At 31.7% G+C, this 72,089-nt stretch overlaps 3 protein-coding genes and 3 long non-coding RNA genes across 7 annotated transcripts in view; 3 read left to right on the top strand and 3 right to left on the bottom strand.

Moving 5' to 3' along the window:
- The window catches only part of LOC143051370 (uncharacterized), an 11,999-nt gene extending 725 nt beyond the window's left edge, over positions 1–11,274 (top strand). The window contains exons 3-5 of the mRNA XM_076224297.1: positions 4,705–4,821; positions 10,118–10,192; positions 11,136–11,274. Coding sequence (XP_076080412.1) covers positions 4,705–4,821; positions 10,118–10,192; positions 11,136–11,242 — 299 coding nt within the window. The 3' untranslated portion in view covers positions 11,243–11,274. The remainder of the gene's footprint in view (positions 1–4,704; positions 4,822–10,117; positions 10,193–11,135) is intronic.
- A 21,506-nt stretch (positions 11,275–32,780) lies between these two features.
- Positions 32,781–36,010, top strand: LOC143051369 (uncharacterized). The gene is made up of 3 exons (XR_012970729.1): positions 32,781–32,911; positions 34,638–34,738; positions 35,969–36,010. It is a non-coding gene; the product is annotated as an uncharacterized LOC143051369 (long non-coding RNA).
- Positions 36,011–36,084: 74 nt separating this feature from the next.
- Positions 36,085–37,365, bottom strand: LOC143051367 (uncharacterized). The gene is made up of 3 exons (XR_012970728.1): positions 37,188–37,365; positions 36,667–36,760; positions 36,085–36,117 (listed from the first exon to the last, which is right to left on the bottom strand). It is a non-coding gene; the product is annotated as an uncharacterized LOC143051367 (long non-coding RNA).
- Positions 37,366–38,526: 1,161 nt separating this feature from the next.
- On the bottom strand, positions 38,527–39,915 carry LOC143051366 (uncharacterized). The gene is made up of 3 exons (XR_012970727.1): positions 39,740–39,915; positions 39,219–39,312; positions 38,527–38,668 (listed from the first exon to the last, which is right to left on the bottom strand). It is a non-coding gene; the product is annotated as an uncharacterized LOC143051366 (long non-coding RNA).
- Positions 39,916–52,017: 12,102 nt separating this feature from the next.
- On the bottom strand, positions 52,018–55,466 carry LOC143052765 (calmodulin-like protein 4). The gene is made up of 5 exons (XM_076225872.1): positions 55,420–55,466; positions 55,297–55,327; positions 54,847–54,981; positions 53,654–53,830; positions 52,018–52,130 (listed from the first exon to the last, which is right to left on the bottom strand). The coding sequence occupies exons 1-5, from the start codon at positions 55,420–55,422 to the stop codon at positions 52,033–52,035; spliced, it is 444 nt and encodes a 147-aa protein (XP_076081987.1). The 5' UTR covers positions 55,423–55,466; the 3' UTR covers positions 52,018–52,032.
- A 173-nt stretch (positions 55,467–55,639) lies between these two features.
- On the top strand, positions 55,640–69,188 carry LOC143052764 (mitochondrial coenzyme A transporter SLC25A42-like). 2 transcript variants are annotated; one of them, XM_076225870.1, is made up of 8 exons: positions 55,640–55,768; positions 57,700–57,906; positions 58,387–58,495; positions 59,195–59,381; positions 62,376–62,492; positions 62,657–62,808; positions 63,276–63,398; positions 64,277–69,188. In XM_076225870.1, exons 2-8 carry the CDS (start codon positions 57,769–57,771, stop codon positions 64,483–64,485), a joined length of 1,035 nt encoding a protein of 344 aa, XP_076081985.1. In that variant the 5' UTR covers positions 55,640–55,768; positions 57,700–57,768; the 3' UTR covers positions 64,486–69,188. The 2 variants fall into 2 exon arrangements, with proteins under 2 accessions (XP_076081985.1, XP_076081986.1); XM_076225871.1 differs by having other exon boundaries at positions 55,647–55,768; positions 57,759–57,906.
- Positions 69,189–72,089: the final 2,901 nt, after the last annotated feature.

The following is a 72,089-nucleotide window of genomic DNA, read 5'->3' as shown; positions in this document are numbered from 1 at the left end:
CTCCTTTGAGTCCGTATGTCCAACTAATAACTCATCGCTTGTATTTTTTTATAGAATTTAAATTAGAGCTTTAAAATGTTTAAGAACTTTTGATTTTGGCTCAATTTGACTATGCTTCATTCATTTCGAGTGTCGAATACTTGTAGCGAGAAACTCAATCCCAGTAGTTGCTTGCAGCTTGTTTAGAAACAATGGAATACTTTATTGATATATCATTGACATATATATATACTCGTACTGACTATTTATTGTAATGAAACTTTTGTTGACAAATATTTTAACTGTTGTCTTCAAGTTTAGGTATTTTAAAAAAAAAATTTGCCATTTATTCTGAATATTTTGTCCATTGTTCGCTATTCGTTAAACCCAAGCAAGACACTCCGCAATATACCAGATTAATTACTCCGCAAGTTTGTCATATCATCATTGACAACAGAAGCACTGTCATTTATGCTAGCTTTTTCTGACGCACCAACAAACTGAACGCTTCCTTGTTTTTGCATATCTGACGGTGGTAACCCTTAAATTTAACAGAATTCCGATGTATTCATAATTTCTGATATTGTATAAATATAAGAAATATATATGTCCTTCCTGCATTAAATTAGTAACACTGCCTCATCAAGATTCAAAACTTTTTGTTTATAGTTTAATATTCATTATGTGTAAATACTTGTCAATAATAATTAAAAAAATCCTATATATTTCAACATAAAAATCTTGTCTGGTGTTTTAGTATGGTAGTGTTGCTGTCATTGTCTTTTAGACTGGAAATATAAAGAAAACATCTTCGTTAAGTATTTAATGAGTTAATGTTTAATAGTGAAAGCCGTTATATTGACAAGTGGGTAAAGATGTTAAATGCCAAGAACATGGTAACTTAAAAAATCCTGACCTGATGACTGCATCTGAATACAGAGATGTGTCATAAAAAAAATGTTTACAGGCACTGTTTTAACTGCATCTGATTAGTGTAATGCCATCCATTTTTTTCTTGTGTGCTGATGTATCATCCAAAAAAAGGTTTACAGACACTGTTTTAACCGCATCTGAATACAGTGTAATGCAATCCATTCCTTTCTCTTGTGTGCTGATTCATCATCCAAAAAAAGGTTTACAGGCACTGTTTTAACTGCATCTGAATACAGTGTAATGCCATCTATCTCTCTCTCTTGTGTGCTGATGTATCATCCAAAAAAAGGTTTACAGGCACTGTTTTAATTGCATCTGAATACAGTGTAATGCCATCTATCTCTTTCTCTTGTGTGCTGATGTATCATCCAAAAAAAGGTTTACAGGCACTGTTTTAATTGCATCTGAATACAGTGTTGTGCCATCTATGTCTTTCTCTTATGTGATGATGTATCGTCCAAAGTAAGGTTTACATGCACTGTTTTAACTGCATCTATTTCTTACTCTTATGTGCTGATGTGTCATCCACAAAAAAGTTTATAGGAACTGCATCTGAATACAGTGTAATGCCATCTATTTCTTACTTTTATGTGCTGATGTGTCATCCAAAACAGTTTGACAGACACTGTAACTACTGGCACTAACTCATTGTTGGTTTGAAGGTTGATGTCATTTTTTCCATTTTTCTGCACCAACTGAAAAAGTATGGCTAATTTGAAATCACCTGTCTGTTCGTCCATTTGTGCATCTTCCGTATTCTCTTCCGATTTTTCTCAAGCTACTAATAGATCTATAGATTCACATTTGGTCAGAAATTTGACAGTTATTAGATGAAATTTGTGAGTACTTTTTTTTATTATTAACTACGGTGTGTCCGCGCACCTAAGACTTCTGGTTTCGCTTTGACTTACTCATAAAACATATAATCTGAAGAAAAAAAATACGTAAACAAATTCATTACATACTTTACATTCATAAAAAAACTTCTTTAGGTATGCCCTACCCTCAAGATTGTTTTTTAAATTTGTGCCTAAAATAGGGAAACCCCCTGTTTTGACAATTTTACAAATGCCCGGTGATTTCGCGAATGCCTCCTAAAAATAGTTCAATTGAATAGAAAAGATTTAACATCATTAAAATTGCTGTTCAATTTGGACCAGAATACTTTTAATGATTCAGAGCAAAACATATCTAACTTTTGATAACATTTATAAAAAAAAAAAAACATCTAACCAGAAGTATTAGATGTCAGAATATAAACCCAAAAGGCTTTAATATCAAGAAACAAGAGCGTACAGGTCCTAACACACAGCAAAACAGAAATGTTCACTTTTAGACACAATCTCTCTTTTATCACATATAATTTTAGGTGAATTCACTTCAAACAATTCTCACATTGTGCCCAATGCAATTTTAAATCATGTCTGAATCCGTCTGACTGGATCTTTCCACATATCATTCAGATTTCTGTTTCTTCTGTTATGAGTTAAATATCTGAATAATCCTCTTTCAATGTTTCCTCACTTTTAGCCATGTTTGCCGGACCTTTTCCCTTGTTTTGTATTCTTTCAAGTTTCCTGTTCTCTTTTTTAACATCTTTTTTTATTGGTAATTGAAGTTTCAAAAGCTTTATCTTTGGCGTATGATGTAACAAATGCTTTTTTTTTTATTTGTGGGACAAGTTTCGATCTTTTGCTTCGGTTTGACCTTCTGTTGATTTTTCTGCACCATCATCACTGATCATCTGCCGGAATGTTTCTTCCGTAACTTCAGCTCCAAAAGGGCGAACAAATGTTTTTATACCCCCGCTTTGAAAAAGGGGGGTTTACCTGTGTCTGTCCGTCAGTCCATCCGTCCCATAAATATTTTCGTCACATTTTTCTCAGGAACTACAATACAAGGATTTCTGAAAATTGGTTTCAGTGTTTATATAAGTCTGCTATACCGTGTGGTGCGTTTTCAGATTCATTACTCAACAACTTCCTGTTAACCGAACACTTGATAATAATACACTATTAAAATTATCCACTTGGGGCGGGGGTATCACTTGTTTTTTTTTCTTTTTTATTGGGATTAGACATTTAATGCTTCTTTTACTTTGTTTCTTAAATCGAGACGTTAACAGAGGTTGAGAGAGAGCAAGGATCGATAATTCTGCCTCATCAAAAATCAAATCTTGATTTTGTAAAGTTAAAATATACATATCGTGTTGATACTTTTCAATTATAGAAGATCCTATATCATGGTTAATTTGAACAGTCAATGTAATTGCAGTATAAGGAAAACATCCTCATTAAGTATTTGAGGAGTTGATGTTCAACGGTGAATGCAGTGATATTGACAAGTGGGTTAAACATGTTAAATGCCAAAAACGTATTACCAATTTTATTTCAACTGATCGGGCGGAGCTTATGTTTTAATTTGAATAAGGACAGTCTATTTGAAGATGTGTGTGATAAGAATGATTGCCGTTATAATTATTACTGATTTCTAATCACCTTTTGCTGTCATCAAAGGAATTTACAATGACTGGACTTTATTGATGAGTTTATCCTAAAACACCTATCTGTAGATGGACTGGTTTATAGAGAGCGAATCGGTTAAACTCCGCCCAGTCAAGTGAAATAAATCCAGTAATAGTAATCTAAAAACAAACCCAAAAAAACATTTGTTTACCTGATTACTGCATCTGAATACAGTGTAATGCCATCATTTGTGTTTTATGTGCTGATGTGTCATCCAAAAAGAGGTTGACAGGCACTGTTAATATTGGCTCTAACTCATTCTTGGTTTGAAGGTTGATGTAATTTTTTCCATTTTTCTGCATCAACTAAAAAAGTGTGGCTAAATCACCTGTATGTTCGTCCATTTGTGTGTTCTCTTCCGATTTTTCTCAAACTACTAAACAAATCTATAGATTTCACATTTGGTCAGAAATTTGACAGTTATTAGTTGTTATCTGTGAGTATTTTATATATTATCAACTAACTTTGTGTGGTTCAATTCTTTAACATTGCTAATTGTTAAATATAACACCAATACTTCTGAACAAAATGACATCTTATTAGATAAGCAGCTTAACAGTGATCAATTATTGAATCACATCACTGGTTTGATTTGATTTTATATTTGAATAAAAGGAAAATGCAAGCTAATCAAATGAAAAACAGATGAACAGTCATGAACAGTCATTTCTGGTCTGTATTTAATACTGATATTGCTTGTCAAACGGAGAATTGTATATAGCTATATAAAGAGATTAAGTATGATTGCCAAAGACAAAATATTCCAAAAAAGAAGCTAAAAGAACTCATCAAGTATATGTCAGTTAACATCCGACAACAAAGAGCAGAACTTGATTGCATGAAAAATTAGGGTATGACCTAGGTAATAAGCGGGGGGGGAGGGGGAATTTATAGATGATTTGGTTTTAGATTTTTTATAAGTTAGAAACATGTATTTTACATGTTTGCTACACACCTGTTTTACGCATAATTTTGAAACTCATAATATACGCATGAATGAGAAAATATCAAGTAACCCAGCGAAATGTTATCAAATTTTAATCATTATTCGATCAACGTTTAGCCTTATGAATCCAAAATATTCTTTGATTCCACTCGAAATGTTATTATTAACTGCTTATAGAAGAGTATTTGTTAATATTTTTGTAAACATGTGTATCTAGATGAGATGACAAGTCTTTGTTATAGTGTTACCGATTGATGCTTGGTTACGTCAAATTGGACTGATGTTATACTCTGAACCAAATCATATTGATATATTTTACAGCCGATGGAGTCCGTTCAACACACCAAGATGAAACTTTAACACCTGATACTCCAGATCATGTTACAACATTTGATCGGAAAATTAAAATTAATAATGGAACAATACTTGGAAGAAGAGGTAATGAACGGTTACATGAGTTTTTTTCTCATTATTATTCTGTTTTGGGGAATAATAGCATCAATGTTAATAGTATCAGTTTATTATAAATGTCTAACGTGTTTAAATGATATTTTCATTTTTTTTTTATATTTACACTGATGAATGATTACATTTTTTTTGAAATGTTACAGTTTACGAGAAAATATGCAAAATAACTTGGTTCTTTATTTTTATATTTACAATGATGAATGATTACATTTTTTTTTAATGTTACAGTTGACGAGAAAATATGCAAATTAACTTAGTTCTTGTACGTAATTAGCATGGCATAATGTTTTAAGTTGTAATATTTCCTAGAAAACACATTTGGCTCTCGTTGTGATGTGATTGAAAGATGAGACACACATAGTTTTAGTATTTTAAAACACACCTTTCTTAAAGCAAATACCTTCAAATGTATAAAGTCTATTTGAACTTTAGTCGATATTATGCATTTGCGTTAGTTTCAGGAGCTATATAAAAAAAAGTATGCCTCTTCGTCAGTTCGCTAATCAAGTTCATTCATGACATTTTAAATTTTATTTGTGACGTGTGAACATTTTTAATTTTGTGGTTTAATCTGTTATTTCTTCTTAATACGGTTACAAACCATTAATCTGACAGTTCGATGCCATTTGTTCAGACAATTAGTCCGACAAACCAATAATCCCACAACCGAATACTCCGACAGTTCGAAAAACTTATTGCCTGGTATCCGAGTTAAAAATGTGTGTTTGTACATGACGTATATTAATTACAATGTACTGAAGGAATTCTGTATATATTATAAACTTGGCCGGGGGGGGGGGGGGGGGGGGCACTTACTATATAATAAGGGAAGGGATGAGCTGCTGGAATAGGTCACTTTTTCATGCTCTATGATATATCAAAAGGGTGAGAAATTCAGATTAAATATATCAATATGTTGATATAATCACTTGTTTGAATATATCATATGTATCTAAAACTAATCAGATGTCCGTATTTATTTTTGATGCATGCGGTTAAACCTCAGTCGTAAATGCATCACTTATTTGTCAAACCAATTAATGTCTATTTATTCTGATGTGGTATTACCACTGATGCCAGTGATGGATGCAATAAATCCGACCGTTTTTACATTTGCACCTAATTAACATTCAACAGTTTGTATACATAAAATATGTAACAATTATTTAAAGAAATTACATTGTAAGACGGAACGTCATTGTAACTTTTATCAGTTTTTAATTAACATAAAACATATAAAAATCAGTGAAAGTGTTACTCTCTGGGGTGATATTACAAATTTCTTCATAATGAAAGATATAAAAAGGGGCAATAAGAAGAAAGTGTTTAAGATGTGACGAATTTAGTGAAAAAGAAGTTGATATTATTGCAACTACGTTGTTTCTACACAAGAACGTGATGATGAGCGGGACAAAGAGATCTATATACTAATATACCCGAAATTGAAAATATTCAAATATATCTATAGGTCTGTTTTTTCCGACGTAGTCGGTATAGTTTCGGTTTATGCCCTTTGAACTTAAGGACGCTTAACTATGGCAACAGAATACGCATGCTCGAAATCCTTTCTGTGATTGGACAAAATGCTGTCATGGTGGGTGATTTTGTTGTGTTTGGAAAAACGTCTCGTTAATTATATCGTGATGGAAAGCAAGTGAAAACTATAAATATTTGAACTAGATCTTACAAAGATTTATATTTTTATTAAAATAATTGTTTCTCCAATAGCTCTTTGCATCCATGACAGCTGTTTATTCGGAACAATTATATAGTTTTTTATGTAAACTTTGTTGTACGAACGTACATGACTTTTAGAACGCACCTACGCATGTGAGATTTCCGCGGGGTTTTGGTGAATGTAAACAGAGATACGAGGACCGAGAATACTGAACACAAACAGAGAAAACGTTATTTAAATGGTAAATCACTTATTCAAATATAATCGGAATATTTACAAAACAATTTGTAACGTTCTTTTGTTGGTAATTCATTGATTTTTAGATAGTTAGAGCATTGTTGTTCACAAGATGAAGGTAGTGATCGGGCGTTGCCACCAAGGACAAATTGTGTCAAACTATGCAGGTTTTCAGTGCACTGCAATCGCCTTCTTGTAGTTACATTCAGATGGAGATTTAATTAAAGAGGTCCTGCATCATAAAGTCATTGTGCTTCTGAAGGTTATCGAAATGATAGTTTTAAACATATAGACGCAACGTCAGATATTGCTACCATTTAATGACGTTCAATTGAAAACGCACACTATCAAATTCTTCCTGCTTTCCTTTTCTGGTAAATGCAAAGTATAACACACAAGTGTAAATGCCGTGAGAATCCAATCAAATATGATTTTATAATTAATTTAGGAAATGCAATTTTACTGCTAGTAATTATGTGTTTTTGGAGGAATATTGCTGCATTATATATTCAACCCGAGTATGATTTTATTCAGGCAGCAACATACAATAGCTTATAGTTATGATACCGAAATTTTCTTACTTTTTGATCGTCTTAATAATGTGTATTTTTGTATTGTGTGCATCATTTCGTTTTTTTTTGAAAGCAGGACATTTATATTTAGCTGAGGAAAGAACAAGCGAATGCAGTTTATGCCGTCCCTATAGCTAGAGTAACGCTTCTGGCGACGTCAAATAATGATAACGGACAAACTTGCAAGACATTTTCATTAATCCGCATTTTTTATAGATAACCCTGTAATTTTAATGTTATTTGGTGTACCAACTTCAACTTTAAAAGTACTTTTTATTGGTATGGTTATCAAAGCAAAAAAATAATCTTCACGAAATCAAATCTCTGTTTTTTTGGCCGTAAAAGTTTTGTGAAGTAATGAAAGTTTAACTCGGACTTTTCCGCAAGACATTGCAACTCTATTGTTTTCAGGCGCGTAGCTGCCTATACGCTAACACGCAGTTGCGTGCACATCGATTCGGCATGCAAAAAAAAAAGGCAAAATAAAAATTTATAGATTGAATGTTAAAGGAAACACCTATGTTGTCACTTTTTTAATTGATGAAATATCATTCAATAACGGCATTTGGTTTCAAAATAAAAGTTTCATTGGAGATTATGACTAAATCGGACAGTAACTTAATTGTATCTTTTACTAGATTTGAATTTGTAATACTCAGTCTAAGACATGTAGTTTTTGGAGCACATATTGCATTGCACGGTTCATCAGTTTGGAATGAGATGTACCAATCGGCATTAGAATTATTAGAACCCCTCGATATCGTTGAAAATATGCCGAGGCGATGTGGTCGACAGACTACCAGAGCCAATCACACTGCAAACACGCCAAAACAGTATTGGAAAGTCTCATTATTTTTTTGCGTTCATAGACCATATGATATGACAAGGGAACTGGAGAGTGGAGTCGCGTCTAGTATTATCAGAAAATCGCACTTTTGCGCTGTATCTGCTCCATCGTGTTGTAAGAAATATAACAAACGAAAAAATCTCAACATTATCTGAGACATACGAAACTGACCTGGCATGTGATTTTAACGAATTCAATGGGGAGGTCGTTCGATGCTGAACATGTACGCTGGTTCATAACTTCTCGCGAGTGCTACCATGGAGATCTATGAGTGTACTAAGTATGTTGAAAACAAATGTACGATCAACAATGAACGACAGTTACTAGCATTACTGCATATTCATCGGGATTTCAGTGTGAATATTGACAATTAAAGTAATACAGAAGTTTGTTTCTGCCTAGACCCGAAGAGCAGATTTTGGACAATTTTGAGTAAATTCTGTATCACAAATATGTGTTGTTTATGTATTATTCTATTCAAAAGATTTATTAATATTTTTACATTCATATTTTTTTTATAAGTCCTATCTACATATAGCTCCTCTTTTAACAGTCCTATGACCGAAAACCGAAAAAAAAAACCATTTTTCTGCATAAAAGGGTCCCAAAATTTTTTCGCCTTGCTCCGCTCGGCGGTAGTTGCTTGCACATCGTTTATTTCTAGCTACGCCCCTGGTTTTGAATTTAATATGTAGCTCAATTTATTTTTCAATTCGAATTTTGGAAGCTTACACTTAGTAAAAAACGATAGTGCTTACAATTTAATGAATTTTCTGTCAAAATTTTATTTTTGAACTGAAATGTTTGAAGTTTCCAAATTAAATTTCCGATGGGACATTTCCGTACATCATATTCTTTTGAAAATATGTATGCAAATTTTAAATGGAGACAGCCATGTTAACCAATATTGAAATATATCACGTCATAGAATGTTCATGCAAAATTTCGAAGAGTTGCGTGAACATTTCGCGAATTGTGCGAGTTTTATGTCCCGAGTTTGTTACATGGGACAACGCTAAGTAAACGTTTTTCGGATAATCTGTGTCTTCCTAAGGCTATGAATATTATATTTTTATTCTTTCTCTATCATAATGTAAAAATGTAACAATCAATCTTTATTTTCATGCATAATTTGAAATATTTATTTCAGCATTTCTATAAAAATTTTCCGGTCAAATATTTACTTAACGCTATTTTTCGTGGTAGTAGCAATATCTAACGTTGCGTCATACTCAAATTTAAATACGTCGGATATCTTTTATAAAGATAGTTCTTGTTTGTTAATTGATATATGACAAGGTTATATAATTGTGTTTAACAAAGTATATGAAAAGGGTGGGGTACTTGCTGTCTCAGCTACTCACCCCTACCAAAAAAGTTTATAGTTGCCAAGGTAGATCGATTTATGTGTTTACGTTAATACAATTTGTGTTTAGAGAAATCAGTTCTTTTTTCACACAGTTTGTATATACAAAAATCGATTAACGTTTTTAAGAATAAATAAAATATTTCAATGTGTAGATTTTGAATTTCGTAAACATGGAATTATAACGTAACAATTCTGTAGAAATACAATTACAGAAATAACCAGCGTTAAACTCCAATTGATTTACAAATATTTCCATCAAACTATTTTAAACCATTATGGCGGAGCCAGATTATCATTGGTTGAATTAATCTCAGGATAAATTTGTATTACATGTATTATGTCAACAGGATGTTGCGAGGCTCCAATGTCGTAAAATTTGACACGCCACCTTAAGTATTATTAGAAAAAAAACTTTAATATACTTTGACTCATAAACAGATACATAGTTGGACTTATGATTTTTAGACGGACGTTATGTCACCAAGCGGTACAACGCATGCATTACCTTGTTAATCAAAATTATTTGTAAGAAAGTTTCTAAGATTCATTTTTACATTTTGCAGATCGTGAACAACAACAGGATGAAGTTTGTAGTGAACTAGTGGACCACAGCAATGTATCGGTTTATTATGGCAATGGTAATGGAAACCAATTTTCCTATTTGTCACGTTTTGACAAGTGACAACCATTTATTGTAGGAAAAAGTAAACTTACAAACAATACTGAACTCCGAGCAAACTTCAAATCGAAAAGTCCCTAATCATATGGGAAAATCAAATACCAAAACACACGAAGGGACAACAACTGTCATATTCCTGACTTGAACAGTAGAATGTTAAAACATATTTAATGGTGAAATTACATTTAATGTAAGGATTTTAAACATTTAATTAATATACATAAGTAAGAAAAGCTACTCAAGTGCCTTTAAATGGGTAGGGTTTTTTTTCGTCACACGAATTGTTATCTATGATATATACGTCAAAATGTTCATCCTTTTAATTTTACAAACATAAACATGATAAAGTAATGGAGTTAACTAACCTTCATACACATGGTTTAAATTGCAACATTAGAAGGGTACATACAAATATTTTTCAAAAAGATCTGTATGGAATTAAAACTAAAGGCTTTAAAAATTGTTTTATTGATATTAAAGAGACATGTTTTTCTGATTGCTAGAAAAAAAATACACCACATGATATATACTCTTCAACAAAATATATTTCTAGCAGTTTCGTTTGCTGGTCGGTGTTTTGTTTTAAGTCTTTTGTGCTCTTGTTTGGTTTTTTTTTTTTTTTGCTTAGAAGATTACCATTATGCATTTGTGTAGAAAAAAAAATAATAAACAATAAAAAAAAAGTAAAGGATAAGACTATATACATATTTTTTTCGATGTTTTTTTATTTCTTAGTACTTTTAGTAGCCCGCCCCCTTTTCAATTAGTTGTTTCAATACTGTTTTGTCTACTATCAATCTAACATCATTTGAAAACAGACTACGAGTTACGATAGATGAAAATCTAAATCAAATTTGTACTTCTTGCAATGTTAATCTCCTTTTTATTTTGTGTTCGATTAGTTCAAGAGAAATCTGTAGCAAGCATTACTGAAGACAATATGCATATGAGACCATGTCCTGCTGTAATGGTGCCACCACCGCCACCAGATCCACCGAATCCAAATTAACAATGATTGATATTGTACTTGAAATAAAATTAGTAACTATCAGCCTTGTTGAATAATTCATTTAGGAAAAATGGAATACAAGTAGTTGTGTTGTATAAGTAACCCAACGAAAAAATATCTAGAAGCAACATACACCCTTCGACAGTAAACACGACTGGCGCCAATACTCGCCCCGAATTTATACATACTATGAGTTTATTATGTAAAATTGACTTTTGAATATTGGGTTGCATTTTTATCATACTGGATTTAAATATAGCAACACAAGTATAATCATACCACATTTCTTACTCTTTTTAATTTTAATATGTAATAAATGGAGAATGTGTTGAATACATTAGTTACTGCCATCAAAGGGACGTGCTACATGAGTTTACTTGTTATTTAATAATGTCAGAAAAGACTGCTTCCATATCATTCCCCCTGTATTGAATTCTTCCTTATACATTTCCACACCCAATGAGTTCCCAAATTTGCCAATGAATAGTTGGAAGATCTTGGAATGTTTTCCACTTACATTTGTACCGATGCTTTTCGAAAGGTTATCACTGTATATGTACTAAAAGAGAGACGAAAGATATCAGATGGACAGTCAAACTCATAAATCGAAAATAAACTGACAACGCCATGACTAAAAAGGAAAAAGACAAACAGACAAACAATAGTACGCATGACACAACAAAAAAAACTAAAGAATAATCAACAAGAACCCCACAAAAACTAGGTGTGATCTCAGGTGCTCCGGAAGGGTAAGACGATCCTACTCCACATGTGCGACCCGTCGTGTCGCTCATGTTATAACAAATCTGGTAAATAGTCTTAATTCGGAACGTCACATTCATGAAAGGGAAGAGGATTGTAGTTACGACGTAAGGAACATTTCCGATATCATCTGTGAAACGGTTATTCCATAACGTTCAACCAACTCGTGATGACGTCCGTAATATTTACGAAGGGATAACTTAACGTTGTGGCTAACTGTGCCCCCTAGAATGAAAATATGTTTCACGTACATTAACAAACTATTCGTCTACCTTACAAATGGCTCCCCACGGAAAAAAATTATATCAGGAGAAAAAAATGATTTTAGAATAGTCAGAAAGAGGCTATTCTGGGCATAAGATAGGGACATTGCTAGAAAGGAATAGGAGAACCATCATCACAATCTAAAAGAGGTCTCACGAACAAGGATCAGAGAGGGAAAATAACAAGAGGCACCAAGTTTCAAAAATAAACAATCGCGAGAGGAAATGATTGTGCCGTGAAAAAAACTTCTTTGACTGCAGATTAACTGGAAAGTAATGTATAATGATGAGCTCAACTAGATTGGAAATAACAACAAAGTTTGTTTTTTGCTGTTGTAAAATAGATGAACGATTACGACCACAATGTAATGGACTTAATGTTCAACGGGAAACCTACAAAGCTAATTTTTCGGTCATGTTTTTGTGGTACATAACATACCATTGACCGCGAACTCTAAAACAAATCAAAAGGAAAAGTGGGTGATATATAAATATTTTAGATGCTAACGTATGCCCTGTACCAAGTCAGGAATATGGCCATTGTTATATTATAGTTCGTTTCTGTGTGCATTACATTATAACGTTGTGTCGTTAGTTTTCTCTTATTTTTAAGTGTAAATTCACATTGCGATAAGACGTGTCACGGTACTTGTCTATCCCAAATTCATGTATTTGGTTTTGATGTTATACACATATGTTATATTTGTTATTCTCGTGGGATTTTGTCTATGTGTGTTACATTTTAGTCTTATGTCGTTGTTCTCCTCTTATATTTAATGCGTTTCCCTCGGTTTTAGTTTGTTACCCCGATTTTGTTTTTTGTCCATGGATTTATGAGTTTTGAACAGCGGTATACTACTGTTGCCTTTATTTATGGTTAGTTATTGCTAGACATTTCTTAGTTGACCCATACACCATCCAGGACGATAATGCTCCATGCCATACGTCCCAACAGTCAAAGCAATGGAAGACAGAGAATGATATTCCAACATTATCGGGGCCGCCTTAAAGTCCAGACATTACCATAATTGAACACGTGTAGAAAGTGATTTATCATACAGAGAATGTTTGATGTGTTCAATGCTAGATACTAGAAATCTGTTGTGCAAGAAAGTTGGACGTCACTTCTTCAACTCCACTACATTCAAAGCCTGTATAATACTATATGCTTGTATTAAAACAAACAAATTATGACTGTTTTAGGAGCTAATAAAGATTAGAAGCTAATAAAGATTATGTATAACAAAGTATAAGGCCTCCATAATAAGTCTGTAATGATGCATCCGCCATCTTGTGATTTCAATTTTATCCCATGCTTTTATGTTGGTTCTACAATTTTTAATGTAGACCCATGGTTGCCGTGGTTGGTTCAAATTATGCAGTGGTTTCTGGTTGAGTCAATTTTAAATTAAACTTCTTCACACGACTATTGGACAGACGGCTGATTCGAAGTTACAGCAAATCCAAAAATTGTGAAAACGATTAAAGAACGGATTTATGTAATAGTAAAAGTTCAATGATAAGTTAATATTGATATTAAAAGACCTCCTTCGGGCTCGTGGATCTGAACAGCCCTTTTTGTGAGGAGGTCCTTTAATGTCACTATTAACTTAATCATTGAACTTTTACTGACTTACAAAACGTAAAAAATATAAGAAAAGTACATAAAAAGTCCTTGCAGAAACCTAATTCCCCTGAATTGGACGAGTCTAAATATGTTAAACTTATATGATAGTTAAACAAAACTCAGACTGATATATATATACAATTAATGTGTTGTATTTATCATAATTTGTTTTATCATTAAAATATGAATCAACAAATGATAGTTTTACAAAATTAGGGGCTAAATTTATATTTTTTAGCCAACTTTTCAAAATAACGATTTCTTATTTAATCAATGAGGCATTCAAAATCCCATACAGACCTCATTCATTACTGACCGATGAATATACTGCCCAACAACTTCATGTTATATATATTTGATGTTTTTTTATCTGTCAGTAATCATTAAATAGATTCGTAAAGATCAGACCTTAGAAAACAGTAAGTAAACTCTTCAAACAATAAGCTTTTTAAAAAGCTTGTTTTAGAACTTTTAGACATAAATGCATAAGGTCTTTCACAGTATTCATCCTGTAAATGTGTGGCCCGATCAAAACATGTTAGGTGAGATATATTCGCAAGTTCAATGTATTATATGAAAACGAACTCTTTAATTTAGTCGTCCGTTATTCCTTTTTCATGTCTAAATGAAGCAAAACCATTAAGTTTCCGATTCGGTAATTTTCCTACATTACTTTACATGCGAATGCAAAATAATTAGTTTTGTCTATTCAGTCAAATTAATTAATAGATCTTTCCTTATTTGTTTACTTTTTAAAAAAAACTATGCATGCAAACTTCAATGAATAAAACTGTTTTAGACTAGGTTTCACTGGCCCGATCAAAACATGTTAGGTGAGATATATTCGCAAGTTCAATGTATTATATGAAAACGAACTCTTTAATTTAGTCGTCCGTTATTCCTTTTTGATGTCTAAATGAAGCAAAACCATCTGAAAAAAAACTTTTATCTTTCTTAGTTTTATCCTTGCCTGATAAAAAAATCATATGTTATAAATCGTAATAAAACAGTAGATAAGAACCATAGAAAAAAAAATTTACAAAACTTTTTAGTAAGAGTCAGTTATGTACTATATTGAAGAGAAAAAAGACCCAAAAAACCATAAAAATTTAAATAGAAATTGTACATTACAGCATTTTACAAGATCTTGTCTTTGTGTGCTAAGTACTAGTACAGAAAAATTAATTCAGTTGATTGATTGTTGTTTGCTTTATGTCCAGTAGCAAATATTTCATGCATGTTTTAAAATGACTATAACACATAAATTTTAAATACAATAGGTAGGTCGTGCAATAGGAGATCGACAGTGAGGTTGGACGTGAAACTTTAAAACACCACTGGAAAATGAGAATAATTATATTGAATAAGGACAGAAATTTAGACTTACAACAGCTGGCCACATTCGGACTACTCAAATAATAGGTGCAAGACTTTTTAATTTGCCGAGAGCGTTAATCCATAAAATCTACCCTGAAGTCGATCATCGGTGTTTACTTGTAGTTTACAATATCATTTCACGCATCCAATTTAGGTTAAATACTTTTAGCTCGCTTTAGTAACTGTGAGAATTCTTTGAATCTGTATTGTGTATTGTGCTTCAGTTTTTGGTATAATATTCTGTACTACCGATCACTACCGCTTTCCTGGTTGGTCTCGTGTGGGGTGTTCGCCTCGAGAGGGGGAGGTCATTTGTTCGAATTCCCAACGGGTCAAACAAATACGTTAATTAAATTGGTATTCTATTTCAACGATAAACACGTGGCACCATAGAGTAAGAGCACAGACTGACCGGCTCAGAGTCGGAAATGTATCCGGGTCAGATGACTTTTCTTCCTACGAACTAAATTATATATCTTGTGAACTTGCACGATAAGTTAAAAAAAAAACGACTCAGCGGGTCAGTCTAGTAAAAAACTTATATTTACATGTTATCGTCCTGAATATTGATTTTATTTGCCGCTGATGGTCATCCATTATCATAATTTATTTTAACGTTATATTATACAGTGAAGTGTTTTTCTTTTACTGGTTAATATTACAGCTTTTTAAATTTTTCACCGATCCAAAATTAAAATAGGGGAGGTGAAATTTTTCAACCAAACACTTGTGATTGTTGGGATATCTTTGACGGTAAATAATATTAAATCAAATGTGCCTTTTCGGATATATATATTTGACGGTAAATATTATTGAGTTAACTCCGTATAACTATTATTTAGTCATGGGTCGGTTTTGAGCTAATTATTCTGTATTTATACGCATCTTTCTATATAAAAAAAGACTGAATACAAAAAAAAAGAAGATGTGGTATGACTGCCAATCAGACAACTCTCCACCAGAGACCAAAATTCAACAGAAATTAACAACTATAGGTCATCGTACGGCCTTCAACAATGAGCAAAGCCCATACCGCATAGTCAGCTATAAAAGGCTCCGAAATGACAATGTAAAACAATTCAAACGAGAAAACTAACGGCCTTGTTCATATATATAAAAAAAAAATGAACGTTGACTAAACATTTTTATTTATCTGTGTCTTTGGGTTGCTGTCGAATTAATGTATACCTTTATCTCATTTTATTCAAAACCAAATGATTCACTTGGGTATAGAATCATCGAAATATCTGAGCCTCTCCAGTCCCTCAGTATACCCTTGCTAAATGGGTAAGTTCGTTTGGCTTATTTGATATATAAATACGAAGCTTTGTCCGATCGAAATATAATAGGTAATAGGAATGTATATCAGATGCCTGGTGTAGTGAGAATTTCACGCTATCTATAACTTAAAAAACATTAGAGGGAAAGACGATCTACGAAGTTGAATGATTGAAGTGTGTAAACAACAAGACACTATAAAAAATTAAACGCCCAAAATAAGTTGAATCCTTTTATAAATTGTTGTCAACATTTTTTTTTTATCAATTTTTTACTGTTATGACAACTATTATACCATTCTGAGATATAAATAAACTTGAAACAGCAAATGTTGTCACCTAGACGAGACAGCCGTCATTGTACGCTTCAATATATGAGTTATTGCCACTCAATGAAGATTGTTTTTTCTACCCTAATCCCCTCTCCTATTAGTTTTGCTGGAAAAGATACAATGTAACACCTGATGTGTACTACGACAACGTTTTTAATGATAAAAAAAAGATTAAATGCAAAGAAAAAAGGATAGAAGAAATGCTTAGATTTACGCTTAAAAATTCAAATGTAAATAAAAATGAAACATATAAAAATTGGAAAATTGGTTGAGACAAATATCAACTGAAGACAAATGATTATACATCACTAAATGAAGCTCATTAATTTATCACTCCTTTGTGTCCAGTGGTAAATATGTTATGCATATTCACGACTAGATGCAAAGTGGATCAATCTGAAGCAAATGCTTACAGTTTTAGAGTGGCACTTTTTACAATAAGGCAGAGTGTTTGCTAGAGGTAAAAATATGCCGTAATATAATTAGAGCCATGATGATCGAAATTCGAAAGTAAGTTAAGCCCCCCACCCCACCCCTTTTTCCCTTTTTTTTCTCAACGATACACGAATGCCATAAACAAAATGTCATGAATTTAAAATCAATAACGGCCACTATAAGTAAATGAGATACGGACTTTTTTATAAATAGATTACTATTGCAGCCAACATCTCTCGGTTCGGGACAGGTTATTATTTCCACAAAATACCGTTTGATTATTGATCGGAGATATTTAAGCAACCGAAAGCACTTTAAATTAAAAAAAAATGTAAATTATGGTATTTTGCTGGGTGTTTTTCCCGATCCTATTTCGGACCCCCTGATTTTAAGAGGGTGTGTCTAATTAGACAGGCCCGATCAACTGTAAGTAATTGAACCTCAACTTCAAGACCTACACCGGGTAAATAAGTTCGAGGTACAATAAGTAGACAAAAGAAATCCTTTGTGAAATGAGATCGTCCCAGGTATCTTAGATAATTATTTTGCGTTGAATAACAATGAAAAATGCACGAGCAGGTTTGTAAATAATGAAAAGGGATACGCCATGAATTGATAGAGATTAAACAACCATAACATTAAAAGGAGCTGTGAGATGATGTTTGTGTACACCAAGAAAAGGGCCAAAATAACTAAATAACTGAAAGTACCACACTCAATCGATTTGTGACTGTTGAACAGCGAAATGGTACTGTTGCCTTTATTCACCACCAATTAAAAGAATTTCAATTCTGTAAACCGCATTCATTCCGTCATATAAACAGGAACTTACTTTCAACAATTTTAATAATGTACCTAAATTGATCAAAGTGTTTCTTTTAAAGATAGCTCATCATCTGTGTTACGGACTTTTGTTTGGGAAAGATTAAAGAAATTTGTCGGCTTTAACCCAATTGTGTTGATTTAAGTATATATAAATATGAAAGAAAATTCCTTACTAGGAAGATTGAAAAGTTCCCAAAGGTCGTGAATTCCCAAAGGGTGTTAATCAATAACGAGTCGACAAAAAGATATTTTGTTGAAAGATCAAATTTGGCTAATCCTTAGATGCAAATTAAGATCTACAGTATCCATTTGAAGCATAGCATAGCGAATTAGGGGATTTATGAGTATTCCATCTGAGGTTTAAGGTCAGTAGTTTTTTTCAAAGAAGATGGCGCTAAATTTTGTTTATCCCATATACGATAAATTACGACATAAAGTAAACATTGCAAGGATAATCAATTGATTTTGTTATCAGGACTTTTAAGTTCATATTTGTATCGTTTAGAATAAGGTAAGTTTTCACATTACAGTATTAAACTACTAGCTCACTGTGTTTATGCCACGCCTACTATAGTATGAGGTATATGCATCTGTTCACATGTATTTATTATGAAGTTTGGTTAAAGATGGATAAAAGTTTTAGTTTCACTAGTATTCCGTAATGGATCACATTAATTTCATCTTTGTACAAATGTTCACCATGATGGGAACTCGTTAATGAAATAAATAACTTGTATATGTGATTCACTGAACCTTTCTGAGTTAGATATAAATAAACTCATCATAGATACCAGGACAAAATTTTATATATACGCCAGACGCGCGTTTCGTCTACAAAAGACTCATCAGTGACGCTCGAATCCAAAAAAGTAAAAAAAAAAAACCAAATAAAGTACGAAGTGGGACCATAAATTCCAATATTTGCATGTTTATACAATTCCGGTATTGCTTTCTAATAAACGTAATAAGGAACAACATAGTTTTCTCAATCATCCAAGACTCCAAATTTTCAACCCCGATCGAATATTGCCTTTCTCACATTCGACCAACTATATTTCGACCTAACAACTTCTTAAATCTACGAACAACTTTGTTCACTATGAATTTGTGTAAAACGTGCACGAAACATTAAAAAATACCCAACTTACCATTTCAACAGAAGAGTAAAATATGTCATTTACTTAAATGTGTAATAAACGTTTGAAACATGCAGTGGATACAAAGAAATAATTGTTATATTATATACATGTGTTTAGTCCGTAACAGTTCATTATTAAGTACAGATTTTTGCTAAATTTCTCCAATTTGGCTTGAAAAGTAAGTAAGGACAGACAGCTCAGTATGGGAAAAGAAATAGACTTCTTAAACACGGCATTAAACTTCATCCTACGAGGGATGTATAAATTCTTAAACACCTCTTTTTGGAATGGTCTTAATATCCAATACATAGAGAAGGTAAAATTAATCAACCTCCACATGTTACATATTACATTTTTTTAAGTGCGTTAATTTTTAATTTCTCAAATGTTAATCCTTAATGGACCACTCTCTGAAACTTCCAATTAAAATTATTAATATTCGTTTCACAAATATATTATAACATTATAATACTTGAAATGCCATTTTATTTATAAAATTTACATGTCTGCAGTATATATGGTATATGAGTGCATGCTTCAATTCGGAATTACTGTCCCATACTGATGTCGAAAAACAGACAAAATACTACAATAGAAGGTAATAAATATACAGTTACAAACTTCCTTGCTTTTCTCATTTATGATTTATCATTTATGAAGAAATAACAAAAACTGATATTGCATGAGATACACTCGAAACAATTTTCAGAAAAAAGCGTGCATTTCAACAGAGTATAAAATATCAAATAACCAAGTCATGAACAAATACGTCTCACTATGCATAACAAACATCATAAAAGAGAATTGAAATTATAAGATATGAACAATCCCCATTCTTATTGAAATACAGTTTAGTGTGTGAATTCTCGATGAAATGAAAAGAGCGGATACATTAGTATTTAGTCTGAAAACGGTTTCGCAATAAACAATTAGTTCACAGCAGAACATAACCGAAAAATAAATGTCCGTTTTCGTTATCCAGAGTTATCACTTTAGAGTGTTGTGTTAATAGATTCAATGGCAATGTGTGATGTTAAGAGTAATATGTAATTAATTTGTAACAATGTCACAGATGAGAAGAAAAGTACAGCAGATACAGACAAGGATACTGGCGGTATTTGTTAATATATTCAGTCAGTTATATCAATGCTCTTCAACTTCGTACTTTTTTTGGCCTTTTTAGCTTTTTTGGATTCGAGCGTCACTGATGAGTCTTTTGTAGACGAAACGCGTGTCTTGCGTATATACTAAATTAAGTCCTGGTATCTATGATGAGTTTATTTACAACCACTGGGTCGATGCCACTGCTGGTGGAGATTTATTTCCCCGAGGGTATCACAATCCCAATAGTCAGCACTTTTTGTGCTGACATGAATTGTCATTGATATGGTTATATTTATAAATTTACTGTTTACAAATTTTTGAAGTTTTTGAAATACTAAGACTTTTCTACATTAGGCATAGATCACCTTAGCTGTATTTGGCAAAACCTTTAGCAATTTTGATCCTCAATGCTCTTCAACTTCGTACTTTATTTGGCCTTTTTAACTTTTTTGGATTCGAGCGTCACTGATGAGTCTTTTGTAGACGAAACGCGCGTCTGACGTATATACTAAATTTAGTCCTGGTATCTATGATGAGTTTATTTATAGTAAATTCAGGGAAACAAAGGGTGCATAAGTATTCGCATTTTAATTATCCTTTATACTAAAAGCTATGAGAGATCAACGAGTTGAGTGTTGTTATGATTCACTTAAAGAGAAATAGAAAAGCTGTAACGTCAGAACATTTTAATCTGATAGACATTCCATATTTAAAAATACGAATGTTGTATACCGCACAAATGTTTGGAGCCTCTGTATTAATCATGTTATTTCTTTTACAAAGGGAATTTGATTAACTATCCAAGAGGCCCTAGAAGACAACCTTGTACTTTATTTTTAAATCTTTTTTAATCGAGCGTTATTTATAAATCTTCATGTATGAAGGTATCATAAAAAGGAAACAGTTTGCTTTATCAATGACTTGTCATTTAGATTTGATGTAAGTTATGTAAACCTGATTTACGCTATGGCTGTGAAATTAGGGAAATATGTGAACAATATGGAGATCGAGGACGTATAAAAAGACAATATTAATTTCAATTGGATAAAATGATTAGAATCTATTCTTTATGAAAAATGTTGGTCTGGTATATTGTTAATTCAAACTGGTACTAATGAATTTTGGATTTGAAACACAGGCAGAACATCTCTACAAGATCAGTTTGGTTTTAAACGCGAAAACAGTAAGATTTGGAAGATAAGGAGAAAATTCAGAGACAAATAAAAGTATGTGCAAACAATGAGATTTAGAAGATTTTGAAAATCTGTTTCATTATGTAATGAAGTATAAACTTATGACTACAGAAAGAAAAACGTAACGTGTTTATCAAAAAAAAAATAGTTAAAGAAATTTATGAATATGACAAAAACTAAACAAAATCAAAAAAGCTATGTAGATTTAGAAGACATATTTTTATATTAATTGTGACTTTGTTTTCTCCTAACTGAATCATTCACTGACCAGGGTGCTGATCGCAGCGTTTCGTTGAAGTAAGGGAGCAACCATTTATTTTCAAGGGGAGTGGGGTATTTTCATTCTTAATCAGAATTATTTTCGACAGGATCAATCAGATCATTTTTTTTTCAATATTTAATACTATTAGGGCTTGGGTTAATTAGCATTTAGAATTTTTAAAAAAATTATCAAAATAAAGATCAAAAGAATTGTTTTTAATAATAATAAAAAAAAACACATTACGACACCCACCCCTTCGAGAATTGCTCAGGATGAAGCTCTTGCTAAAACTTTAGGTGACAGTAAACTAAATTCTCATATTGACTAGCTTGGCACAGGTAATGAACACATTGTTGTCATGTGTAGAATTCTGTCCACTTGTGGGTCCTCTCTGTTATTTCGTAAACCCCAAGGGTGACTGGGGTATAGAAATATGGTCACTTGGTCTTCTCCCGACCGGCAGTAAAACGCTTGCCGAAGTGGGGCGTCCGTTTGGCTGTGCGGGATGTATCAAGTTCGCAGTAACGTCCGTCAGAAGGGGACGTTAAATCCGATGCCTCGTGTAAAGAGAGTGCCACACTCTTTGCACGTTAAGAACCCTTGCAACAACTCTTTGAGGGGTCCGTAGGTGGCCTGTTGCAAGGAAAAATGTCTGTCCCTATCCAATATACCCTTATTATCCAGTGGCAGTCCAAATTTCCCCGACCATCATCCTAGATGGCCTCTATTACAACAACCTACCTATTGTATTTATTGTGAACTTGTTCTCGTCCTGAATATGCATGAAATATTTGCCACTGTACGTTAAGCAACCAACAATCAATCAATCAATGTTATGTCGTACTATTTATCTTATTTAAATATGCAATGCTGTATTCTATATTGAACTTTTATTTTGATATGCCTATTACAGACAGGTTGCGATTGAAAGTATTTTGATCAGTTTGGTCCTACAGACAATGTTAACCTCCTTTTTGTTTAGATAAAATAATTAGAGGATCGAATTTTGACAAACTAGTGATAAATAGTTATTCTGATCGTAAAGATGATGATTTCATATAAACAGTATTGTATTCAGGGAAAAAAATAAATTCAGAAAAAACATATAGCACTGCTATGCATTGATTGAAATACAAGTGACCTGCAAGTGACTATATAATATTACAATTAATATATATTTTTAAACAATAGAAAAATGAAAATAAACAACTAATGGAGAAACTTACATTTTATCATTTGGTGGCATTTATTGAATTTAGATCAGACACGTGCACTGCATGTCAATTCTTCAATTTTGAAGGTAGTGAACCAAGTCAGAGACCTCATCAAGATGAAACTCTTGCTAAAGCTTTAGGTGACAGCAAACTAGATTCTGATATTCACTGGCGTGGGTATAGAGCAGGTAATGAAAACAGTTTTGCCATTATTACACGATATTACGATTTCTATTACGATTTATTGTAGGATATGGAATTAATTTTGTTTTTACAATTTCAATATTTTTAAAGGTAAATTCTAGTGCATATCCTAACACAAACAGTACAAGAGACAATGTTGATTTTGTAATTTCAATGTTTTTTGCTGGTGATTATATTGTAATAGTTACTGCATATGGTTTTCGTGCTTAGTATCTACAAGGAATAATTATGCACTCTTGGACAATTAGTATATTTGAAAGCAATAGCTCCCACTTTCGATTCTTACCCGTAACCCCGTCATCATTTTTGACTACAAAAAAAAAAGAATTGCCATTTGAAGAAATCTGTCCACTTGTGAGACCTCTCTGTTATGTCATACCATAAATCTAATCAAAATATTCTAACCTCTATTCTGTATTGAACTTTGGTTTTGCGATTTAAAGAAGAATTTTGATAAAATTGATCCTACAAACAATGCTCACCTCTTGTCTTATTTTATAGAAGATGAAGAAAAATCTGTAGCAGGCATTACTGACGACAATATGCATATGAGACCATGGCCTGTTGTTATAGAGCCACCACCACCTCCAGATCCACCCAATCCAAATTAACAATAATATATGTTGTTTTTAATAAAATGAATAGTATGATTCGGTCGTCTGAAATTTTCTTACTCTTAACCATCAACCTTTTGTGTGGCCAGCGTCGAAAGCGAGACATAGTGATCCGTCGGTTCGTTATTTTTACGGTTTGGTCTGTTGTGCCAAATTTGTTACACATCAATAACCTTTTCGAATCTTTGTAGAATTGTTTTCCTTTTTTTTTTCTATTATTACGTTTTATATATTGAAATATTTGGGGGGTTTTTTTCTATTGAAATTAAGGTTTAAACTACGGTTATTTTTTTAAGACAGAAGAAATTGTCAAACCTCTAGTGGGAGATATTATGGACATAATTGTGCAAATCGTGATACAAGCATGAAATTTGGTATAAAGGTTGTCTAAATGATACTTAGAAAAAATCCGCTGCTGGCCAGAAAAAAAGATCAATTTTCAAGATGGCCACCATACATTTTGGAAATAGCGTCATTACAAATTGGCAATAATTATTTAATCATTTGAAAGGTGTGTTATATGTAAAATCCAATGTTAGAATTGATAAAAAGTAAATGACAATTCCTAAATAACGACTAGACAATACATTAATGAAACTAAAGGTGACTTCCGGTTTCAAAATGCCGGCAAAAAAGTCAAAAATTTCAGATTTTATACTTTCAAGCAACTTCACAAGGGATGTAAATCCTTGAAAGATGTGATATAGTATAATCCAATGTAAGTTATGATAAAACGTTAAAAACAGTTCGTAAGTACGACAAAACAACACATAAATGAACAAAATAGTGATTTCCGGTTCCAAAATTGAGGCAAATACGTAAAAAATATTTTTATAAATTCCATCAAGTTAACAAGTGATAACACTCTTTGTTAAGTTTACATGCCAATTTTGGTTTGACAGACAGGTTGCTTATCTTATAATTATCTGACAGTTGCCTATACAACAACCCGTACAAGGAAGGTCAGAACGGTAGCATTTACAGTTACCAACAGAGCTGGATTTTTGCCTCCGCATTTCAAAAGTTCCTGACACGAGGATGCAACGGCAGTCACAGAAGTCCATTTCGGTTTCCAACTGTCATTGATTCTTTCTTTCATCAAACCCCAGTATTCATGACTTGGTACATGTACCTGTCGAATACATGAATCAGGCTGAGCCCAAACAACTCCACCTTGATTTACTTCTTTTTTATGTGCTCTTGAAAAGAACCTCTTGTAGACGGAATTGCATCACAATGCCGCTGCTTCCTGGCAAACAATTCACATTGTCCCTCGCTTCATACTTAAGCCAACAAAAACGTCCTTTACATCTGAAAAACCTTCCATTGTCAACAAGCTGACCTCTTCCCTGCCCTACGACAATTCGACAAAGTGTCACATCCACTGAATGCATGGACGAAAGGATAGCAGCTACACAAGGACCAAACGCACTTGATATGTCACGTACAGGAAGCCACCAAAATTCTTTATTCCTTTCATAACCTATCCACAATGTGTTCTACCTAGTTTTGCGATTGCTGTTATTCTTGATACTATAACATCTGTGTCAGTACTACCTAAAATTACATTTTACAACACTTTTCATAATCATGCCAAACATGGACAAACATTAGTGTATCTGCTTCAGGGGCGGATCCAGCCATTTTAAAAAGGGGGGTTCCTAACCCAGGACAAAGGGGGGGGGGGGGTTCCAATTACATGTCCCCATTCAAATGCATTGATCGTCCAAAAAAAGGGGGGGTTCCAACCCCGGAACCCCCCCTCTGGATCCGCGCCTGTGCTTCTTCGTGATTACAAGGGATAGATAGGAAGTATCCATATTGAAATTGCAATTAATATTTTCACCATGAGTAACATACACATATTTATAAGTCTCTTAAGAAGCAATTTTGTCAGCAAGAAACTGGAACAATGTCGTTTCGTTGTCATCTTCACATAGAAAACTACTCCAAACCCTTGGTGTTCTACCAGAACCAACACGTTTCCATCTGACACAAAAACCTTGCCTTTGTCTTGTCACAGCCTTTAAATTGTTCATTTAGTAAACATCAAATACAATGTTTACCCTTGAATACTTATCAATGCAAGATTTTATGTAGGGCAGTATGACATCATTTGCATAATCATCAAACATGTTTGCCCAACTTTGTGACCTAGAATTAACCATTGCTGCCCAACCAACGATAAATGCGTCCGAATTTGGATCAGAAAATCGCAGAATGTTTCAAGTAAACCCATTTGCAGCAATTTAATACCACTATTTCAAGAAACATCCTGAGATAAAGACGGAGGAAAAGTTTGGTTTTTATGGATAAAGAAATATTCCAAGTAAAACTGTCTACTGTGACAAGAAATGAAAAGTCTACAAAAGATACCGCAAACACCTTGAAAGGTTCTCTAGCTTTGTCTTTGACAAAGACGTTTCCAGTTTTATTTTGCGGCAAAAATAAGCAGTTGTAATTTTTATTTTGGTCATAAAAAGCAGGTTAGCCTTCATTTGCATTGCTTCAAAAGATCTTCGTATTGTTTTGACCAAAATTTTTCGTATTTATTTACATATCTTACATGTTCAACAATTTCCTAAATGGAGTGGTTTTTTTACAAATCTGACGACTCTTCTAGAAATGAATTTGCAAACTAGTTCATCACTTTACAAAGTCTTTAAAATTGTTTAAAGAGATCGATTTGTGTTTTCGCAGAGTCTTCATTAGGTCTTTCATCTGTTATCGAATGACCCAAACCACAAGATTTTACAAAATTCATCTTCTAGTATACTGACCCCTGGTCCAGCTACCATCCATTTGTCTAAATTTGATCTTCGGTTAATCCTATGGCACCAACATCGCCCTTCACAATTGCATTATTCTGTTTTTGTGCCTGATCAATTTTTTTATTTGAAAAAAAAAATACTGGTCTTACGTACAGTGAAATTATCATTTTCAAATTCCATTGCCACCTGTGGCTAATGTTCGGGAAGTGAGTCATATCTTAGTGATGGTCCGAAACGATCGAGCATAATTTATAAGATCAAGACCTAAAACAATACTCTATCATGCTTTATATGGACTGTTTGTAAAGTACGAACTCTCACTCATGAAATGACCATAATACCAAAATCAGAAAAAGTTTTTAATTTATAATTGAACGCCAGGAATGAAACTATGGTCGAGATGACTCTATACACCAGTCTTTTAAATCATTATACGTCACAGAGTCATGAGATAATAGACCAGTTTCACATAAGCTACTAATCAACGCCGATCTCGAAATCTTATGCGCGTTTGAGTTTAAATCTCGCGACAATTAACGATATCATACGTGACAGGGGGCTACTGATATTTAGCAACACAATAATACATCAACCGATTGTTAAACAACATCTCTGTCTCTCGTGATGTATGCTGGAGATTATTTATTTTGAAGATATTAATAATCGTTTATTTTATATATTTAGAATAAATAGTTTTACCGTCTATACCATGTATACAGAGAATAACATAAATTCAAAATAAAAAGATGTGGTATGATTGCAAACGAGACAACTATACACCAGAAGCAAATGACAGATGAAAGCAACCATATGTCACCATACAGCCCTCGACAATGAGAAAATCTGTACCGAATAGTACTCTCTAAATGGTCTCGACACAAAACAATTCAAACGAGAAAATAAGTCATCTTGTTGCTGTAAAGAGTTCATAACAGTTGTGTTTATGAGTAAAATGGTTTTAACACAGTATAATCTTGTAACTGCTTTCTTTTGCTTATAATTACTGCGCTATGTACATTGCTGTATGTGAGTTTGATTTTTCGTGAAAAGAGAAAAATATTTTGATAAAGAGAAAACAGCCTAAACATCAGAAATTCATTTAATTTCAGTTCTGTTCCAGTTTTTCTTAAATTTTTACATTTCTTCACATGCATGTAGAGGACTGTAAAGGGTTACGACCTACATATAGGTTTAGTATCATAGACTCGAACTTTTAATTTTCTTTAAAAAATATACAGGTTACTGTTATGGTGACTTTTGCGTGAAATTTCATGGATACAAGGACAAGATACCGGCACTACTAAATTATCGAAATTTCCAATAATGGTAGTATCGGAGTATGATATATAATGTTTAACGAAAATTGATAGAATTTTTCCTTACATACTCAAGATTGTCAAAGATGTAGTACATAATTATTGTGATGTGCTAACAATATGAAAAACACAATGATAGGTCACCGAGTTTGTTTTCAAGCTATACGCTGTGAAAATATGAAGCATTTTGTATGGATTAAACAGAGGCGATCAGAGGCATTCATTGGCAATCATTGGCACTCATACCACATCTGCTTATTTGTATGTACATTTGTTTCAAATATGTCTGTGTCAATGATGTTTTAGACGGCCATGATATAAATGAAGCGAGATATAAGGCAGTTTTAAAATACGTATCAGAAATACAGGTTCATCTTCAATTTTCAAAGATCAGACTATAATACAATGCATTCAATATCATTTTAATTTCTAAGCTATGTTCATGATCGATTTCGTCTTAGCAGAGGTTCAGTGCCAGCGAGGCGAGTAATTTTCTACATATTGTCAGCTTTATCATTTTTCGTGCCATTAAAAGTAATTGAATATCCTGTATTTACAACGAGCGATATATGCCTTAAATTAAGATCAAATGCTGCATGACCCCCTCCTAAATTATTAAAATATTCCCAGCGGCATTAACCACACTGGCCATGATATCTCAGTGTTAATAAGGTACCAGGGTTAACATTTCAAACATTTGTATTAAGGGATGACCAATTGATTTTCAGGAGGGGTCAGGGGGGGTGTAGAAAAATAATATTCTTAGACTAATTTCCTAATAAATAATTATGACCTAGGCAGGATGGAAAAGAATGATCTGCAACACAAAATACAGGAAATAATTGTGTACAAAAGTTGAATAAATTATCAAATGGTCGCCCTTTTTCAGTAACTGTATATGCAGAAAAGGGTACGTTTTTATCAGTTTTCACCTGGTGAGATTATACAAGGTGAAACGAGGATTCCACATGGCCAAGGTGTTAATTTATCTTAATTGCCTTCTTAATTTATGACCTAATACTATGTATATGAAGTGAGCTCCGCTTATTTATCTAATTTATTCTTCCCGTTTGGTGAACGATCTCAGCGTGAATTCGTGACATTTAAAGGTACAATTAATATAAAGCCAGGCGGCATTTCAGCTCGTATATTACTGCAATAAACAACACAGCAGTAGTCCGTTTTAAAATCTTTTAATGTGTCAATTGTTAATAATTAAAGTTGTCTGGTCAATATAAATTTTACATTTTGATTCAAATGAGGCTCATGTTGTTAGAAATTAATGTCAACGCAAAAACTCAATCAGATGCTTGTTTTTCCAAGTCTTTATGGTCACTGCTTACAACCGTTAGCCCCCAGTTGATAAACTCTCGAGAATTATCGCGTGATTTCATAGTTTTGCTAATTAGATTAGACATGCGCAGTTAAATGTGAAACTGGTGTATTATACATTTTCAGTTTAGCTTTCATAATCCGAAATTAGCAGTTCAAGAAAAATACGTGCAGTTGTCTGATGCGCATGTCTAGTCCTAGGTACATTTGAATATACATACAAAGAATCTGCCGTTCTTGTGTTGCAATATTGGCTTCAGTAGGACAACATTTCCATCTCCTATCACGCAATATATCACCAAGAGTTTTTTTAACAAGTCATTTCAATGTGCAATCCACCAAACATGACGATAAACTTATCTTTTCCGTAAAAATCAGGCCATTCCCATTAATTTGCTTAGGCATTTCAAAAAGTGGCTGATCTGCAGTTACAATTGATGTTTCTTCGGGATTCACCACATTTTCGCCTTATCCATCGAATACCTGAGAATTGCCTGGGTGTGCTTACAAATCGCTCTTAATGTCTATGAATAGTTTGCACATGCGCAAAAGTGATAAAACATGTGTATCATAACCTTGAAAAATGTTATTAAACCAACGCATAATATTATTAGAAATCCCAAAACACTAAATATATGGTAACTAGTTCAAATGTTTTTGAAAGAATTTTGTAACATTTTCGCGCATGCGCAAATACTGGATATGTCAAATATTCATTTTTGATAATTATGTGATGTAAGGAAGATAGCCGCCAAACCTTATAACTGGTTTTTACTAAAAGAAGGTCAAAAATTTTTCCAGAAAAATCAGTTTTTTTCAAACTGAAGAAAACAACCATTTTAGAAAATGGACGTGGCCATCTTGAAAAAAATATTTTTTTTAATGGCCAGCAGTTATTTCTTAAAGATTATATAATAATGATGCTTTGTGGTAATTTTCATGCTTGTATCATCATTTGCACAATTCCCTCGATTTTGCTTGCTAATATCTTCCACTACTCTATGGAATTGGACAAAGGCTCCTTCGTGATAAATTTTGTTCAAATAAACAATGTCCATAACAAATCATTGACTTTTTTGTTTTGTTTGATTTTACTCAGAAATAGACTTATGAATGTTTTCAGTTAACATTAGAAACAAACTGGGATCAAAGGATTCAAGAATAAAGATTACTTTCTCAGGCCTTTAAATTAACTCATCATAGATACCAGGACTAAATTTTGTATATACGCCAGACGCGCGTTTCGTCTACAAAAGACTCATAAGTGACGCTCGAATCCAAAAAAGTTTAAAAGGTTAAATAAAGTCATAGTTGAAGAGCATCGAGGACCAAAATTCCTAAAAGTTTTGCCCAGTACAGCTAAGGTAATTGATGCCTGAGGTAGAAAAGCCTTAGTAATTCAAAAATTCAAAATAAAAGAGTGTTTTATGATTGAAAGACACTATCTATTATATTTAAAAAAAAAATCAGTTCTTTATCATTTTGCTTTTATATAAACGTGTTTTTGTGCAGCTAAGGTAAATCGGGTATTTTTCTGAGCCTCAATTTTGGTCATATTAAAATATCATAAAATACAGTGTTATGAATTGTATTGTTAAAATTTCAGAAAAAAATATAATAAGGACATATTATTGAATTTGAAAAGGAGACTTAAAGTGTTCTTTGGTTTTTGTTTTAAACATGTTGAATAAGGCCTGTGACCCAATATTTTTGTCTTGATATTTTGGAAGTAATAATTTCATGCAATTTTGAAATGTTTCCCTAAATAATGGAATAATAAATTTTCGTTTATTTAATCCATTTAAAAATATTGTGATTTCGTTTATTTCAATGTACTATAACGAAAAAGCAAAGCTTGAACACTTATGTTTCATCTTGAAATGTAAAAGTACATTGACTCACGGTTTTGTCAGAAGTTTTAGAATAATCTATCGTCGAACATTTTAGAAATCTCAGCTACTTTAACTTTTACAGACAGTTGAGTGATAATTTGTAAGACACCAGAAACGTAGCATTTGTGAAATGATATGGACATTAGACCGTTGGTTTTCCCGTTTGAATGGTTTTACACTAGTTATTTTGTCGCCCTTTATAGCTTGTTGTTCGGTGTGAGCCAATGCTCCGTGTTGAAGGCCGTACATTGACCTATAATGGTTTACTTTTTTAAATTGTTATTTGGATGGAGAGTTGTCGCATTGGCACTCACACCACATCTTCCTATATCTATAAGATATCTCCATTTTGTGATAGGTAAATAGGCTTAGTGTTTCGATGACATGTACAGCAGCAATCGCAGGTGCACATACATGGGATCTTTAGGATTGTTTTAAATGTTGATTAAATACGAACATGGGACGTTGTGTTGTATAGATAAATGAGACGTTAAATTAACAACAAAATGACCAAATCACAGCTATAAGGCTTCAAACAGTCTTCAACAAAGGCTATAAATATGATTCGCATCGCCCAAATCCATTAACATGACAAGAGTTGTAAATGTATACAACAGAAACGTTCACACAACTGCCATCAACAGTGACGAACAGAAATAAAAAATGTTTATCTAACAAATCAATAATGTAGAACCAACATTAATAAGCATATGAAATTTAGAAACATATTTTATTAGACAGCTTCTTCTTCATTATCATTACATTCAAAATTTTCTGAAAACCCGTTGATAAAATGTTGTGACTATATTGAATTCTATCTCAAGCAAATATAAGCCGGCTCCTAGATTAGCGCACCCTCTGCATAATTCAGATCAAGTTTGGTTTAAATCATCTAGTGGTTTCAGAGAATTCCAATTAAAAGGAAAACTATACATCACCGACATACAGCCGGCTGATTCAAAACAGCAGCCAAACTTTAATTTTTGAAGAATTTTGAAATGATATAGATTTAATATACACCAAACAACCATGATACCAAATCAGAACAGCAATTAAAGCTCAGTTTCTTTGATTTTTGTATGCTTTTGCTGGATATTCACTGATTCTTTTGTCATAGATGGATACCTTTATCAATTGTGTTTCAATTATTTCATTATAAGGAGATTTGGGATGATGAATATGTGAACTAGACTGCAACCGAGACAATTTTATCTGACAACTCAATATTCTCCAAATAGCAAAACATATGGAATTTTCATATTATATATACAACCACCGAAAGGTTTTCTGACTGCGGACCGACCTCCGTATAGTACTACCTGTTTCTGCTCTTTGGTCGGGTTTGCTGTCTGTTTGACACATTCGCTATTTTTATTCTCAATTTTACAATTTACGAAAGCCAATTTACGAGGGCACATCATACAAATGGATAACAACTGTCAATTTCCTGACTCGGTACTTAATGTTATATCATAATAAGAAAAAAAGATTTGATTTTTCCACAATCTGTAAAAAATTGGGTTGTAAGTCGGCACAATCACGTATTTTCGATGAATTTTAAACACGTTATCAACCCAGGTAAAACTATTTTAGTATTATGAAACAAACAAAGTATTGGCGGGAACATTAATATGTAAAATTATGCACACCCGTTTAAGGTTGTTTAAAGGAAAATCATTTGGATGATGCTATTAGGCATGTGAAGTTCAAACAATTTTGCTCAAAATAAGGTTAGTTTACAATCAACTTACTGGCATGCAACGCCTAAGATAGTAAGGGGGCAATATGTTGTGTAGTCTATGTGTCCGTCTGCATGTATTTCATATTTGGTTTAATTAAGGTAGACAAAATATTTTTTTCACATAGTATTACGTGAAGTAGTCAAATCTACTGCATCATGTGAACATTTTGATAAATAGGAACATGATTTTGTGTTAGTGCGATTCTGGTATGGTTTTTAAAAGACACATAATTATATAAAAATATGGAGATGTGGTATGATTTCCTTCAACACAAGATGAAGGGGGTGAAAATTCTGTATTTGTACATGATCAAATAAAACGGACTAACTATGCAATACATATTATTTTTAAAAAGCTATGGGAAGAGAAAGAATTTCTTTAATCAGAGAAAGATTGTTTATTTCAATTTTGCAAGGCCAATTTTAAGAACGCATTTGCGAAATCAATGATATTTCATTCATTCTTACGAAAACCCCAAGATTTCAACCATTACCTACTATCATTACAGTCAATCTGCACGTAAAATATATTGCTTTGTATGTTTACTAAGTTTTAAATGTGAACGACCAAAAAAAAATGTATAGTTTATCTGTATTTAACGTAAAAATACTCCGTATACGGAAACATTGTTGTTATATTAAATATTGCATGTGGTTAGTCCATTAACGTCTACAATGGTCTATAAATACTTCTATTTTTATGTTTTTATATATACTAATGAACCTCAATTTTCCAATATAAATTGCACATAAAATAGAAACGGATGATTCATATAGACAATTGTTATCCAGTGTTTCTATTTATAAAACATCTTATCGAAGTTTGTAACAGATAGTTGTGTAATAGTTAATCGTTAGGTTAAGTGTTTGCTAAAATATCTTTAACCTTGCATTAAATGTAAAAAGTAAATTTATTTTAAACCTTCTCAAGGTAGATTAACTATATACCGCCATCTTGGATTGTATACACAATCGGTCGAGTTCTTTGCCTTAGTCTGCAAATGTTTAGACACACTTGCAATGAATGTGTATGAATGATAATTGATATATAGAAAAATTAATGATTTGTTGCATTATCCAAAAATTTTAAACAAAAACCATATTTTTTAGTTTTAGAATAATTTTTTCAACTATTTCATTTTAAGGGAGGTAACTCTGATAGTAAAAATTGTATACTGAAATGATAGGGATTACCAAATTGTATTCATAGCCAGAAAACGAGTTCGGTGACATCCTTCTCTTTTTATTTGTTTAAAGCATTTGAGAAAACCTTTATTCTCATATTTTATTTCCAAATTTTATTTCACATATTTTTCACAAATATGTGTTTTTTCATTAACAATCTATGCAAGTTTTATCCGACTTTTAGCTTGCAAAATAGCGCGGTGACTCAAATGTTTTATTAAGTATTAGAAAATTCTGTCTTAAGAAGTATATACCTATGATCCACCTTAAATTGACAGAAATAGCTTTGCGCGGGTAAAGAAATATGGTCACATGTTATCTCAGACACGTCCTTTTGAATTTCGTTCGTACAATTCACTGGGAATGTAAAGTTAATTGCTGTCTGTGGGTTATATACTCAACATCTTTTAGACGTTCTGCATACTCCTTTTACTGATGAAATCCGAGAAACTGCCTTTTTTGAATTAATACATAATTTCTTCCAAAACGTACATTAAATTATGATTCTTACAATATAATTATCGTTTTAGTTTACAAGTTTGCAGTATATGAGCTCATACACCAACCTGGGATTACTGTTTTATAGTGATGTCGAAAAACAGACAAAATTCTACAGGTTCTAGGATAGAAGGTAATATATGCTCGTTCGAACAATTTTTTTATATCAAAAAGCAAGACTTACGACTGATATGATATACACACCAAAGCCAACAGTTTCTTTTCAGTTTCTGGAAACAAAAAAGTTTACCAAAAAATTAATTACAAGTCAATTGAGAAAATAAAAGATTCTACATGTTCTATACATCAAACTCTGAGTCTCACTGTGTATACAAATATATACACAAGAGAATGTAAAGATTTGGAAATTAATACACTTGCAATCTAAAAGATATAAGGATATAAATTCTAAAAACCTTATACATTATCGCGCAAAAGAAAACGTAATAATTACAAAATTGTGTATTGTAGCACAACATTTGAAACCAAGAATTTTAAACGTCCTTTTCAGTTTTATTTGTTTTTGCCTTCTGAAAATTACTGTGTCCACACATTATTACAAGGTCACCTGGTAGTAAGTGCCGAACCCAGTGACATAAATGAAGCTGTTGGAATGTCACATGGATTGGAAAATATATGAACATTGGCATTAACAGAGTTAAAATGTTACTACTGTGTTGTAGTCCGATACTGTTACACTAAACTATATCATATGTCGTCTGTACGTGGAACTGACTGCCTTGATTACTTGATTGTTGGTTGCCTAATGTTGCAACCTTGATGGATAAGTGTTGAGTATACTAGAGCGGGTTCGTAATAACAAAATTAAACTTATTTTTTGCTCATTCGTTGTTGGTGTAAATAAAATAGTCAGTTACAGTAACAAACATCGATGTTCACTTTATCGTTATAGTTTTTTTTCTTTCGTAAAATTTACTCTTTGACAAGGAATGTAGCTGTCAAGATTGGATTAATAAATATATTTATTGATTTTAGTCTTTTTAGTTTAGCATTCAAAACAGGATGACACAACGCAATATTATTACATGCGTTATCAACATTTATTATCCAGCGTGTTCGGATCGCCTAGAAACTCTTGGTCATTTACAAGTTTGTATCATAAAAAATCAATTGGGTTTTTAATAAATGTTCACATTGTCTCTGCTATAAATGAATACAATGTCGTGATTTGTATCTACCTGAGTACATCGTTAAAATGTATTTTTAAAAACAGATGAGTTTATGTTGCATACTTGGACAGTATCATCCAAAGTTACTACTTTGAGCGTTAATGTCATAGATTCTGAACAATATGGGATGTTCAGAGTTATATACCGGTAATTCATTTGTAACAATATTACAGATGAGACGAAAAGCAACACCGACAGAGACAATTTTACTGAAGGAATTTATTAATATTATGTAGTAGGTGGTTTTCTATGCGTTAATGAATAACACCAACAAGAGCTAAAGGTTCAGATGCTTTATTGTACCAGTATGTAAATAACAAGTCTGAAATAGCAATACAACATATGTAAATAACAAGCTATTTCATATAACATAAATATATATACGTTAACGAATATCACAGGTTATATAATACAGAAATATAATAAATAATACCTTTGCCTGTTATTAACTAAGTAGCAAGTAAAATGTATTGCAAGTAGAGAATGTTCAATGTTTACATACAACGAAATAGACATCGGGTGTCACGTGTACTTTTACAATAGCTTGACCTTTATCTATACACTAAATTGAAATGTGTTATGTATTTTACGTGTATCTGTGTATTTGTATTAAATACTGGTTTACCTTACAAACGGTATATAATAAATGTTACATCTACATTTATTAATAATAACTTCATTAAAATATATAATACGTATAATAATTAACTACATAATATCATACAACAATCATAAAGTTGCAAATATAATAATCATAAAGACTTATGATGTCAATATTATCGATTCATTTAAAGCTCCAAATTAACGGGAGGTAATTCATGTTTACAATACAATATAAACAAAGCTAAACTATAAATAAATATACTCTTACCACTTGTGGAGTGAGTTGTACTACTGATAAGGTTAACGGCACATCATATACACATCACAATCATGTGTTCTACATAATTACATTACATGGAGTCCTGAAACCAAAATACGAACATAAATACTCGGACTCTTAATTATAAAAATATACAATGTAACAAATATTCTTTACTCATTCATATTTGTACTTGATAAAAACTATTTACTACAAAACTATTACTTTATATAAATGGAAACACTTTTCCGTCTTTTACTTAATAAGCCGCCATTTATAAAATATAGACTATTCATGACAATAATCAAATAGTAATGTACGCAAATTAACAATACAATTCTACCGTGGCAAATAAACCGTAGATTATAAAATCATATACTTCTAGCTTAATAAAATACTATCATGTACATCTTGTGTACTTGTGTTACATACATGCGATACGAGAAGAACGTTACAAAACAAAATAGAAAGTTTACTAGAATATCATTTACGTGAAAGATACAAATAATGTTAATAAAGAAGTAACTTACAGTATTCTATAATAATGTTGTCCAAAATATATAAGGTTTACAGGTAAACTATATATGGTCAATATAATCAGACCATAAATTCAATGGACTGTCATGGCTATCGTCCCGTGGAAAAGTACAGGTACAAAACAAAGGAAATTAAACTTGACCGCGAAATATTAACAGCCAATCAAATACAACGATCTAAGTAAATCCCTAATGAATATTCATAGCAAATAACGTGAATATTACTATACATAAAAGTAAGGTTTGCAAGTCATAATTTAAACTGAATATACAATATTCAAAATATGTAATTAAGCTTTATAATAACTATAGTAATTAAATAGATGATTTTTACAATATATAAAATGATCATAAAAATCACTCTACTACATTCTCCCTCAGAGCATTCTCCCCGCTGTAGGAAAATGACTTCCACGTCATTCCGGTCTGTTTCCCCCTTCACTGAAGGTTGACGTCCTCGGCAAGCCATTAACCAGTTCGCATGATGTCGAGTATGGTTCTTGACAACTCAATCTCTAAGCCTTTAAATCTTCCTTTTCTTGCTTCAGACTCCAACCAGTGAATCCTCATTAACCAATCAGGCTGTTGGATAGTAGTAGCCTGCTTGGATACAACATAGTCCTCCAGGTATTTCGGTGGTTTTCTTTCTCTCTGAGGTCTAGTTGCTACTGGTGGGTCTCGTGGTGGTGTCGGTAATATACGTCTTCTTCTTTGTTGTTGTTCCGGAGCTATTGTGGGTTCGTCTGCCTCTCCTAGTGATAAGTCTGTTGGCGCACTCTCATTTCGATCAATAGAAGTGTTTTCTTCAATAGTCTGAGCAGTCGCTTCTTCAGGTTCCGCATCACTCACAGGGTTTGGTTCTGCAGCTGTAATAATGTCCACAGGAAGAGCGTCCTCTCCTAAACCAGTTCCCTGCTGATCACTTCTCTCAGCTCCATCATGGCCGTCACCAGTGAAACCAAGAGTTCCTTCTTCTTGTAGGTCCACAACTTGTACATCACTGTTAGTGTTGTCCTGTGTTTCCTGATCAAGTATCCAATATCCATACTCCTGCTCCGACTCCTCATCTGATACTTCATCAGTGGTCCTGTTCTCACTGTTCCCTTCAGATTTCGTCGGTTCCTCGGGCTGCTTCTTTTTTCTTTGCCTGGGCGCAGGACGTTTCTTTTCTTTATCAATAATATCTTTGGGCAGATCTCCAATAGGCAAGAACAGATTTCTATGTAGAGTCCTCTTTCTTCCTTCTTTATTCTCTGGTAATAAAACCATCTGAACCTTAGAAAGTCTTCTAGTTATTAATTTATACCGGAAGAGACCCCTTTCACATCTGGATCTCCACAAAAATTGGTATGTGCCATCAACCCAACGAAACGTGGGCGCCATTTGTAGTAGGTGGTTTTCTATGCGTTAATGAATAACACCAACAAGAGCTAAAGGTTCTGATGCTTTATTGTACCAGTATGTAAATAACAAGTCTGAAATAGCAATACAACATATGTAAATAACAAGCTATTTCATATAACATAAATATATATACGTTTACGAATATCACAGGTTATATAATATAGAAATATAATAAATAATACCTTTGACTGTTATTAACTAAGTAGCAAGTAAAATGTATTGCAAGTAGAGAATGTTCAATGTTTACATACAACGAAATAGACATCGGGTGTCACGTGTACTTTTACAATAGCTTGACCTTTATCTATACACTAAATTGAAATGTGTTATGTATTTCACGTGTATCTGTGTATTTGTATTAAATACTGGTTTACCTTACAAACGGTATATAATAAATGTTACATCTACATTTATTAATAATGACTTCATTAAAATATATAATACGTATAATAATTAACTACATAAATATCATACAACAATCATAAAGTTGCAAATATAATAATCATAAAGACTTATGATGTCAATATTATCGATTCATTAAAAGCTCCAAATTAACGGGAGGTAATTCATGTTTACAATACAATATAAACAAAGCTAAACTATAAATAAATATACTCTTACCACTTGTGGAGTGAGTTGTACTACTGATAAGGTTAACGGCACATCATATACACATCACAATCATGTGTTCTACATAATTACATTACATGGAGTCCTGAAACCAAAATACGAACATAAATACTCGGACTCTTAATTATAAAAATATACAATGTAACAAATATTCTTTACTCATTCATATTTGTACTTGATAAAAACTATTTACTACAAAACTATTACTTTATATAAATGGAAACACTTTTCCGTCTTTTACTTAATAAGCCGCCATTTATAAAATATAGACTATTCATGACAATAATCAAATAGTAATGTACGCAAATTAACAATACAATTCTACCGTGGCAAATAAACCGTAGATTATAAAATCATATACTTCTAGCTTAATAAAATACTATCATGTACATCTTGTGTACTTGTGTTACATACATGCGATACGAGAAGAACGTTACAAAACAAAATAGAAAGTTTACTAGAATATCATTTACGTGAAAGATACAAATAATGTTAATAAAGAAGTAACTTACAGTATTCTATAATAATGTTGTCCAAAATATATAAGGTTTACAGGTAAACTATATATGGTCAATATAATCAGACCATAAATTCAATGGACTGTCATGGCTATCGTCCCGTGGAAAAGTACAGGTACAAAACAAAGGAAATTAAACTTGACCGCGAAATATTAACAGCCAATCAAATACAACGATCTAAGTAAATCCCTAATGAATATTCATAGCAAATAACGTGAATATTACTATACATAAAAGTAAGGTTTGCAAGTCATAATTTAAACTGAATATACAATATTCAAAATATGTAATTAAGCTTTATAATAACTATAGTAATTAAATAGATGATTTTTACAATATATAAAATGATCATAAAAATCACTCTACTACAATTATATGATTGTTATTTTCATAGTAAACAGGGAAACTTACAAGTGCATACGTTTTTGCATTTTATACTAATTGGGCCACCAAAAATCGCATTGTATTTCATATCTAAGGTGAATTATTCCCTAACTTTCTCTTAGTAACGCACTGGTTGGACTTAACCAAAGACTTTATAAAAGTACTATTTGCTACCTATCCTTGGCATTTAGAAGCAAGAGCAAATACTGACTGGCTAGTAGTCAGCATAATGTGATTCAATCACTTCAGATCATGATACAATAGTTTGATTAGAAATCGAATACGAGAAACGCTTATTAGACAAAAGTTGTAACACACGGTCGAATGTTGTCAATACTGTTCAATGTTTTGAGGGATGAATGGTTTCATTTGATTAAAAATGACTTAATCAGGGTTACATGTTATTTTAATATTCAAAGTTTTCAGGGATAAATGTTTTAAATAAACTCATCATAGATATCAGGATTGAAATTTTATATTTTCGCCAGTTGCGCGTTTCGTCTACATAAAAATATTAGTGACGCTCGAATAAAAGAGTGTTAAAACGACAAAAAAAAAGTGCGAAGTTGAAGAATCTTAAAGTTTTTGCCAAATACAGCTATGGTAATTAATTTTCTTTTAGATCTTACAAACTTATGATGAGATATAATTCTAAATACTTTAGTTAAGACAAGTTCAGTAAATGTCGCTTTTTTAACTTTGTAGATCGTGTGTTATGCGAAGATGAAGTACTTGCTCAATCTCTTGGCGACATCGAACTAGATTTATCAATTGACAAAGGTTATACTTTTATATCTATTCATTTTCCTGCTATATCAGCAGACAACGATTTTTTTGGTTTATTGTACATGTTGTAGGAAACCGTAGAATTGAACATTTTTTTTCTATTTTTATATCTGTAGATGTAATATGTCGTTCTTCAATGTGAGGAAGAGGTTAAAACATCGCGACAAATAAATGTATATATTGGTAAGAAATCGTGTAAGAAATACGACTCAATCATATGGCTTGTATAGTTAGTGTTTTATTTTGATAGTATTTACTGCACGCACCTAAAATTCCTTATTTAAATGTTAGTAAGACTGTTCAGGTTTGAGTATCCAAATATAAAAATAAGGTGCCAAAACTTACTTTATTCGTTTGTCTCATTTACGTAAAATGATATGTGGACTATGCGTAGTTATACGGTCAGTCTTGCACAATAAAGCCAGAATTTTTAAAAAATTAATGTGTGCTATTTTTTAAAAAAATGTAACAAATGAAAATGAGATACATACGCAAAATTATTTCATGGTTTTTTTTCTCGAAATTTGAGAAAAATTTTAAATGCCATAAGGGCCCTTTTCCTTCTACAAAATCGATGCATTACAATGATTTTAGCACAAATAATAAACAGTTTAAACAGAAGAAACAGTTTGAAGAGTAACATCTTTGAATATTATGAATGTTTCAGAGAACCATTTAGTTTAAAGATAACACCAATACTTTGTTCATTATAAAAAGGACCAACATTGTAAATCTAAGAGTAAAAAAACAAGACAAACAATAGTATGCACAAAACACAACATAGAAATTAACCAACACAAACCAAACCGAAGACATGATGTTATCTCATGTGCCACTTATGTGTCATGAGTCGTGTTGGTCATGTTAGTACAAACACGATACCGTAATAAGTTTAATTTGACAGACCAAAGTTTGTAACAACTCTGTGATGAGCCCGTAGTGACCAAAATACTTTTCTAGTTGCAGTCTACCGGGACGTTAAGCAAACAACAATTAATCCTTCACAAAAAGTCTTTAAAAGTCAATACAAAATCAAAAGAAAAAAAAAGTAGATATGTTAAATAGGAAACATCTCAGGATGCAAATTCTGACAAAACTCTTGATACTGATTCAAGTGAATGATTGTTTATTGCTTAAAGTTCGGTGACCAATATTTAATGTATTGTTAGGACGTTAATAAATGTAATGGTCTTTAGTTATATGAAAAAAGTCTGATTATTTGTATTTTGCAGTCGATGAAATCAATTCAAAGGACCATAATGAAAAAACCATGCATGACATTTTAGACCGAAGAACAATATTTGGTTTAAAAATCAAACACAAATTACGCATACCAAGTAAAAGAGGTAAAACACCGTTACATGTTATCATTTTGTCTTTGTATTTAGAGATAAATGGTTTAAATTAATGTTTAAAGTATGATCAAAAGATCGAATATCGAATACCTTTTTTTCTAATGACAAGGCCGTGAGGGTTATTTGGGTTAGAATTAGAAAAATATATATGAATAGAATAACTTGAAACTAACATCTAATAAAGAAACTTTGTTTTAACAATGGGTGAGATTGGTTTACATCAGTTCAGACACATTAAGTACATGTCGATGTTTCAAATTTGCAGTTAGTGTAACACGTCTGGACGAAGACTGGGAATCTCTTAGAGAACTAGATGTACCTATTGATCATGGAAAAGGTAATGAAACATTATATATATATATACTTATACAGTATACTTACAACATGCCACTGTATGCATGTACTACAAAGACAACGATTCGTAGTACGATTTATTATAAGAGTTTAATTTGAATAACTATTACAGTATTAAAAAGATCGTTTTCAGCTTGAGGAAGCAAAACAATTCGACAAATATACATTTGTTCTTTGCCGAGGCCGTTTGTTTTCTCGTTTGAATCAGGCCGTTGGTTTTCGCGTTTGAATCTTTTGACATTTGTCATTTCGGGGCCCTTTGTAGATGACTTAGACGTTAAGCACGATATTGCGTCTCAAATGGTAACGTCAATTTCTTACGTTTTACGGCGATTAATGATTATTTGGGATAAGTTTTTTTTTATTTCGCTTGTAATTTTTGATTTGCATATCAATATGGATACTTCTTAATGATTAGTTGTACTGAATATGCATGAAATATTTCCCACTGAAAGTAACGTAAGCAACAAACAACAAAATATATCGTATTTGGGTAATGCATAAATCTATATGAAATGAGAAGATATATACGGTATGATGAGTGCCAATGAGACAACTCTCTACCAGAGACCAATTGGCATAAAACGTAATAAAATGCAGTTTCCCCATTTAGATCCGAAATGGAGGAAGATATATCTTTTTCTACTATAAAAAGTTTGTCTTGAATTACAAGTTAAACGGGTCTTGCTTATAAAATTCAATTTACTAATAGCGTTACAATTAGATTAAGAAATGAAACGATTGTCAGAAATAAAAGGTTAATTATAATGCATCTCATATATTTACAAGCTTTGTGTGATGTGGAGAGGTATATAGCCAATGGCACGCTTTAGGCCCAATTTCATTTTCACAAGTTCTTAGATATGAATCTTATTGCAGAGAAATAGAAAAAGATCGAAGTTTTACGCTTCCCAAATTTGAAAATTTGAAAAAGAGGATTTTTTATCCTCTAATGATACTAACTTTTTCACAACTTAAGAACCTTATCTAAACGAACAACCCCAGTCAACGGATTTTTTTTTACACTTTGTGGTCTTATTGACAGTATCTGACCATCAAGAAAATTCTGTCTGAGGAAAAATACAGATGATCCACCATAAATAGCGTACCCCGAATAGACAACGTTGAAAACGTATGAAAATCGTCCAGTGGACAAACTTGCAAGACATTTCATTTCTTTGAAAACGAAGTCGTTTTGACTACGCAAATTATTAAAAACTATGTAGCTGTTTTGCAAAGTTAAAGCACAATTACGGAAAAGCACTATGTAGCATGCAACTAATCTAATTTTTCAATGAATAGTGTTGCAAATGCCAATTTATTTGTAAAAAGCGGCAAAATCCGACATTGGACATCTTGCAAGACATTTGCCAGAAGCCGTTGCATTTTAATATGAAGTGTGAGTGCTGCAAAAATTCGATTCTGTTATGGTCTATGTATGAACTTTTGTGAGCATAATTTACACAAACGAAATATCGTATAATCTTATATTTTAAAACCTATAAATTTTGATAACTTAACATTTTCCAAAATCTGACCATAATGACCACTATTTGTTTTTACCAAAAAATAGCGTTGATCGTTACAGGAACGCATATTCAGTAATATTGTAATACTTTATATATAAAGCATATCATTCATTCGAATTTTCGTGGATATAACACTGTTTTGAAGAACACAAACTCCCTTCTAAAGTTATTATGCGTATAGTCTGTTACGTCTGACACGCATATTTTTGACGTTTTGTCAATACGTTGTCCTTATTTTAGACTATAGTAAAGTATGATAAAATAATTTGCACTTTTTTTCGAAATAGTATTTACCTGTCTAGTCTATGGATATAAGTTTTATATATTTTAACTGTTATGATTTTATAGAAAAGCTGTTTATTAGTGTGGACTTGTTGAATACATGTATTGACGCAATAACGTGCGTAACGTCTAAGCGGTATGTATAGGTTTTGCTCATTGTTGAAGGCCGTACGGTGACCTATAGTTATTTATAATGTCTGTGCCATTTGGTTCTTGTGAAGAGTAATCTCATTGGCAATCAAACCACATCTTCTTTCTATATTTGGTTGGAAAGAAAATTCAAGTATATTGCCTGTACAGTAATAGTATATGCTGCATGATCTGGCGAGTATCCTGTTTCCCTCTTTTCAATACAAATGAAACGTTTTATCTTTACAGACATAACACGACGGATACTTGCATACGTATAGTTTCATTTACATAAAATGGAATGTTGGTTATGAGTTTATATGCATCTAACAGCATACATGTATGCAATGAATATATACAGACAAGTAAAAATATTCATATGTCACTTTCAGAGATAAAAATTGGTATTTTATGAAACTAGACATCTTACATGAGAGAATACACATTATGTACCTTATAAAAATATAAACTAAACTAATAGTTACGTAAAACATATTACATAAACAAATAACATTTTAGTTTAGTTTCCAACAGCAATAACCTCTGAACCAGAGGCCTGGGAAGGTAGAACTTAGTTATTCTAAAGGAGATTGTCTGTTACACTCATACGACAGAATTAAAAAAATAAAAGTATTGTATACGGGGCCATAAAAATAAATATAATATCTCAAATTGAAGTACATACACCAAAATATTTCAAACAGTTCTTACACTTATTTTCTAAGAAAACTGCACCCAATACATTATATAAGATCAAAGAAACCGTAGTCTGTATAAAAAATAATTATAGCAATTTGTATTCTGTTTGAATAAAAATCATATATGTCCGGTTTTTTCGTATTCAATTACTGTACCATTGCTTTTGCTAATCACCACCAGGGACATATATACACAATGAATATGTGTATATATGTCTCTGTCACCACTCATGATAAATATTATGCATTGGCGTAGGAGCCCAGGCATAATTATGTACTCTTTTGGGATATTTTTTCATTGTAAATAGAAAATGAAACTGAATTAGGACAATGACTTAAAGATTATTGAAAGTTTTTTTTATTTTTTTATTTATTTTATTTTGATTTATTTATTATTATTTTTTGGGGGGAATGGGTTGCTTGCAACTTAAGAAATTACTCCCTCTCATTTTTCAGTATTGAGTCTACTCCCTCACCCCTGGTATGTTTACTAGAATATAGGACTGTAATTTTACTGTGCTACCAGTAAACAGAGGAGTAACGAGTTACAATGTACGATAGATGGAATTTACTAAGATTGGTAATACTTGCAATTTTAAACTTTTTGTTTTATTTTATAGAAATTAAGGAGATATCTGTAGCAAGCATTACTGACGACAACATGAATATGAGACCATGGCCTGTTGTTCTAGAGCCGCCACCGCCGCCAGATCCACCGAATCCGTATTAATATTGATAAATGTGTTCTTAATAAAATATAAGTACTGTTATTTACTTGTATATAGTCGCAACTTATTTCGATAAGTATTCAGCATTTTGTCATGCCGCATCAAAATTCGTGAGACATAGCGATTTCACTTTCCGTCCGTATCAGCATTATCAACACTCACTTAGGTCTCGTCTGTATTTTCAGGTTTTTTTAAAACATTTTCTAAACATCACACAATTTTATGAAACTTGAACAGAAGCTTTTTCATGATGGAGAAAACAACGAGCAACGTTTCGATTTTTATTTTTTGTACGTTTTCCTAACTTTCCGTATTTTCCAAAAATGAATTTATATTTTTTTCATTACAAACCAACATATATCACAGCATTTTGCTGTTAACTTTTACAGACAGGCCTGGAATTAACTATGTACATGAAAAACGCAACATTCATGAAATGACCCGAAACTCAGAAAAGCTCTGTTTGATTCTAATTAATGTTTGAATTATCCTTTTTTTTTGTTACTTATTACAAATCAGTATGTAGAATTCAATAATTTGTATTTCTCTCCGTTTAATTTTGCTTGTTTAAACAATTTCAAAGGAAATTAACCATGTAAACAGTCGTCATTGTGCAGTTTCTTATTTCTTCTTAGAATGATTCATTCTACAAGTGTATACAAGTGAGAGGTTTAGCTAGCTATAAAACCAGTTTTTATCCAAAATTGTATACATAGAAAATGCCTGTACCAAGTCAGGAATGTTTTGTCTGTTATTGTGTATATATATATGCCGACTCTAAATAAAATTTACTTACTTACTTATTGCAGGTATTGTTCATTCGTTTGATGTGTTTGAGCTTTTGATTTTTCAATTTGATTAGGGACTATTTTTGTGATTTTAATTTTCCATCTTTCAGGAAATAAACTGCATAGCCAACGCACTACGAAGATGAAAATTTTGAACGATTGAAGCGGCGACATGCTTATTTTTATGTCATCGCATTCGATTGATACACAAACATTAAAGTGTGTAAAAAAAGTCCGTTTAGGGTTTCCCTGAAGATTATTGATCAGTTTCTTCATATATAAATGCCATAATGTTTAGTTTACCTGCTAAATACAAAGGTTTTATTAAGTCTGTAAAGATTGATTTCGGAACCAAACATTCACACATCTTTCATAGAGCTATGAATTATATTACATATTTTATATTTTTAAAATTGATGATACGTACAAGAGAGGAGTTTTTTGGTTACATAATTATTAACTTAAATCGTAAAGAATCACTATCTTTAGAAAAATAATTTGACGAAAATCTATCCTTTTAACTCAAGGTAAGGCATTTTCCAAAAATAAATGAAAAAAAAGATAATAGAAATAAGGACATAAGATAGTTGATACCTTTATCTTTTTATCCTTGACACGTGGATGAAAACTTAGTGCACCTGATATTTAATCTCGTAAGTACATGCACTAAATCCTAGGTAGCATGTTTAAGTTAAATCGCTGGCCAAGGCAAGACGTATTGAAAGAAAGTAACAAACACCATATATCTTTCTGATAGTGATTTTCAAACTAGACACAATTTACGTCATTTGCATGGTCTATAGTTGTTTCTTTGTCTATCATACTATACATATTTATACATTTTCAGATTTTTACATAAAAGAGAAGTTATATTATTCATGTTATTGCAGCTATCAATTATTTACAGACATTAAAATTTAGAAAGACCAAGTGAGCTTTTCTCATCACTTGGCGTCCGTCGTCCGTCGTCGTCGTCCATCGTCGTTAACTTTTACAAAATTCTAAAAAAAAATAACCAAACTTGGCCACAATCATCATTGACGTATCTAGTTTAAAAGTGTGTCCTGTGACCCGGCCAACCAACCAAAATGTAGGTTTGGAGTTATATCTCTGAAAAGCATTTAGACCAAAGCTGACATGGGGGTAAAATTGTTTTTCAGGTCAGGATCTATCTGCCCTGAAATTTTCAGATGAATCAGATAACCCGTTGTTAGGTTGCTGCCCCTGCATTGGTAATTTTAAGGAAATTTTGCCGTTTTTGTTTATTATCTTGAATATTTATTTAGTATAGATACATGTAGAGATAAACTGTAAACAGCAATAATGTTCAGAAAAATAAGATCTACAAATAAGTCAACATTTTAACAAAATATTTTCAAATGTAACTTCTGGGACAAGTTCATTATAAATAAAGATAATTATAAGCAGCAAGAATGCTCTAGTTAATATGTGTCATTATCAAACTAGTAGCAGCCACTTCAAACAACATTTCACTGCAGAAAAGACTAGACTAACCGAACACCATTTTATCAAAAACTTCATCAATTTAAAGAATAACTATTGCAAAGTTGGTCGAGCGGGTTATGGATGGAAAGAAATTTTACAGACCAAAGAGTGAATCAAATTTGCATTTAAGTAGATATTTGGCATTGCAACAGGTCAACTGGTGAAAAAGTCAACAGAAACCACTAACACCAAACAATGACACGAAAGGCGACGAAAATACAAATACATTTTGTAAGTGTATATTCATATTGTAATGTTTCGGCTCCTATGATGAAGGTTGGCGTTCGTTAAAACGATTGACCCCGCTGCATTTGTTTGCGCCTGTCCTAAGCCAGGTACCCGTTCAGTGGTTGGTTTTGATGTGGTGTTTAAGTGTTACTCGTGTCAGATGAGGCCTTTTATAGCTGACTGATATGCAGTATGGGCTTCGCTATTTATTCTGTAGGCCGTACGGTGACCTTTGGTTAATTTCTGTGGCATTTGGTCTATTTTTGAGAGTGGTCTCATTGGCAATTATACCACATGTCCTTTTTAAATAGACCTTGGTTTTCCTGTTTTAATAGTTTTACAATAGTCATTGTGGGGCTCTTTATAGCTTGCTGTTTGGTGTGAGCCAAGGCTCCTTGATGAAGACCGTACTTTGATCTTTAATTGTTAACTTTTTATACTTTAAGACTTGGATGATGGCGATTTTTCTTATTTGCACTCATACCTAATCTTCTTATATATATTCACAAAAAGCCACCCATCTTTTAAACCTCTCCCCTCCTCCTGGAGTAATTATTCCAAAATCGATCTCAGCTTTCCCTTTGTTGTATGGAATTTTATAGAGATCCGTACTCTTTAACCACAAGTTATTTTATGTCTGGAAACTATAAAAGTGCTTGTTTTTGGCCCCTTTTTTGTCTGCATGTTTGAGGCAATTACTACCATACTCAATCACAGCCTTTCCTTTGCATGCTTTAATTGTGATAAGGAACCTTGTGGTACGAATTTAGAGAGATCCATACATGATGTGTTTCTATTTTCTCGTCAAATCATTGGTTTTCCTGTTTGAATGGTAATTTTTGGGGCCACTTATAGCTTGCTGTTCTGGGCCAGTGAGCCAAGGCACCATGTTGAAGACCGTACTTTGACCTACATATATTGGTTCACATATTTAAAATTGTGACTTGGATGGAGGGTTGTCTCATCGGCACTCATACCACATCTTCTTATATTTACTTACACACAATTTATTGTCCATAAACTACAACCAGGTGTTCCGCAGGGCGCAGCTTTATACGACCGAAAAAGTCGAACCCTGAACAGTTGGGGCAAGTATGGACACAACATTGAAGCTTGATACAGCTCTGAATTTGGATTGTGATAAATTTTTGACATAATATGAGTTTCTGACACAATGCAATATTGTGCAATTAAAAATTTCTTCTCCAAACTTTTCAAAAATTTGGAATTTGAAAAATTTGGAAAAAAAAAATTGAAGACTACTACCAACCCCCTTTTTTTGCAATAAGTCCCAAACTCTTTATGCCTTATTTACAAGTAGTGTAAGGGAGGTAAATCAGAACCTACCAAACATTGTATGTTAACTGTTTTAGAATTACCTCCCTTACACTGCTTTTGAATTGTCTTAATTGTCCATTGACCAGGGAAAAAAAACTTGTGTCCCCCCTTTTTTTACCCTAATTCCCCTTTTTTTTTTACCCTTATTCCAAAAAATTTTGAGCCATCACTAACCATCCCTTAATGGTATGGAAACTTGTTGTATAATTTCATAGAGATTCATCCACTTAAACAAGTTATTGTTTGAAAACTATAAAAATGCATATTTTGGCTCCCCTTTTTGGCCTTTAATTCCTAAACTATTGGGACCATAACCCACAAAATCTCAACCTTCCTTTAGTGGTATTGAACCTTCTGGTAAAAATTTATAGAGATCCATTCACTAAATCTAAAGTAATCATTTTCGGAAAACCTTGTTTTTCCTCTCTTTTAGCCCCTAATTTGCCTTTTTTAGCCCCTTAATTCCAAAACGTTTTGAGGCACAACACCCCCCCCCCCCCAAGTCATTACTAACCATCCCTTTATGGTATGGAAACTTGTGGTATGATTTCAGAGATAACATGCACTTAAACACAAGTTATTGTTTGAGAAGTACAAAAATCCTTACTTCTGTGGTATTAAACCTTCTTGTAAAAATTTATAGAGATCCACTTACTAAAACTAAAGTTATTGTCTGGACACTAAATGCTTCTTCGGATGACGAAGACGACGCAGACGACATGATAGCATTATAGGACACAAAAATTTGTTTGTGGCTGTATAAAAGTGCTTGTTTTTGACCCCCTAATTCCTAAACTGTTGGTACAATATACCCCAAAATAAATCCTTTTGTGGTATTGACCCTTTTATTTCTATGTATGTAGGGACAGACAAGGGTAAAACTAAATGCCCCCTCTGCTACGGCGGGGGCATAAAAATTGATTAACACTGCTTTATTTTAAACTCCTCCCAGATTTTGCTGATATAAACATAATGATATGATAAATGTTTCATTAAATCTGTCAAAAGTTAAACAAGTGAGAGCAGAAACAAACAAGACAAAATAAAATCCAGTATTTAAACTCCCCTACTACATGATGTGTGGGTGACAAAAAGAAATAATACAAATATCAACTTTTTATTCTTTGTAGAAATATATCAATAAAATATAACAATAAGCACAACAGACAAGTACATATTATTCAATTAATTTTACACAAATTAGTGTGGTTTAACACTTTTTGTACTTTTCTGTTTCAGAACCTTTAACATTCTGGGTAACATATTTAAGACAGCCCAACAAAACATTGTGATTGGTTAAAAACACCATTAACATTGGGAATTTGACCCATGATATGAGGTTTGTTTTTCATTTCTAAAACATGAGTATCAAAATTATCCTGTTGATTTTGAAATTATTATTATTATGAAAAGAATTTACAACGGAGGGAGGGTGTCCAAAGGCAAATCTATTAAAATGTGATGGGTGGTGGTTATTTAAGAAGGATAGCCTGAAGTGTTATAAATAAAAAAATATCAATTCAAATTTCGAAAATAAAGAATTCCCATTGGCAATCCATTTCAAATAAAGAATTAGATTAAATCTTATAAACAGATACTTTCAAGAAAAAGCTAACAGATAACCTTTTTGTACAAACAATTCCTTAGTTGTAGTCAAGTATAGTCTAGTGAAACAAATTTAGGTACAGCAAAGCAGTAATACATGTTTTTTTACAACCTTATTATATGAAAGACAACTTATTCATGACATTAGTTATACATGGAATGTCTGATAGTGATATGTTACTTTAAAATCTATACAATAAAATGAAATATAATGTATAAAAAATCAATTATAGACATGTAGAAACATAGTTTTTTTTTAACTGTGTATAAATGAACATTTTTTATTATGTGACGGTATGCTTCATAAATATTGTTGTGTACTAATAATGCTTGCATTTTACAAATTTTGTAGTAATTTTGGGGAAAGTATGGCCACATCATTTTTATTTATATTTTCAAGATTAAAATATAATTTCATTTTTTATCCGGGGAAAAAAGAACAAAAGGATGTTTTTAAATTAAAAAAAAATAAGGTAGTAAATTATTTTGCATGATTTACGGTGTATGTCAATCTAAACAAAAAAGATGCCTTTGTGATGTGGCCATACTTGAGACTCTCATATATAAGTTCTATGTTTTAATAATCTGGTACAGGAGTCAACAATGTCTTCACAAATTCGTTGTATCTAATCTGTCCACCTGGCTGTGTTCCTGCATCTCGCAACATTGCTTCAACTGTAAAAATAAAACACACCATATAATTATAAAATTACATAATTGCTCCAGAAAAGATGGTATGGTTGATCATGAAATGTACAGAGGATTCAAAATCAAAATTCAGAAAACATTTAAAATATTTTTTATAGGAATATGTACATAATATATATATAGGGACAAAAAATGTAAAAATCCTGAAAACATTTGTGTGTGATGATATGTTAACCTTATCATCTTATCATCTTATGCAGAGCTCTGCAATATTATAAAAGCAGTAAGTCAATATATGGGCAAGGTCATTCTTATGCCACAATGTTGTTCAAAGTATAAACTGTATAAATCCATTTGTTACTAACCATTGATTCAAAATCATGCTCAGAGGGATTATCAAAATTGAAAGTTTCAGCAAATACTGAATGACTACAAGTACTGATTGTACCACACAGGTCTGAAAATCATAAAATAATGAACTTCCTTGACAAATGTTAAATTAGACTTTGAATACTATAAGAGCCACGTGAATTTTGTAATAAAAAATCCATGCTCAGAGGGTGTTTTAAAATTTCAAAGTTTCTTTACACATGAAAGGACTTCCCTGCAGATCTGAGATAGAGTTACAACTATACATTATATATATTATATTGGTTCACTTATAGGGTCTTTGCATCGGAACTAAACACATTTATTTAAAAACCAGTTGTTGGCATGACACAGTTATGTTCTTCTCATATATGTTATGATGGTCAGATACTAAACCCCTAACCGGAGGGATTGTGCCTGATATTCATACATGATGAAGACATAATCTTTCAATCTGTTTAATTGAAGTCTGTAGCTGGCAATTCAGTTAACTGCTAGTAGTCTGTTGTTATTTATTTATTATCATGATTATTGTTATTTTGTTTATTTTCTTTGGTTACATCGTCTGACATCAGACTCAGACTTCTTTTGAACTGAATTTTAATGTGCGTATAAAATGCGTTTACTTTTCCACATTGGCTAGAGGTATAGGGGGAGGGTTGAGATCTCATAAACATGTTTAACCGCGCCATTTTTTTGCGCCTGTCCCAAGTCAGGAGCCTCTGGCCTTTGTTAGTCTTGTATTATTTTTAATTTTAGTTTCTTGTGTACAATTTCGAGTTTTGTATGGCATGAAAATTCATTATTACTGAACTAGTATACATATTTGTTTAGGGGCCAGCTGAAGGACGCCACCCGGTGTGGGAATTTCTCGCTGCATTGAAGACCTGTTGGTGACCTTCTGATGTTGTCTGTTCTATGGTCAGATTTTGTCTCTTTGACACATTCCCCATTTCCAGTCTCAATTTACTTATATTTCTTAAAACTGAAGCTGCATAATATGACTATGTATTAAACCAAATATTTTAATACTTAGTTGGTATATACTTAAATACAAATTATTGTCAAACAGCCTGGCGGATCTAAACAATATTACACAACATAACTCAATCAGATAAATTTCCTGACTAAATACCAAATCCACAGCTCAGTAATATAATCATATATCAATACATTCATACCTTCTCGGTTAGTTAATTTTTCTCCTAGATTCATTAAGATATGTCTAACTTCTGATGCATTAACATAGCCTTTACTCTGTGTATCATGAGCTTTAAAGGCATTTATCAGTTCTTTTTCTGGATTTTCTACTCCTTTGTGGTCATGCATACATTCCAGGAAAGATGCAAATTCTATATCTGTTAATTAAGAAATAAATGTTTAAATTTTGGAAAAAACGTTATTTAAGTTATGACGTCATGTTCAATGTAAACAAAGAAACATAATGCATTAGGTAACGTTTATTAATACCAAAGACAAAGAATGATTAAAAATAAAATATTGGTATTGAGTTCCTATATTTTACTAGACTAATCAAAGTCTCACGACAACAAGACAGGAAGAAGGAAGTAGAGTTATGTTTTCTGCGCAGATCCGGAAATTAAAAAACGCGACAAAAAAAATTGAACGATTTTGAGTTCATTAGTACAATGAAAAATTCGGGAAATTTTCCCGATTTTTTTTTTTGTTTTTTTATTGAATTTTCTACTGTAATATATATAGGGGACTTCGTCCCCATATAATCGATTAAATTACAATTACTGTGCTAATAAAATGTAATCAATTACATTACAATTACACCTTATTTCATATGTAATGGATTACATTAGATTACTTTTCTTTAAGAATTGGTGTTTTCTGTGTAAATGAATTTGTTTCAACATGTTCAAAGACAAATTTAGGAAGTACAAGTCCTAATATTTCTGACTTTGTATGGTTTCAGAGGAGATGCTGCTCAATGAAATACATGTAGGTCTGAGTCTTTCTTTAGTAGTATATACTTCTGCATGCCTTGTATGTACTAGTAATGTATTTCTGTATATGTAGTTGTATTTTCTGTATTTAGTTATATGTTTTTTTCAATATGTAGTATAAATATATATGTGTTTTTTTCTGCATGTAGTAATATGTTCCATATCCATTTATATGTAATTCCTTTGCCTCATTCACTTGTATGGAGTAACCTGGACAATTTTATTTTGTACATGTACATGATGTAAGTACATGTTGTTTACTGGGCCAAATATATGTCTGTAGTTATATAATTGCCATGGGCCTATATTTTTTTATAAAACAGTAATCAGGTAATCTGGGTCATATTATTTATAGCCAGTTACCTTGCCTGAGTGGGCCATATTTTATCATATTTAATTACCTGGTCCATAATTTGTAAAATACTTTGATACTTCTTCTTTGGTTGGACTATACCCCAGAGATCTCATTATAATTGACAGATTTTCTTCATTTTTGATACTCTTTCGTGCATGATAAAAGAAGCATTCCTTGAACTCTGAAAAGAACAAAAATGTACAAACATTACTTATTACATGTATAATAAATCATATAAAAAAATGTATAAAGTATAAATAACGTTACAGATTTAAATTTTCGTATTTTTTAACTATTGTTCCTGTAGCACTATTATCTAGATAGGCCGAAACGACCTTTATTATATGACCGAAGTGATACATGTCCAAAAGAACAATGCCGAACCGGCTCTATGGCCAAAACGTCTTGTTTCCATCTAAGTGGGTGTGGTCATAAATCAGGTTTCTTATAATTTTTGACAAATCATGTTATGATTAGGCTAAATAATTACACTTACTGTCTATATCACTCTGACTGAAGTATCTAGCCTGAAAGAAAAAGAAACAAATAATTAATAGCTACTTTAATAATCATTAGATTAATTGTTTAACAAGATGAATCAGTTTTAATTGATACATACCATTTTCTTTTTAACTTTTGTTTACACGAGTAGAGTTAGCTCCCCTCATACAAGATAATCTCAAAACATAAAATTTGTGTTTTGAAGACATATTTAATATTTTCATTACCAAATACTTTTATTATTTTTAAATCAACTTCTACTGAAATCTAACATTTGAAATAAATACTATATCGTAAAAAAATTAATTTGCATCTCGTTTTTGTTTTCTTTCAAAGGGAGGTAATTGTAACTGTCTGCTACAAATTACCGAGAATAGCAACAATCAAAATGTAAAAGGATCTGCTAGTTGCATAAGCATTAAATATCCCAAATATATTGCTTTTGATGTAAACACAGACCTATATAGGTAAACAATATACGTTTATTTAGTTTTATAATGAAAACGTCTTCCATAAAAAGAGGTAAACATTGCTTTACGGATGTTGTTGATGATGTTGACATTCATGAAGACTTCAGATGACCCCTCTTTATTTATAAGGCATAATCTTAATTCGCATAATAAAATCAATTTGTTGAATGCTTGATTCAGGATGTAATCGATGTTGCAGAGACTTATATGAAGCAAATGGACTTTGACCCACATGTGCTTGTAAAATGTTGGTCTATGTACATGCAACAGTTTTCCCTAATGAGGGTCATAAAGGGGGGTTTGTACATGCATACATACGGAATAGCATGGCACCTTATTTACTTTGACCAAACAATGTAAAGAATAGCTTACACATTTCTTTTTTTTTTAAATTAAAACAGTGATTAACAAGATTAATAAGCGTCAAGTTCAAGCATGAAAAATGTGAAATATTTTTTTTTAATATGTGCTAAAATAACCCTTTAACATTTATACATATTAGCAGTTATATTGTCAGAGATATTCAAAGAGGGTCCTTCATTTACTTCTTAATAAAATCAAAAACCAACCTGAACAAAAATTAACCTAATAAGTTTTTATAAATTATTAGTAAAACAATAATTATCATGATGATAATAAAATGAATTATGACATCTGGGTGATATATAATACCATGTGTATGTGTCTATTGTATGGACAAGGACAATTTACAATTCAATGAAGAAACATAAAATTCCAGCAGAAATGCTTTAGAATTGCAGAGATACATGCAGCATGAGCAATGTCCTAATTTTTGAACTTGCAAACTAGATTGTACATGTACATTATCAAAGATTATAGATATCTGCTGTGATGAAAAATAATGAAAATGTTAATCAAATCAAACAATGAATCATATAATATCCCCCACTCCAAAATACATTAATACAGAAAAAAAGACAAAATTGCATATATGAAGAACAATGTGAGCTATTTTATTGAACAAGTATTTTAATTTAATCTGTAACATGTCCAATTGTAAATTGCATTAGATAAAAGAAAATATCAACTTACCACAATTTGAAACTAAATCTAACAATAAAATTTGTGACCTACAAATGACCTACATGTCACTATTCAAGAAAATATAGATATGATTAATATTTCAATTGTTTTATCATGTTTATGAAATTCAAAAATAAAAATTCCCCTGAAGTTACTGAATGTTTAATTATCATGTTTATGCTAAATATTTATGTAGCCTTTTGCCCCCTAAAATTGAAAGTACAACTACAACACAATATCCCTTCAATATGAATTTGACACACAAATATGTAACAAAAAAGGAATGCTCGGTTTGTATGTGATCAGGATTATCCTTATATATAACCTGCAAAAAGGAATCCTTGTGTCTATTGATAACAAAACTCTTCTCATGTGTATTTGGACTAGTTAATGCTTCTATCTTCGATATACCAATTTTTTAAACAAAAAACTATTTAAAGTTACTTTATTTTTATTGTTTTTTTTTATTTCAAGAAATGGCATACTGTCCGATCCCCTTTAATGTTCGGGTTTGGTTTAGGATAGATTTCATCCATTTATTTGGTACATGTAGTTATTTTTATTTCATAAATCCCATTTTGTAGGCTGACACTGACACTGAAAACCCAATCATTTATCCTTTCAACAATTAAACTCAATTAAAATAATCTGAACATGTCAGTTCCAAATGAAGACTTGAACATGTAGAGTCCTCGTATTTATAGTTTTATAATTAATGCTGGCAGATATTGATGTGTCAATAACAATCCATGACTCTTTCACACACAAAATTAAAACATGTCAGAAAGATACTTGTTAATTGTCAAATAAATTGTGAGATTTAGTTTTCTATTTTCCAGATGTAGCTGAATGGGTATAAATATTATTTATTTTGTATTTTACAGATGTATCTGAATGGTTGTAAATGTTATTTATTTACAATTTGATTGTGTATGTTAAACAGATGTAGTTGAATGGGTGTAAATTTGAAAGAAACATCTGCTGTAGATGTGCTGAACACTACTGATATATCACTCCCTTCTCCTCTGACAAAGACAGGTAAAAATGGAGATGAACATTTCCATGTTGAGGAGCATAAACTTAATTCTAAGGTAAGTGATAGTGCTCGAGGCAAACAGGAAAAGATTGAGTGCTCCTATTACTACAACTTAAAATTACCTGATAGTGATATGACAGTACAAGAGGTGTGAAACATAACATGTACATGTACCAAAAAAACATTCAAACCAATAATTGGAAAATAAACCGACAACACAAAGGACTAAAAAAGAAAAAGGCCAGCAGACAAACAACAGTACAAATATAGTCAATAGTACACAAATAAATATTCAGGTTGATCTTCAGAGGGCAAACTGAAAACTACTTTCAGAAATGTGTGTGTGTGTTTATATTATGCAAATTTTGTGTAAAATAGGAGATTAGTTATTGCAATGTCAGCAAAATTAATGCTGCATACAATTAATGCTTATCTTAGTTAACAGTAGTTTCACACATCAAAAGTTTGATGTGATGAGGGAAGACTGAGTAAAAGGATAAACTTATAACATTAATATATGCTCATAACATTATAGGTCCCTAACCATAACAAGATCATCACATCTTTGGTGGCAGGAGCAGTCGCAGGTGCGGTAGCCAAAACTGTAATAGCACCGTTAGACAGAACAAAAATAAATTTCCAGGGTAAGTTGATCAAATTAAATTCTAGAGCATTATTTAAGACTGTCATAAGTAGATCCCGCAGAGAATGCCAGACTATTGCAGATGCAAAATCTAGTAAGTTCAATGATCAAGTTGAACAGTTAAACACAGAGATTTTTTTGTGGTATATAAATATGTAAACTGTGGGGTGAACCCCAAATTGGTATGCCTCTCGCCTCAACTCGCAATTGAAAAGGTTACAATTTGAAGTTTGAAAAATTTTGATATATAGTTCACCTTGTCTACATAAAAGTGGTGCAACAACAATACTACACCGGTCAAATCATAAAAAAAAATAAGGGTGACTGACCAAAAACACAATACACAAACAACTTCAGAATGAGTAATACATACATGTGTAAACCTCAAAAGATTAGTACGGTATAAGGTGCTCTTTAATGGCTGACAGTTTCTGCTCCACTAGAGAGGCTCTGTTTACAATTTTCATTGAATCATAACATATGAAAAGCTTCCTAAAATAATATTGTTATGGGAAATGTCTCTTGTTTAGAGTTTTATTTGCAGTCTATCTGGCCATTCCACCTTTTTAATAAATTTTGTTTCAGTACTTGGAACATTCATTTAACAGTGAATTATGCTAGCTTATTCATGTTATTATGTTGAATAACTTTTTAAAACTTTTGTATGACAAATGTATGAACTCTTTTTTTTTACTTTCAGTATCAAACAGACGATTTTCTTTTAAATCAGCATTTAAGTTTATTTTCCATACAGTAAAACATGAAGGTTTTATATTTCTATGGAGAGGTAATTCTGCCACAATGTTGAGAATTGTTCCGTATGCTGCAATACAATACACAGCCCATGAACAGTATAAACGAATGCTAAATAGAAATAGACGGAAAAAGTAAGTTTCATGAGTTTCTTGTTTCATTAAGCATTTATATAGTTTTTTTGGATACGATTGCTTTCAAGCAATCTGTAGACTTTTACCATTGACTCAGGTCCATGCCCTCACGTCAACTGTTTTATTCTAAACATTAAGGAACATCTCAGATTCTTAAGATTGTCTTGTTTCAAATGGTAAAAACAAACAAAAAGATTGAATTTAAACAACTGTCTTATAATGTTCTTCTCATAATCTTCATGTTTCAATATTTCCCTTTACTTATATGCGTGTTTTTTTAAATATAAACACGGAAAATCAGAATTAAGCAGTATTTATATTGTTTTTATAAATTTAGAAACACGTCACAGGGAATTTCCCAGTTTTGATAACATGCGAGAGTTCTCTGAATTCCGATCGATAAATCAATTATATGATTATCTTTTTCTGTCATGTAAGAACTGAAGTGGAGTTTTCTTATATGTCACCGTTATGAAACTGATATTTGATATTGTACTTCCATAAAGAAATGGAGGTCATTTAATTAACATTTAATATATGTCCTTGCTACAAATCACAAGTCTAGGGTTTTTTTGACTTCAAAGGGTTTCAGATTGAATGGTTGCTCTGGATTCCCCACTCCATTGATTAATTTGAAACTCACGAGATCCTGTCTATGTCTGTCTGCTATTGCGGATTACTGTTGTTGCATAATTTGAAATCATATGCATCATTTAAATTAAAAGAAATGTAGTCCATAACATAAAGGTGTAACTAGAACACCCCTTCAGACGAAATGGAGTCTTCCATATTATCGCTTACAGTTGTCTCCCTTATACTTTTGTCAATTCTGAATCAAAATACGACGATGCTTTTAGAAAAATTAACTCGTTCTGTCGATAGAAGTCATATTATATTAAATGCAATTGCAATTTAAATAGAGAAATGTGTAAGGAAAGGAGTCATGCCCATTGACCCAAAGGAAATTAAATATTTAAAGAGTTAGAAATGGAGTTCCTCCTAGAATTCAAGTAGTGAAATAGGTGATAAGGTACAAAGTGAAATACCTTCTCTCACTCTCAGTGACTGCTGTGGAAAGTAAACTTTGGAATTGATAGTACAAAAATAAAACACAATAAGTACATTGTTCATACACTTGTATTGAGGATTGGCTATTTTTAAAGATGAATAACTATTCAGATTATGTAAATTACATTTTACCGAGCATTTAACACATGCACAGTCAGGGGCATTACTTAAACAAGTAACTTTTAAAATTACCTATATATAACTAATGTTGAAAACGAGGCTATTTTAAAGATTACTTATATTAGTAACTTTTCTAAATATTATTTTTATAGGTGACCAATTATACAAACTTTACTAGTTTTAACAAATTTTTACAGTCATCTGGTTATTTTTCCCATGAAATATAAGATCTAATCCTTCTGAAACACTAATTGCTTTTCTGACGCACTTATATTTGATATCGATGCTTCATGGTTAAAGGTTGGTCACTTGGGACTATTAAAATATCGTTTTCCTTCAAAATCTTGAAGGTAGACAGATATAAATAGATAGAAACTTATGAATTAATTAAGACTTGAAGTTATTTATAATTTGTAACCCAAAACAATTACATATGTTCCTTAAATAAGCATTATTACTAATTCTTTCAAAGATGTACAAAATAACTTATTCAAGTAACATTTTTATCATTATTTTTAAAGTAATCCTTTATTTCTATTCTCCTCTCAAATCTTACAAATTCTTAAATTTATGAAAGAACATGATGTAAAAATTCATGAAAACTACATTTAGTCCCTGCTTCTATTGAAATTAAAAATAACTCTATTGAGTAATTTTATATTTTTTAAAAACAAAAATTACCTATATTATAAGTAACTAACATGACTAAAAAAGTTACTTGTTTAAGTAGCGCCCCTGACTGATGCATTTGAATTATTTTTGAAAATAATACTAATACATGTATCAATGAAAACTATGGCAATCGTATCCTTCAGAGCAATCTGCTCTTTGATTATATTAATATGATAATCATATGACATACAATGTATATGAACATCCAGTAAAACTATGGTATGTAAACAAACAAATGAGTTTGACTATGCAGTATGGACTTTGCTCATTGTTGAAGGATGTACGGTGACCTATAGTTGTTAATGTCTGTGTCATTTTGGTCTTTTGTTGTCTCATTGGCAATCATACCACATCTTCTTTTTTATATTTGTCAATTTTCCACAAATGAAGATCATGTGTATGCAGGTGCAGACAAAAGTATTAACTACCATGTGAGTCTATATATGAATGACACCTCTCATTTGAGTATATATATATATATATATATATATCAGAGCCCAGGTGGTCGTGTGGTCTAGCGGGACGGCTGCAGTGCAGGCGATTTGGTGTCACGATATCACAGTAGCATGGGTTCGAATCCCGGCGAGGGAAGAACCAAAAATTTGCGAAAGCAAATTTACAGATCTAACATTGTTGGGTTGATGTTAAGACGAGTTGTATATATATATATATATATATATATATATATTGTACTTTTATGTGCTTTCTTTGTAATTTTTGTAGAAAAATCTAGTTTATGCCATCTTTCAAATGCAAAATCTTAGTAGATTATTATATTCTTAATATTAAAAATTCCTCTTGATGAAAGTTTGCACATACATTTCATAGTGTTTGATATATTATGTATTCTTAAAACAATCACTTAATCACTCATCACAGGTCCAGAGGGAAAAGGATTTAATCAGGATACAAGTTAAATGTTTGAGAGTCTACAGAATATACAAATTAGAAATCCAATATTATATGAAAATGGCCAACAGACTCACCCTATTTGGTTTACAACTGTAATGTCATAAAATATGTGTATGTATAATGAAGGACTAAAATAGAAAAAAAAACATCAATTTTGAATCCTAATTTAGCTCTAAAGATTGAAGTTGGATTTTAAAATCTTAATTTGTTTATGTATTACAGGCATTTACCCCCACATTTGAGGTTTTTAGCTGGATCATTAGCTGGTATAACATCCACATCTTTAACATATCCTCTGGATCTAGTCAGGGCAAGGATGGCTGTCACAGAAAAAAATCTGTAAGTAAAGCTAACAGAGATTTATATTTGTATTAGTACAAAGTCATTGTCAATCAACTTTATTTTTTCAATTACAAAGTCTAAGTCCTGTTCATCTTATTTAGTATTACATGAATTAATAGATGAATTAACATATATACTTACTAAAGGTTTTATATTTGTAGGTATTCTAATTTATTTCAAGTGATAATGAAGACATATCGTCAGGAAGGATTTCGGACATTATGGCGAGGCTATCTGCCTACAGTTCTAGGATCAACTATGTACTCAGGGACTAGTTTCTTCACATATGAAACACTGAAGAAAAGCCATGCAGGTAATTTTATTATTCAATGTTATAATAAAAAGATCTGTTTTATTCAGAAATGGAAAAAAAGTTTGAAGCATAATAAAACAAATTATTACATTACATGTATGATTCATGAGAATCTGCTAGTTTAATTGGCTAGCAACAATCAACATCATTTAACCCTCATATCAAAATGAAATGAATCATTCACGATGATATGTGCTTCCAAAAAAAAGTGGACAGAAACATAGAGGAAAAATTTGATAAAACTTTTATTTCATGGCCTTATAAACATAACAATGCTTCCACACTTCAAACAAAATGTGCTTTGATCAATACTTTTACACCCCTATAAAATTACAAAAAGAAGCATTCATTTCTTCAATAAATATTATAACATTTTTATTTTTTGAGAAAATAGCTTAATCTTTGAAAAGTCAAATTTGATGAATATGACTGAATTTGAATGTATTATATGACATATTTTTTATTAGAATATGCTAAAGGAGAAGAGCCCAAGCCTTTTGAGAGATGGTGTATGGGTGCTGTAGCTGGGTTTGCTTCACAATCTCTATCTTATCCATTAGATATTGTTAGACGACGGATGCAAACAGCTGGTATGTAATACACCTTTTTAGATCTTTACAAATGATTATTTATCAATTTAAATATCCTGTAGTTAGTGTATAGTAATAGAAATTTTTATTTCTTGAATTTGGTTTTTATGCCCCATCTAGAGGCATTATGTTTTCAGGTCTATGCATCTGTTCCTCTGTCAGAGAAAATGTTAATCCAAGTAGACATTCACTATAATTGTCAATTTCTTGACTTGCAAAGTTAAAGTTATTTGAAAGAGTGGTGATATCTTTGCCAGCAAATATTGGGTTTGTCTTGAATCAGATTTCAATGTATGTCTGCTAGGTCCAGGGCCATTAAAATTTAATATAGAGGAAAGGGGCGGAGCTCATGTTAATTTAAGAGACTCAGAACTATTTTGATAGATTTTATTGATTTGTAAATCGACAAATGTGAAGCTATTTAAACAAGAACAAGTTTAATGGCCAATTGTATTTACAAAATAACAAACAAAAACATATGTAACACAGCAACAAACAACGACCACCGAATTACAGGCACATACAGAGTTTTGTGTGATTAAACATGTTAGCAGGATCCCAACCCTCCCTCTAACCAGGGGGCAGTGGTGTAATTAAAAGTACAACATAAGAACAAACAATACAAATCAGTTGAAAATGGCTTGACTCATCAGATTGATACAAATAGAAATACATCTAATAAAAACACAGAGTGGACGTGGCTAAGTACTTGTACATCCCAAAGACAAAAGAAACAGAGCTAAAAGTACTCACAATTACTGACGGCTAGAAAACTGTCAATAACAACTAATAAAAAATCATGTTTATAAGACTAAATTATTGATTAAACTTTAACATTTTTAACTCTGATGGTTAATTGCTACACTTTACTGTTTTAGGTTGTACGGGTCATGTCAACGACTACACTGGTATTTGGGTAACAGCCACCAGTACCTACAGAGAAGAGGGAATTATAAGGGGATTATATAAAGGACTTAGTATGAACTGGATCAAAGGACCTATAGCTGTGGGAGTTAGCTTTACAACATTTGATATTACATTGCAATGGCTACGAGCACAAACAATTTTCCACATAGATGAAGAATAATTTGATAAATATTTTAGATAATATATGACTGCTGAAATGGTTCCTTTCCACTTGACTTAACCAGAACAGAATTGACAGTGTAAACAGTGAACCATCTCTTAATATTTTTTTGATTATTTGTTTGCCCTAATGATGGATTTAAATTGACATATTCTTGGTCTTGAGTTAGATTTAAAAGCAAAATATAGTGTATCGAGGGTTTCTCCACAAAGAATTATACGACCTTATGTCGAGATTTATTTTGGGAAGAAAAGGGAATTATTAATAATGTTAAGAACCAGAAAAATATACATATCATTTTAGCATAAGTACTATTTGTAATCTATATACTAATGAACAAACAAGAATGATAAATATGGTTTGATAACTATAGTCTTTCATATATTGTTGAACAATTTATATGAAGTAAAAAAAAACCTTCAGTTTTGTTAAGGTATGAATATTCTTATAAAATCATCAGGGCAGAGCTCTAGAGTGTGTAGAGAAATCCTAAACACAAATATTTTTTTGTTTGAACTGTCAAAAATATAAATAAAAAAGGCATTATTGTAAACACATGTAAACAGAGCTTACTTTTTCTGATTTGTCTTCCCTTAGTATATTTTTTCTTATTTTTCATGAAATTTGATGATTTAATTTGACAATGTTATTACATGTATAATTTTCTGTTGACTCTTAAAGAGTTATATCCCTTGATTTTTAAATGAAACCCTTAAATTATTTATTAAAGTAGTAGCCATTGCACATTAATGATCGACAGTAGTTTAGATAATGCACTTGATATACCTCACTTTATAAACAATGCACAATTATTTTTTTTTTCTCTGTTTTCATAATCAAAAAGTAAGGATGGGCATCTTTTTGGTTAGGCGGCAGAGTGTATGAAAGTTTAGTTATTTGACAATCACAGTTATAAAACAATAGTAAAAGCAATGAAATCGAGGTGGTCCCATGCTTGTTTAATTTTCATAAAATTTTGAAAAAAATATTTACTTTGACTCTTTGACAAAATGAAAAATTTCAAAAAACTTCAACCACACACTTTATCAGAAAAAATTCTTTGGATATATAGCAGAGTAACAAACACAAATTTTGATAATTGAGAAGCTTTTATATTTCCTCAAATTAACAATAGAATGTGGTTAAAACGTTCAGCAGATTTTTCAGAGTTATCTCCCTGTAGTGTTATGTACCTCCTTAACTTAATTTGCACAAGTATTTTTTCTCACAAACTAATATGATCATTGACTTTAAAATTTATTTTTGACTGTAAGTCTGCATTGTTATATTGCTAGATAGTAGACAATTTGTGGGTAGGTGTAAACCTAGGTACTAAAACTTATTACACCCAGACTTCTACATGTTAAACAAATATTTACTTTTTGTAATTTGAACCTTTTCCAGAGCTGTTCAAACACATTTTTTTGTCTCAACACCTGATATTTGTTTTAACCAACTGTTGCTGTGTTGAAGACCCAATGGTGGCCTTCACCTGTTTTCTGCTCTTTGGACAGGTTGTTCTCACTTTGTCACATTCCCAATTTCCTTTCTCAATTATATTTTTGTAGATCTATAAATAGAATTTAAACCAGTTTTAGGAAAAAAAATGTAACAACATAAATATTGTTGACTCATCATTTTATTGCATTTTCTAGTTGTTGTAATTATCAAGTTACCCTTATTGTGTAATTTTTAATACTTAAAATCAGTTCAACATTGATACTTAAATGCAGTCATCTATTTTTATGAATATCTATAGAAATTGTGTTCTAAATAACCTTAGTTTGTTTTGATGCATTCATCAGTATTTAAGCTCCCAAAGTCAAAACTTGTATGTATAATTGTCTTTCTGTAGTACAGTAGTTTATTTGAAGCATTTTTTTGGTGGATGTAGTGATTTTTACCTCAATATTTACTGATAATGAGTCTTGTTTTTTGTGCAAAATGATCATTATTTTTGTTTCTTGTCTTCTTTTTGATAAAGCTAACTATTACTTTTGGTATTATGCTCATTTAGAATCATAACATTTTCAGAATAATTTTGTCCCTTACCATTAAGATGTTTAAGGAGTTAAGGCCTAAATGCTATTTTAGTATGTAAAGTATTGAATTTCAACAGTTAATATCATATCTGTATGGTTATGGATAATAACAATACATCTGAAAGCAAATATTCAAAAATAGTACAGATGACAATTGCAAAGTAATTATTTTTTCATATATTTTTCAAGGTTCAACCTTCTGAAACCTGCACATTAAGGATTTTGAAGTTAAATCTCTTCATACTCCTGAGAAAAAATAAAATATTTTAGGGGTCTATGACTAAACCATCACATTTTAATTTTCTACCTACCAAATAACTTAAATAAGAAGTAACATTTCTGGAAAAATTAAACATTATTATAATGGAAAAAAAAAACAGATATGACTTGACATCATGTACTTATATCATTTTCTTTAGATCTCCTTAATTGTCTTTAGTTTTCAGACCAATTTGATTAAAATATAGTTCCTGCGTCCACTCTTTGTTACAAGTATCTGACAACACTCTTTTCTACTGTCTGATTTGGTAGTTATTACATCAGCCAATGATAAATCTGCCTATAAACTTTTTGAGACAGTATCATTAAAATAAAATCAGAGGGATTACAAAAGATCTTTAGAATAGAGAGTAGAACAGAGCGTTGTCAGGTTCTTGCTGGTGAAGCATGGGCACAGGATTTGTATTTAATCAGATTCATTGTTTTTATTCTGAATGCTTTTAATTTTTGCTTTAGCTTCAGATAGTTGTGTTCTGAACAGATATATCATGTTAAGGAGGGGTATTTTTCACAAATACCCCTCAAGAACATGCTATATCTGTTCAATCACACTGAATGTTAATGTTCAAAAACACATTGATGATTGTGATGTTACAAGCATCCAGTCGGATAGAGTATTTTTTGGCAAATACCACGGCAGAGAGGGTAAAAAGGGCATATCCTTTTTGCATATACCCCAGCGGCGTTTAAAAATGAACGATATTCATTTGATAACAGTAAACTGGTGAAAAATACACTGGCTATCAACCAATCAAAATCCAGGATTCTTACATAAGGTGTAATTATAAATAAAATACAATATAAAGTTACACAGATTTTTGTATTTCTAATTCAACATTAATTTTCATTTCATTTAAAAAAAACTTCAAGGGAAATCCATAATTGTTCATGTAAATCCGTTAAAACCAGGTTTTAGCTGTCTTTTACACAGAAAACATCATGCATATACAAACAAATTATTTGTATAATTATTACCATAAAGCAGAGGTATAACTTATTGAATGAATGAATGAATGAATATTTTATTTGCAAAAGCATATAGAACATGCTATGGCAATAATATACATATATGACAAAAGACTGGTATTAATCATTATAACATATATTATAAACAAAAAGTTGCTCCTGAAAATGTATGAACTGTTGACCACTGGATGTTCAGCAAGTGTCAGATTTTATACTTCATATATTATAATTTACTAGGGAAAACACTAAAATATATTTATAGTATAACTCTGTCAGATAATGGATATTTCATAATTTTAAAAAAAGAATTATAAAATTTAATTTGAATAAAAATATATCTTATTTAAAAATGTAGGTATAGACTAGGACAGTCCGACTGATCTTTTTTTCAATTATAATTCCTGTGAAAGTTAGTTATGAAGTTATGGATGTTTTGAATGATACATGTAGTTTCATTCTGGCAGTGAGCCAAGCAGAGAGAGTTCTTCTTTAATGCAGAAAAACTCTGAGTTAATAAATAGATGTGAGCAGAAATAGGACCAGATTGTTATTTGAATTAATTATATAGATACTTGTATTGTGTGGTGTGCTGCTTTGAAATTTTTATATGTGTAATTACATTTTATAGGACTTGAAATATTTTGTTCAGTGCATGAGAAAATAGGTACAAGAATTTTTGATTTTGTAATATATGTTTTGTAAGGATTTGCTGATTTTGAGAAATGAGTCTTTATGTGCATAACTCGTCTGTGGATTAATTTTATTTTCGTGGGTACCAATTTTCGTAAATTGAGGAAAACTTGCATATTAGTAGATATTTGATTTCGTGATTTTGGCAAAGTTTGCATACATTTCTTAAGAAAATTTGTGATTCGTTGAGCATTTAAATTCGTGGTTCTTCTGTATCCAGGAAATCCACAAAAAATGGTACACAATGAATATTACAGAATCCACAGCATTTTAAAAAGATAATTATTTATTGTTATAATATATAAACTGAAATAATTACTGATGGGGAAACATCTCCACTATCTTATTTTTTTGCCTATTTACAGGCCTATGTTAGAGTGACAATTCATTATTCAAAATGGCTAAATGAAGCATTAAACTTCACGAGCTACTCAGCTGCTTATCAACGCATGATTTCATTTTGTAACAATACCTCAAGATAATAAAGTAGATTTTTCAATAACATTTTCAATAAAAAAAATCACGAGTCCTCAACAGTTCTCTCAATTTTTTGGACAATTTAAGCTATAAAATTTTCTGGTTTAAATAGCCACACTAAATTATTCATAACATTTTTATAATGGTAAGCCTGTGTTTTGTGGAAGAATTGTTAATGAATATTTGTTGATTAATAATGCAAATTTTTATGTTTTTCACACTGTGATAAATAAATATATTAAAGAAATACCTTTTGTAGTGTTAATATTGGTACCAGTTCAAGAAGGAAAATGTGTGTCTTAGGATCCCTGAAGAGTTATTTGTATGCATTGCCTATGATAGATAGCATGTCCATGTACTGGCCTTGCGGTCATGAAACTTTCAAGTACGATTTTTGTACTCAGACTCAAGAATCAACCAATCAAATTGCTGGATTTCATGTTTCGAGCATGATTTTTGTGCTGTGAGCACTGAGCAAAGTTTTATGACTTCAACCCCTGGTATGTTCATCTTGTACCTGGTGAATGTAGGTAAAAGTTTTGGTTTCTTGTAGTTTGTGGTCAGATCTAAAAAAAAAAAAAAAAAAGTAAGCTCAACACTTGCCCATGCAGTGACAAGTATAAACAACGACTGATTGACAGCAGAGATTTAATTTTAATTAGATTGTTTGAGGTCACATTTACTTGAAGGTTTATACACATGGTTATTATGTAATATGACGCCAATTGTTTAATATTTATGCCGAAGATGTCACAGTTCACTTGTTGTTATCTATTTTGTGATCAGATCACCTCCAAACTTTATTTTCAAGGGGATTTTATAATATTTGTTCCAATTTAGTGCACTTTCCACGTTTTGTAGTTTCTGAACATAGGAATGTAAAATATGGCACCAAGATAAAGTGGTATCCTATCGAAACATATTCTTGTTTGCAAAAAGTTATGAATGACTAAAAGACATACATATGAAAATGTAGTACAGCTTGAATTTATCAAGTTGTTAAAATTACTTTTGCTAGCAAAAACTTGAAATAATCTTTACACACATTCAAAAATTATAATGTTAATTCACATTGTGGTTATTATTTAATTTTTTGTTGAAATAACTGATGGCTTCAAATGTAGATGAAGTCAACACAAAGGCACAAGCTGACACTACAGAATTCGGAATGGTTTTTCTTTTTGTAAGTTTCTTTTACGATTTCTAAACTTTGATGAAAGGTCATAATAGACATTGAGTTACATTAATCAGTCCTAATTTTACTGCAATAGATACATGTTTTAAAAAATACATGCAAATCCAAAACCCTAAAGATTGTAGAGATAAATATAAAAAGGACCTGTTTGTTAAAAGAAAAAAGAGTAAATATAAGTAGTCACCAAATAATGTACTAGTAACCCGTCAGGAGAATTATCAGAAAAAAAAAGCTGGTTTTAAAATTGATTGACTGTTGGTTGCTAAATGGCCTTCCAAGTCACAATTTGTAAAAGTAAACCATTATAGATCAAAATACGATCTTCAACGCAGAGTCTTTGCTCACTGAGAATAGCATGCCATGAATGGCCTAAAAATTACAAGTGTAAAACAATTCAAACAGGAAAACCATCAGTCTAATTTATATTATAAAAAACAAAAAAAAAGTCTTATAAACCACACAAACAAATGACAATTACTGAAAAAAACAGGCTCTTCACTTAGGACAGGTGCATAAAAATGCAGTGGGTTTAAACGTTTTAACAGATGCCAACCTTCACCCTAACCGGAGACAGAATCAGTGTTTTCCCTAGATATTTCATATAGCATCCTGTTAAAAAAGGATATTTGAAATACCATCTTTTTTCTAAAAATTATAGCATCACATCCATAACACAATCTATAAGAAAATCAATTTAGATAGCATCACATTCAGAAATATAGCATCACACTACCATGATGCAAAAAGGTCCTGGGGAGAACAATGAGAATTGTAACATTATCATTATAGTTTCCATCCAAGCATAATATATACACTTATTCACAATTTTTTTGATTGCATCTGTTGTCAGTGATACATTAACAGATCTAATGATGAGTATATCATCCTGCAAATGTATGTAATATTTGTCACTGGGCGTTAAGGATAGTTTTAGTCAGTGAACCAATTCAAGTTTTGTTCATAAAAAAGTATAATTTCACAGTTATGACAAATAAGTTATCTTTCTATCAAATAGGGCAAATTAAAACTCATTCTTTCTTTTTCATAAAAATAAAGAGAAGACAAACACAATATAAGAATAAGGAGATTTGGCATGCCTGTCAGTGAGGCAACTACCGAGTACAAGTTCCGTGGGTTTAGTTTTCTCGTTTGCATTGTTTTTCATTTGTCATTTTGAGGTCTTTCATAGATGTAGGTGTCGTCTGATCTCTTGGAGAGACTTGTCTTATTTGTAATTAAACCCCATCTTCATTTTTGTCGAGCCCGCGACTTTTGTCGCAAAGAGCTTGACATAGGGATAGTGATCTGGCGGCAGGGGCGGCGTTAGCTAACTTCTTAAAAGCTTTATATTTTAGAAGGTGGGAGACCTGGAGGCTTCATACTTTGTATATGGATGACTCATTTTGACCAGTTTAGGAATTATATAAATTCCTGGTGTGGGGGTCATAAATGCTACAGCAGTTCATGTCGTTTCCACCCAGTGCTGTCTTAAAGCTGAAATTTCTTCCTTTCTTTTTATAATGGCTTTTTGCTCTGCTTTTTATGCATTTATTGAATATACCTGTCATTAAATGCTAGTGTTTATATTTATTTATTTATTGTTTTTATGCTTTTAGTCTGTTATATTTTATGATCTTCAAGTGATTTGCTGATTCCCCCGTTTCAATGCACATAGAGGCGCTTGCCACATGAACTTTGACTCTGGAGGCTCACAAATCAAATAGATTTTCTTTCATTATATTGCATGGTTTTTTTTTTCATTTTCATTTAGTAGTATTTGCATGATGCTGCGTGAAATTTATGTGATAGTCGGTTAAAGAGCTCACCAGAGCTCATGTTTTGCTTGTTACTATGTATATATATGCCGACTCTAAATAAAATTTACTTACGTACTTACTTACTCATGTTACGAAGTTTCCGTCAGTCACATGTTCAATGTCCTTGACCTCATTTCC

The sequence above is a fragment of the Mytilus galloprovincialis genome, chromosome 11 (assembly GCF_965363235.1).
Source record: "Mytilus galloprovincialis chromosome 11, xbMytGall1.hap1.1, whole genome shotgun sequence".
Lineage (NCBI taxonomy): Eukaryota > Metazoa > Mollusca > Bivalvia > Mytilida > Mytilidae > Mytilus > Mytilus galloprovincialis.
Note: the sequence above shows the minus strand (reverse complement) of the source record. Positions and strands in the feature narration are given on the sequence as shown.

Bases quoted from the DNA above. Each gene is read 5' to 3' on its own strand.
- LOC143052765 (XM_076225872.1), bottom strand. The intron at 54,982-55,296 runs GTAAGTGTAATT...TGTTCTTTTCAG, and splicing joins CAGTCAGAGTGATATAGACA to AGTTCAAGGAATGCTTCTTT. The intron at 53,831-54,846 runs GTAATTAAATAT...CTTAATTAACAG, and splicing joins TTTTACAAATTATGGACCAG to ATATAGAATTTGCATCTTTC.
- LOC143052764 (XM_076225870.1), top strand. From the start codon at position 57,769: ATGGGTGTAAATTTGAAAGAAACATCTGCTGTAGATGTGCTGAACACT. The intron at 57,907-58,386 runs GTAAGTGATAGT...ATAACATTATAG, and splicing joins AGCATAAACTTAATTCTAAG to GTCCCTAACCATAACAAGAT. The intron at 62,493-62,656 runs GTAAGTAAAGCT...TTATATTTGTAG, and splicing joins GCTGTCACAGAAAAAAATCT to GTATTCTAATTTATTTCAAG.